This window comes from Perna viridis, chromosome 7, assembly GCF_037379345.1.
Source record: "Perna viridis isolate PV_CMFRI_1.1 ecotype Kerala chromosome 7, ASM3737934v1, whole genome shotgun sequence".
Lineage (NCBI taxonomy): Eukaryota > Metazoa > Mollusca > Bivalvia > Mytilida > Mytilidae > Perna > Perna viridis.
In genome coordinates this window covers 15,498,028-15,558,975 of record NC_142451.1, presented here as the reverse complement: position 1 = coordinate 15,558,975, position 60,948 = coordinate 15,498,028, and the positions used below count along the sequence as shown (strand labels likewise).

The window sequence follows — 60,948 nt, the reverse complement described above, 5'->3', positions numbered from 1 at the left end:
TAAGTGTTTATCGTCGCTGTGTTTTAGGAAGGAGTGTATATTTTTCATATGTGTTTTATGATTTACTTATCCTGTCAAATCTGCTAGTTAGGTAATGATGATAATGATTATAAGTTTTTAAGAAAACACATGTCATGTATTGCTTGCAAATTCACTGAATTACACCTCATCAAGAATGAAATTTGAAAATCATACACATAAACTATCACATATACGAAACTCAAACCAAATTTACAGCGAATAGCGTAGTTAACTTCAGGGAAGAGTGTTGGTCTCCACTTTATTGAAAGTGATTTGCTGTTATCCGATTAAATGTACGGTATATAGACAAGAAAGTTAAACTTACAACAGACACAGAATAAAACACCTATGGACTGATAGTTTAAAAGACCTAAATTAAACTCTGAAGTTAACTATGTTACCTGCTGTGAATCTTCCTAGACTTGCAACAAGTCCCTCTTTATTATCTATCTATCTATCTATCTATATACAAACGCCTCAGAATGTGACGACTCTAGTCGCTACACTGCCCCATCGGATCAAATTGATACAGGGAAGACATATAAACGTATAGAAAGGTCTGAAAAATTCCCAACAGCGGTACGAGTTCGAGTCCGGCGGAGGGGACGACCAAAAATTTGCTTCGCAACTTTGACAGTTCTTACATCGTTGGAAATTTTTCAGACTTTCTAGAAGGGTCTGAAAATTTCCCAACGATGTTAGAACTGTCAAATTTGCGAAGCAAATTTTTGGTTGTTCCCTCCGCGGGACTCGAACTCGTACCGCTGTGACATCTATGGCAACACGCCTGCACTAAGTCCAGCGCCCTAGACCACTCGGCCAGCTAGGCTATATCTGTCTGCAGAGTTTTATAATAGTTTCAAAGATTTCAATACTCATACACTTTAAAACTTATAAAAAATTAAAATGTCTACATGCGCATGTAAATTTTGATAACATTTCTCTCATAATCAGACAGATTTTTGCTTTTCTATGCTGTCTAGACACCTCTCCGCCATTGGTGTCTTCAGTGGCAATATCACGATAACATCTTGAATAAATACTGTTTGTTTTCTCAAGATACAGGAACTTGATTCAAACATTGCTTTTCAGAAGCGTGTTACTATTTCAAGAATGCAATTTCGAGACCTTCCAACCTATTTCAGTTATAATTGGCAACAAATGCAAGAACGCATACGTTTGAACGAGCTTCGCACACCCACAGTAGCTTACTAATATTCTTGTATGTTCTATTTTTCGATACGTTCAGCAAACGTTTTTTGTAGTACATAATCTTGATTACAAACACGCGCATATGTACGTGTGTGATTGATTGCATTCGCCCATCCTATAGACAATACTAACGCGTTTCTGTGTAATGACTGGTGCCTGACTAAGCAGGAGATACATACATTGACGAGGGACTGGCTCTATAGTATAAATTCAATACAGATTTTCCTTCATTCAATAGAATTCTACAAGGTAAGAGGATAATCTTATTAACTAATTAGTTCAGTGATTGATTCACTAGTGGTTTTCAGTAATGCCAAGAAGAGATTGTGATTTTTATTTTAATTTAAAAAGTGTAGACACTAGAGAATATATTTGTGAAACTATAATGCTATGTTCCTTTTATTCGAACGTTTTATTATAAATAAATAAAAACAGATCTTAAAAATAAACTCTATTACTTGAAATACAAATATTAAAACACAGCATGAATATATGAAAATTATAAAAATGTATTATAGGAAGCACAGTCTAGATTAATTTAAAGCAAATGTTTTAAAACATTTTCTTAATATTTGACGTTACGTCCCAGAAATACATTTAGGTTTGTCATATAATGTACACTAAGAAATGATATAAATGTGGTATCTGATTCTACAAATATTGAGGTCTGTTTTTATCGGTAGGTATGGCCCTGGTTATTTTGATCTCTCTGTACTAGTAAAAATTGACAGTACCTACTAACATAATTGAGGCCTTGAGCTGAGGCTTTACTACATCAAGTCAATGTCATGTCAGTTCCTATTACTTTGATGGGCTTTCTATGTTGTTTTTGATGATGTTTCTTACTTCTCACACACCTGCATATAATGATATGTTTGTAGGAATACACAAATGTTATCATAGAGAGGAATTTTCGTTTTTATTCTTGATATGGTCCGAGCTAGCAGCTCAAACTTAAGTAATAGCTGCTAAGTACCTCAAAGATTCTGCTTCTTACCTCATTTGTTGGATGAATGGACTAAAGATAACACCCCGCTGCTTCGTAACACCATTTGTTTTTAAAATTTAGTATAAATGCTTAATGATAATTGAAGTTACTCTTTAGATGAAATTGTAAATCTTTTGTTTGAAATTCCTTTGTGATATTTAACATTTTATCGAATTTTAAAATAAAATGTTTTATGTTTATTACAGATTTGACATTTTAAAATGGCTGCTAGAAGAGGAAAGATTCCGTAAGTTGTTTTTTTTAAACAATGACCCGACTGAAGAGTAAAATATACTTTCCTGTATTAAACCTTGGGATTATTTTTCTACTCTTTTCACCAAAGACAGATATAGGTCTTTTAATACTAAATTACAAAGCGGTTGAAGGAAAGAAGCGGCTATACAACGGTCTTCATATTCTGATAAAAACAGGGAAGTTTCATTAGATTCTGTTTAATGGAGGCAATTAAGAAATATGCAAGAATACGCAGACTCTCTGATTTCTGTTCTTAAACAGATGGTATTTTTTTTTACAAACATAACATTTCAACTAAAACTCTTTAAATTTGAGGTCATTGTCTTCACTTAACCTTGTTTTTGTTGGCAATCTAGCGAGACATATAGATGTGTAGAAAATATTTCTAAATTTTGATCAAAGCACTAGTTAGAGTGATAATTAGGTTACCACGCACTAACTAATGCAACAGACATTCTGTATTCGTCCCATGTAGCTTTTGCACCAAACACGTCTCGTTGCTTATTTTTTTGGATAGAATCCAATTGCAATTATTGATAAATTGAAAATTCACTTCGTTGTTCGTTCCAAATTCATGATTAAATGAGAGTTAGATATATGTGTTCGATAGGGGGTGTTTATATGTTGCTGTCAAAACTTACTCCTGATATTATTGATTTAATGAGCCGATAAGCCTCCAGACTTATTATGAAGCATTTCCAAATAATGATCGAAGATTCACTTTTCGATAAAGGAGAGGACTGATTGGGTTCATTTGAAGGCCCAAAGTTCTATCTTGTTTTCCATTTCTCAAAACAAACGACGAATCAACTAATATATGTTTTTATTTTTTTATTTTTTATTTTTTTTTATAAAATAAGGAGTTAAAATACAAATCAGCTAGATCTATATATATCATGCAAAACACTCTGAGAAAAAAAAAACACCATGAAAATACCATCATACTAGAATATTTAACAGTCATTTTAGCCCAAACCGATTGTTTTGTTATGTATTAAATTGGCATTATACTATTCCGGGTAACAGAAAAGAAGATCTAGACAAAGATTGGCTATGTACATGTATGTCTGTCCCTGAAAATTAGAAACTATTGAACACTTCCCATTTAAAGAAAAATACATTGTTATTAACAATTAATGTATTTCCATCGTTGAGTGCTAACTTTCATGCTATGTTAGAGAGCTAAGAAAAAAGGGAGAAAATATATCATCAATATTAGATTCCTTGTTTTGATGTTTTAAAAATATTGCAGATGCGAGATGACTTTTCAACGCGATATCAAAATAATTGATCTTGGCAAACAAAACAACCGTTACCACAGAAACACATCATTTCGACAGACACAAAGAAATCTGCTTACAAATATGCATTCTATGGTAACAAGCATAAGAATTTGTAACGTAAAAATTGTTTGTGTTTTGCTCTGACAAATTAAGTACAAATAAAGATTCAGCCAATTTGATTATGTTTTCAATTCACAATTGCTCCCGGTTACTATGGCTGATTTATAGTCAAATTTTTCCCGTTTTCTATTTCATGCACATAAAAAAAGTTGTGAATATAGATATTAGACCCATATTTTCTGCGGTCATTGTATAATATATATCTTTTGTGCATCTATATTGAAACCAGGGGATATGCTCGAGGGTTTTTAAAAAGGAAGTGATATGGAAAAAAAACACAAATTGCATTGAATTGATCATATGTTTCAACAACTTGACGTTCTTAATGGTAAATCATTTTGGTTGACATCGAGCTGTTACGGAATCCGGGTTTCAGTCTGTATCATATACGCAGAAATTCCATATTTTTACTAAATACATTGTACACGTATCATCATAAAGCGAACAGCATTAAATTGTGATTGATTTATAAATGTTTACATCATGGATCTCCTTCACTTATCCTGTATGAAATAAATCAGTTCTATTCATATCTTACAGCAAAGAAGTACAGGCAATATTTGATAAATATGCACAGAAGAACGTGAAGCGACTCAAGAGACAAGATGCCTTGGACATGTTTGAGAAAGAATTTGGCATGACTCAACAAGAAGGAATTGTTATGTTTGATACATTTGACAAGGATAAGAATGACATCATGAGTATATGGGAGTTCCAGCAATTCTACGAGACAGTTGGATCGAAGTAGGAAATATACATTTGATTAAAGCATTTCATGACACTTTATCATGAGCTCAAGCATTGTTGGAGCTATCTGTTTAATCTGCTATACTTACAAAAACAAGGAAAGAAACAGCTATGCACTTAACGTTTTGTTTCATAAGTAAAGAGAAAACTAGCACACACTGGTGCATTTTGTACTGTAATAAGAAATAAGAAATTTCAGACTAATATCATTCTTTATTTTTATACTTTGTTGTCTAGTAATTCTTTCCTGTTTCATTATAGTGCTGCCGATGTCATCGCAAAATTCAAAGAACTTGATGCTGACAATAGTTTAAAACTTGAAGTAGACGAAGCACGGAAGGGGTTAGAAGCCATGAAGACAGGAACAGGCCGAAGTTTAGACGAAAAAGAAATCGAGTTTTTCTTAAAAACAGCATGTGATGACAATGGTTGTATAGACTTGGGAATGTTTTCTAATCTACTATATAGACTGAAATTATACAAAGCAGATCCACCAAAGAAAGGACAGAAAACTCATATTATAGGCGACGAAACAGACTAAGTGGATTAAGTTTTAAAATTGCTCATGTTTCGAGTGGTGGACAGGGTCATCGATTCCAGTATACCGAGACCATACATTAACTTCGCTGCTCTTCTCGTTCCTACTCCTACAACGTAAGAGGTTTGAATTCCGTTCTTAGAGGTTATAATGGCACCAAGTCAGAAAATAACTTGCCAGACAACCTCTAGCACCGCTGGAGTATTCCCGTACCCACACTTTATATCCTCCCCGTACTCATATTTTCATCCCCACCCCTTTCTTTTGTTATCTCCCCTGTCCGCACTCATTGTTTTTATGTACAATTTGAAAAAAAAACCAAACATTCATGTTTGTTGACAATTATTTTACCATTAACATCATACAATGTATAGGACATGATTTTTTTGTAATCTCATATTAAGGTCCTTCCTTTTTATAATATCACAATGTATTTTGTATTATTTCATTTTCATGTTCATTTGTATGAAAACACAAATATTCCAGCATCAGTTGTTCCAAATCATGCACAAAGAAAGAAAATAACTTATTTTATCTGCTAAAAATATATTCTTCTTGTGTCAGATATTGAGTTGGTTTTGAACAATTTACATTTGGTAGGAAATTGAAGATTCCAAATCAATGCTATTTTTAAAACTTTGGCTGCAAGGAAGTCTAACGATACCAATCAATTACACATTTTATTTGTGTAGAGTAATTTTATATTTCTGGAAGAAATTTGTTACAAAGACAGCTGCCTGGTACAAGGAAGAAACTTGCCATTGACAGCTTTAATATGACTTATTAGTAAAAAGGTTACAGGTATACTGTATCAGAGGAAGTACTTGTATAAGCAAAATGTTTTTTTTTTCCAAAAAATTACAATAGCCTCACATGAGTAAGCCTGTAGATATTTCAAGCTTAAATATTTCAGTTTAAACAATATTGTACACTATAGTAATTTATTTTTACTTCTTGCTTTTATATAAATTGTTGGTTTATAATAAATTTGTATTCTTATTAATTCTATTCTATTGCTTTTGACAATGTGAGTATAATGTATAGAGGAAATAATCATCATACAAAAAAACAACAAATAATACACAAACACACACACACAAGAAAACTCAGATAGTTTCTGGAATTAACTAAATGAGGAAAGCCATAAAAGCACTATTTGTTAGGCACAGCCATAAAGATAATCAAACCTCAATTACAATGTATTCTTGAAATCAATGCACATGTTATTAGTATGACAGTACTCTACTATGAATTAAAGGATACTTCAGACCAGTTTTTACTTTATCATGTGTATCATCTCATCTTTGAAATGGCACAACTAAGATAGTTAGGTCAAACACAGTTTACATCTTTGAAATCTAGGAACAGTTTAGTTTGATAGAAATTGTCATCTTAAATTTCAAGTTGAAGCGCAATTTTCTTTCCCAAATAAATACATGTATTTCAAAAAGGATATTGTTTTGCTTTGAAAAACATGGTAATGTGTGATATCATAAAGATGTACATGCATAAATAAATTTTAAGAACCTGTATGCACAATACAGTATTGATTTCAACTTTGCATAGGACTGATTGATTGTGGTTTTACTTCCAATGGCAGATATTTAATGCACTTCAGGGTAGTAATGTAATGTTTGATCAATAATACAGCTTTGTACTAAACCAACAAGCATAAGCTGAATTTTTCATGGGTTAGCTGGCAGAAACAATAGCCTGCAGGTAGTTGTATCACCCACTCTGAAACATTATTCCGATCGTGAACAAAGCAGCAATCGCTCTATTCCCTGTATTCCTTGGCAGAGAAACAGTGACTACAATTTTTTTTTTAAATCTTAAGAACTTTGTTAAGGAGTTTGAGTATATTTTGTAGTAGTTGTGAATTGCTATGTTTGCCATGTCTTGTCAATCAGTCAGATTCAGTTCAGTTAAACTTCACATAGAAGACTGCCTACAATGAACACCTCTCGGACTGAAGGTCTGCACCGAACACCTCTTGGACAGATGGTCTGCATCGAACCTCTCGGACTGAAGGTCTGTACAGAACCTCTCGGATTGAAGATCTGCACTGAACACCTCTTGGACTGGAGGTCTGCACTGAACCTCTCAGACTGGAGGTCTGCACCGAACACCTCTCGGACAGGTATGCACCGAACACCTCTCGGACTGAAGACAGAGGCTTGATGTTTACAGGTTAAATAATCATAGATACTGATATGGTCTTAAGAATGTCTGGTTTTAATAGGTTTCACTGAACACCATCAGTGGGATTTCTGTTAACATCCAAATGTTAGTGTTTAAGTTTAACTAAGCAGGCTATAATTTAGAAATACAAAGCATACATCAAAATATCTTTAATGGGTCACAAAAAAATCTCATATAAGTCTGACATCTTCAAAGGATAAATCATGGTAACTGGACCAGAGAACATCATAACAAAGTTCAAATATCAAAACTGCATACCACTCATGTAGACATTCATAAAATAAAAAGTGAAATTCTATAAACTGTAAACAAAACTAAGTTATTGCAATTTTAATAAATTACAAAGTTTGCTTTTGGGCTGTTCTAATTTTAATCAAATTACAATTGTCATTCCCTTAAATCCAGAAGCGAGATGTAGTATTACTTTACTAAAATGTGATAGTTTTTACACTTCGCATATACATGATGAAACTAAAACTATTAAGCAATCTATAAATATCAATTAGTATTGCCCTTGCTACAGAATAAGAAAGTAATTTAAACATGATTTAATTATAAAACATGCCCATCATCAAAATGAAATGCATTGCTGTGAAAGCATATAAACTTGATTTCGCTGAAAATACCTGATTCTTCTTGGAATGATAATTGAAGTATTAACATACCCTACAATAGTGTGTTTAACCTTCTCAATGTAAAATGAATATCTCTTTGGTTAATTTTTCCATATTCTAGGAATCCTCAAAGATCTAACACTGATCTACAATTGAAGGATGGAGGGAAAGAAGGAATGAATAGAATTAACCAAATCATGCAATAAGCATGACTTTAGTGACACTCTTTAAAAAATAAATTCTGATTATGTATGTAACTGAAACTAGATTACAAATATTCATACTCCCTTCATCAAGCCATTTAAATGCCATTAAAATTGAGTCAATTCACTTCAAAAGTTGAAGACATTTGTCCTTCTACACAAAAAAAATAACTTAATTGAGCAAAAAGTAAGATTTCCATCCCCTTTTGAAAAGTGAAGTTCTGCACTCGGTTGCATTGGAAGTCATCATAAATATGAAATTCAACAAGAGTTTGATGCCACATTTTTCTTTAGTCATTTCAATGACTTGAGATTAATTTTACACTTACCATTTTTTTGTGAAATCGAATACTGGTACTTGCAACTTTTTCCTTTCTAGTAACAATTCTTTGTCAAACCATAACAATTCTTTGTCAAACCAAAGTAAAAGTTTGAAATTTGTCCCAAAAAATCAATAGTGACTTCATCTCTTTAATAGGTATTTTTTATCAAATATTCAAAATGGTTCAAAAATATTCTTGGTTATCTTCTCAAAAAAGTTTTAATTTTTTTTTTTTAAATCTATTACAAAATAGACACACACATGACCTATACATTAAATAAAAATGTAAAAAAAAAAAAAACTAAAGAAATATCACATTAGGATTTCTTCTCATCTTTATTCTGTAGGAACAGATAAGCCGATGAGAAATCTTTCTCCCCATATCCACCACCTGTCATTGTTCTGTAAATCTGATGGGCTAAGCCTCCCAGGGGTATGGGGGATTTTGTTGCCGTGGCTGCATTCTGGGCTAATCCTAAATCCTGAAAGATAAAATAAAGTATTTTTACCAAACCTATTGATGTAAGGAGTGTTATTAAATATTAAAGTTATCCAAAATATCAAATATGGTTTGTGGTGATGTACACTTATAAACCACTTAATAAATCATGAATAAGTGTTTTAAAAAACTGCTCAGTGTAAATTGACCATACTGTATTTTGTATAACCATTCAAAATTTAGAAACATTCCTTATAATTTAATTCCCAATGGATTCAAACCAAAATATTAAGACTAAGTTGATTATTGAAAAAGTAGCTGGTTGCTTTGTTTCAGATTTTTTTAATCGCAGGGTGCAGACCCATAAACTTAATGACGTCACCAAATGAAGATGAACAAAATAACTTTGTTTGCTAAAAAACAACCAACCAATCAAAAAGCTTGTTACAAATCAAATTAAATTATGATACTTTATGAAAATCCATAATATTTGGCTGTACCCTCTAAAAATGATCTGTTAAATCCTGACCTTTGTGATTTTTAAACAGGTATTATGGAGAGATTTACAATATGCAAAGCATAATTTGCAGTCAAAATTTGTAGAGAATATGGAGATTCTGTAAAAAGTAAACAGCTCTTTTATTACAGACAAAAAGTTGAATATACATTTTTTAGAGTACTACAAACTGCGTTTAAGAAGGTCTCCTACTAGTCAATATTAAAATATCCACAAGATATAATTTTAAAACGATGGCAAACACCTCTTAATGAGACCATGTGACAATTTTACGACCAAAATAACTACCCAGTAAAATGATTTTATAGTTTATTACTTCTATACTATTGTCATCCAATTATAGTTGTTTACGTTACGCTCCATTTTACCTGATCTGCTGTAAAATTACCCAAACTTACACACCCCCCCCCCACCCCCCCGCCACACACACACAAAAATCATACAACCAATCTAAAATATGACATTGTTTTCTTTAGTTTCAATATTCCTGTTGAAGGTAAATGTAATGCTGATTCGGCCATTGCATCCACAAACGGTTAATTGACATGACTTTTCAATGTTAATAAGGGAACCTCTGTATTAAACTATGATTTTGCTCGAGAAATATGAATTGCCAATGTGGAAAATTCCTGATTATATTTTTTCCATCCTAGTGTTGAATCTTGTAAATTAAATTTCACCTTTTTCTTGATGACTGGAATCATGAAATTTAATGCACATGAAAATTTCTGAAATTACAGTAAATGTAAAATGCCAAAGGTTCTTACTGAAAAAAAAACTTAATAACTACCTCAATTAATAGATACTACTACAAAGAAAATGACTAGATATGATCAAAAACCACCTAGAAACATAAAAGTGAGACAATTCAAGTTCAAAAAATAAAAAGCAATAAAGTCCCAAAAATAATGTGTCTAAATTAAAATTTATTATTGACTGTAGTTACAAATCTACATCAAACCAATGAAGTTAAAAGTTATAGACAGAGTTATTTCCCTTGCAGTTTGAAACATCTTAGGTCAATATCTCAAACCCCACCTACAGAAAACAGTGAAATTTAACATTGATATGAACTCTTAGTGTGTTTTATCTACTTTGATCCTTGCACTGCTATGTTTTATCAATATTTGAGCTCCAATAAGTGTTATCAATTTATCAATAACATACATGTAGAATAGTGAGAAAAGCTAGCAACTTCCAAAACAAATAAATAACATGTTGTAAGTCAAGTTTTATTAAGAATTATTAATTACAAGAAAGATCTGATACTGTACTAAGAGGATATCGAACTGACAGATTTGTACTTGGGAGTTATCAGCAGTGTATCCAGAAAAGGTGGCCAGCTCCAATGATAATCATTGATTTTCTTTAAAATCAACCAAATTTTCAAGCATACAGAGGGACAGCCTATCCCCTCCCTTGGACCTGCATCTGGTAATATTGTGCTGTGATTTTCTTATAGCAATACCAGCTTTCACTGTTGAAAATATCAAATATCTGTTTTTGTAATGAAATATTTGCAATAACGTTGAATATACACATCATTTTTACTGATAAATAAGATCCCGACACCAACCTTGGTCATCAGGGCTGTACCAAACCCTCCTTGATAATTGTTACTGGAGGGCACACCTTCTAACACTCCAGGGCATGGATTATATACCTCACTGGACCAACATCTACCAGAACTAGTGTTCAATATCTTGGCTAATAACTTAGAGTCCAGTCCTAACCTGTCAATAGAATAGAATGAGAAATAAATGTCATGATGCATTTTAATAATGAAAGTTCTATACATATCTTAAATCAGCCAATTACCATGCACGTCTTTCCAATTCAAACTCAAAACATACTTTCAGAATCTTGTACAGCTTATCTAGGGCAAGAGACAAGTGATTTGAATATAAGAGGATTATCAACCTAAATTCTATCATATATCTCTGACAATTGTACTGGCTTGTATACCTATTACTTTCTGTAATCAACTCTAATCAATAATTTTGTAACAGTTTTCATAAAAGCCCCCTTCCTGAAGAAAAGAGAAAAAAAGAAGGTAAAATATAATTGGAAACCAAATAGTCTGAGAAGGCTGTATTTGGGGAAAATTGTAAGAATTTTTAAAAAACAATTTTTCAATGTTGAGAGTAAAAGCCTGTATTTTAGAGGTAATTTCAGGATAATTATAAACTCTGCCACTCACCTTCTGCCTAGATTCATGGCCTCCGAGGTTCCAATCATTGATATGGCTAACAACATATTGTTACAGATCTTTGCTGCCTTCAATTACAAAATAAAATTTCTAATACAAATGGCTTTTTCCTGTCAAAAGTGATAAATGATAATCAGCTCATTAAAAGAAAATATTAAACTTCAGTGAAACATGTCTAAACCAGACTTCCCAAAACTTGTCTAAACAAGACCATAAAAATCTCAAAACCTGTCTAAACCAAACCCTGAAAATTCCGAAACCTGTATAAACCAAACCCTGATAATCTCAAAACTTGTCTAAACAAGAATCTTGGAAAACCAAACAGCAATTTTAATGGCCAAAGGTTAAAAATAGACAGGCTTCACTGCTATAAGAGTAATGAAGGGAACCAAGATTATAGCGTATATCAAAAGAAAGTAATCCAGGGACAAAGACCAGACACACACAACAAAGTACATGAAATAACCAAAATGATATGTACAAAGTAACAAAAGTTAATGAGCAACTCAGACTCCACTAAAAACTGGGGGCATGGTAGTGTCCTCTGCTTTTCTAGAAACTCCCGTCAAGCTGCTCACAAAAAGTCAAATCCAGGGTAGACGAAAGAGGAAAGGAAAATTATGACATGTTGAACAAATCAGTTCTCATGATGCAGATGGATACACTGTAACAATCCATGAGTTCATAATGAATTGTAAACTCATTATAACTCATGTTAAAATAAGTTGTGAAATCTTTCAAAATCCAACCTTGGATTAACCAGAAATTAATTAAACCAGACTCCCTTCATATCAGAACCTGTGTAAACCTAAACCCTTTACCCTCATTTTAAAGAGGCTTTGGTTTCAACTTACAAAATTAAGATTAATCACAAGTTAATGAAAAAATAGATATTAGATCTTTACTGACACAACTGAAAAAGTTGTAGGATTTAATCAACAACTGTCATATTTCACCCAACACACAAACACTCTCATACTATACTTTAAGACTTTTCTTTTACCCTTTTGTCTGAAAAAAAAAACAGGTTTGGAAAATAACATGAATAACATGTAACAAACTCAAACACAAATATTTCATTTTTTTCAATATTTAAGAGATAAGCACCTGTCCTGTTCCTACAGGTCCACAATGTACTACATTTCTACCCATTACAGACAAATATTGCTGGGCCAGATCAAAATTGATCTGAGTTCCTCCCACCATAAAGGTCAACCCTGCATCTCGTGCTGCATTTACTCCTGTGTAGAAAAAGAAAGAACGAAACAAAATCTAAATTTATTTTGTTTCCATTAATTGATATTGCACCGCTTTTAATTTTCATAATTAATTTCAATCAGGTGCTATAACTTCATTAAAATTAGCATATCACCCTCCTTGAACATCAGAGTCAACCAAGTTCTTACCAAGTTAAATTAATTTTAGTCATTTGAGTTTTGGTTTAATTTCTACATGTATTTGTTGGTTCTTCTTTGTTACTAGAAATTCAGACTTTTGCTTTAACTAAAAGATTCCCTTCATTTCATTTCTATTTTTCACAATTGTTGTAGATATATATAAAAGGTGCTAGCTGCAACATTGAGTTATTCCCCTTTCTCTTGAATATCAATGTCAACGAGCTTAAAAAAAATTAATGGTTGAAAAAACTAAAAAAAAAATAATATTTTTACACATCCAACATCAAAATATAATGTACACGTAGAATGTAAAATGTAAACTACTCTCATAACCAAGGGTCCGGAAGTTTTGACAGCCCATGGCAGTCGTTTTATCAAACTTCAGCAGACGTTTGTGTCAGTTTTCCTCAGATCAAAAAAACTTGTTCATGTACATGTAATTATTTTAAAATAAATATTAGAATTTGTGTTATTTCATCACATACTCTGTCTTTTATAAAATATCTGAATGAGAGAACCAGTTCGGTTTCGACCACACATGGACATTCAAACGTGTAAACAAAATATCTCTTGGACTTTTTCATCACATCAGCAAACAGCCAAAAACTTCCAAGTGATGAAAAAAAGTTGATTATTTGTAAAAGAAAATCTTGAATACATTCTGTATATTGATTTAAATTGACTTCTGCGTTACAAAAATTCAATCGGCAAATTAATAATTAAAAACTACGACTGATTCGTAGTTTCAGCACTATGTATGCTTTCGTTACCTCTGAAAGATCGGCGGGAAAATGATTGATGGACATCTCAATCTTTTTCTTAATAAATCAAGTAATAAATGTATGAAAATTGTCCGAGTCACTTCAATTCATTCGTTTACGCTATGGGGCTGCATGTGTACCGTTAATTCAATTATGCAATCAACTGATCAGTTGTAGGTAAATCACAGTTGCAGGTGGCTGCACATCGGCTAAAATTGACATGCACCTGTCAATTCATTTCCAATTAACAATTAGGAGACAGGTAGACAGGATGTTTATACACTAATAAAACCAAGCAGACTGAAATTTATAAGGGTTGACAATTTTTTATTTCCGATATTGGAAACTTTGTCGGTCAATGACTGGCATTTTTTACCGTTGCCGGATCCATGCTCATAACAGAATATGTGAAATGTAACTGTCAGTTTCATTTACAAAATAAAATTGCTCCAGTGATCTAAATAAACTGAGTTTGATCTTCATTCAAGTAATAGATATAACATTGCTTAAAAACGTCATTTGACAAAAATAAATTTGCAAGATTAATGGTGCATAAATATCACAATGTAACTATACCTCCAGAGACTGGTGCATCTACATAGGAAGAGCTTTTATCAGCAGCTAGACTGGCCATTTCCTGTGAAGCAGCTGGGTCAATAGTACTACTGTCTATCAATAAACTGTCATCCTGTATACCACTGAAACCATATAAAGTGGGGAAAGTTTTCTTCTACACATAAGTGTACAGCTCATACATGTAAAAAGTAATGACAGATTTTACTTGAAAGTTGTGTGCCATTCAGGGTGAAATTTGAGTTACAGTAATATTGCATAGTGTGCAGGTCCAGACAAAGCATTGCAAAAAAAAAAACAAGTACAATATTTTGGTGTGTATAATACACATTTATGTATTGTACACAGTGGGTTTTTGAAGGTCAAAACATATGAAAAATGTTTTTCTAGAAATAGATTGTGGTAAATTTTTGGCCGACCAAAGGTCGAGATTTTGGACTAAATGCATCAATTTGTTTACCTTGATGCTTTATTTCTACAAATAGGGAAGAACTTTATATTCACACATAAGCTTTGTGTAAAGGAAATAGCTCGCTTAATTGACAAAATTTGAATTTCAAAACATGACAAAAATACAAACGAATGTTATTAATGGCTAATAAAACAAAGTCAAAAGTCAGGAAAATCTGAAAATTCTGGTTATGATTGATACTTAAATCTTACCACAATTCATTCCAAAACATTCTGAAGAATATTGTTAAAAATAATCAAAATATGTTTCAAAACATTCATTTTCAGTTGCAAAAACATATAACAAGGAGGGTTTACAAAAAAAGGACATTGTTACATTTTGGTTTTCAGTCATACCATTTTAATCTTTAATCATGTTTTGTTGAAAAGATGAAAAGAATATCATACAACCTTTGTCCAAAACACATTATTTAGACAATAAGTCACGATTTAAAGAAAGTATTATTAAAAATTCAATACCTGAAAATTAGGGCTTTCATTTGAAGGCATTAGGTGTCGATTTTCTCCTACTTACGCCAATGTTCTTGTTTAAGACGTCTACTTTAACAAAATTTGTATTAAGCTAATAGGAAAATAGCCATCTACTTGAGGCTGTAGGTATGGCTTCTTTAAGAAAGTAGTGAAAGCCCTGGAAGATGAATTTGATGATTAAAACTTTTCTTTGAGTAACATTCAACTCCTGCTTTATTTGTTTACATCTATTTTCTCAAAAATCTGCCTTTCCCATGCTCTGAAAATGATTTCTTTATTAAAATATGTGTATTATGTACACCAAAATATGGTAAATATATATAGCTTTAAGTCAAAAGTACCATGTTTAATGTATTATGAAATTACATGTACATTTAAGTTTAAAATTAGTCTACTTCTACACTATATATACTATACTCCTCTTTATTTATTTTCTGGTTAGATTTCCTACCTGAATATACCACTAACACCCGTATAAACCTCCTGTACATGTTGTGTGGCTGGAAGCATAGTAATGATGTTTTTACACTGACTAGCCACTTCACCTGGCGACCCTGCAACTGTCACGCCTAATAGAAAAAAATAAGACATTTTTATAGTAACTACACCATAGCCACAAACTAGCAGATATAGATAGGAGTAAAAAATGTTAAATAAACAAATCCATAATCAAACTGACTTTAAATTATTAATTAAAATGTGTTTGAAAATAATATATGACTCAAATTTCTGAAAATAATCTGTGTCTAGTATTGACCTAATTTATAATAATTATTATTTAGTACTTTCCAGTTTGTAAATAATAGTTTTACGCTGCTTTTTCTTTGAAAAATGGTTCTTTTATTGATGAAAACTGGTACGGGTGAAGCAGTAGAGACACATATACCTTGATAGTGCTGTTTCAATATGTTAAATTAGAAGTAAAAAATTAAATTTATCTACCCCCTCCCCACTTCCCTCAAAAAATATTTTTTTAGAAAAGTTGGATGTAAATCTAGGATGTTTTTTATTATGGCCTTAGGCATGTCATAATGACATATCAACATGAAACACATACATGATTCACAGTCAGGAGTGTTCTTCAAGTCATTGACAGCATCCTTAGAGACATCATAGATCACTAGTTTGTAGCCTTTCTTCAACAGATTCCGTGCCATATGACCTCCCATGTTCCCCAACCCAATGAAGCCTAAGGAACCCACACTGGTCTGCAAAAATTATAAGTGATAAAAAACAATTATCATCATTTCAAACCAATTTGGGTACATTATCTTTAAGGTTTCTAATATATGCATCTTAAATCTTTGATACAGCACACATGTACATTTTGAAAAATTTGTCAAATGTTTGTTCTTCAAGCTATACATTTAGTTTTACAACCATTTCTAAAAAAACTAGACATGTATTTCTAAATAATTTAATTTTCAATAAGCCTTCTGATTGTTCTCTATGAGTAAATAAATTTATTTTGTATAATATGCTATAGTACTGTGACATCATTAATGTCAATCAGTCCACACTCTGTGACTTAAATAATCCCCAACAAAGTAACTTTTGATAATTAAATTATTCTTAATACAAAATGTATTAAGATCTGAATCAATTAGAAATTAAATTACATGTATAAGGAATGTTTCTTACTTTTGAACATGTTATAAGAATTAACCTCATTTGGGTCAGTTTACATCTTCAATGTTTATAAGTGTAAACTACAGTAAACCAGATTATTTCATATCATATGTTAAAATATCAGAAACATTCCGTAAATACCAATTTCTGAATATATATGCTAGTGTTATAATCTAGTAGCATTTACTTGTATAAATTCAATGCTTAATCTCCTTTTCTAAAAAATAAATCGTAGAATAAGTTGACGAAGTGAAAATATTACTACAGTGTAATTAGTTAACAGATAGCAGTAATTACTTACCATGGTCCTAATACCAGTACCTGAAACATATAATCCTTCAATTCATTATACAAATCTAAAATCATAAATCCAAATAAAACAATATGCATGGGTCCAGTCACCTCTTTGAAAAAAAAGGGTTGGTAGGTAGCAATTTTTTTTTGTTAACAAGTTGTTGTCATTTTCATTATCTTAACCTCTACATGTACTCTAATTCTGCATCTACACATACTACACAACTATTTTTTTCTTCTACATGTACATGCTGGCATTTTTTAATTTTGTTGCCAGCAGGCTCATTCCTGCTGCACCAATAAGTGCCCAGTAATTTGTTTAGTTTTGTATATACCTAGTCCAGCAAGAACAGTTACCAAAAAAGTCCTGAAGTGAAAAGAAAAATTATGTTCAGAGATACTAAATCCATTTTTTGTAGATGTTTTCTTTCCTCTGGGATGACAACAAATCTAGATCTGTTTGCCTTGATTCACGTTCACCCTACTACAATTTAGCCCTACTACTTGTTCATCCTGAACCATGTTTGAGTCCATTTACCTTATATTATTATGATGAAATATAATATTCTTATTGTATTTCTAATTTCAGGTTTATGGAATTATCTATATTTTTTCACTTGTTTTGTTTGCATTGTTTTTAAGGCTTAATTGAAGGATTCAGAAAGAATGAATATTTTTATTGTCTTACTTATTTTTGTTTCCAGTTAAGGAATGACTGTTATATTTTTTTCAGTCTTTGAAGAAATAACCTCAATCACGTGGTGCACACTAAATAACATATGTAGCAGATTATTTTAAAGTGTGCACCATGGGCATTGAGGTTATTTCAAATAAACCAAAAAAAGTATAACAGTAATTCCTTATAATTTAATTAAAGTATTAAAATTCAACAGGTAAATCATAAAAAATGTTTTGATGATGTCACAGTCATACAATAAATTTGGCCTATGCGATGATGGACACATTATTATTACCAAATCTCAAAGAGTGTTAAGATGCTTCTTTTTGTACATGTAGGTTTGTACAATTTATAAAGGAATATTCTGCTTCTTTTCATTGTATTTCATAAAAATGAGTAATTGTAGGTTTAAACTACAAGACAAAAATACTCTGTGTGACCTGCACCGCCTTTTACATAAGATTGGCACAGAGAAAATGATAAAACTGTACTATGACATAGTAAAATCAATAGCAGAATATGGTTGTATTACATGGCAATTCACACAAAAAAGCAAACCCCCAGGGATTGGATAGAATACAGAGGAAGGCAATTATTTAATGCTTGAATATGTCCCTAATGGCATTCAGAGAAGCAATGCAAATTGAAACTGGAGTTATTCCAATGGACCTACAGACCGAAGAGAGGGCCATATCAGAAGTAGCTAGAGTCCAGTCAAAAGCTACATGTGAACCTGTAAAAACAACAGCTATTACGATTGCAAGGGAGATAACACCAAGACTTAATCCTGACAACAGCTATAACGATTCCAAGGGAAAAACACCATGACCTAATCCTGACAACAGCTATTACGATTCCAAGGGAGAAAACACCACGACCTAATCCTGACAGCAGCTATTATGATTACAAGGGAGACAACACCACCACCTAATCCTGACAACAGCTATTACGATTCCAAGGGAGACAACACCATGACCTAATCCTGACAACTAAAGGAGAAGTTCTAATTATGGAAATGGAGAGGAAAACAGGAATTAACATCAAAGTTATTCAGGGTACAAATCTCACTCAAATTCTAGCCAGTCCTGAACAAAATTTTTAAATATATTTACTATATGGCTATGTAAATTTTTGCTAAAATTAGCCAGCCCTGCCAAAAAATAGCCAGTCTTGGACTGGCGGGCAGGCTACCATTTCTAACTCTGAGTTATTGAACCAGAATATTCATACAGACACTAGAGAGATCATTATACTAAAATAGACTTGGAAGCTCAAAATCCAGAACCACAGAACAACAACTTTTCTTAGAGGTTGTAGATGAGCTAATGGGCCCAATGATCAGTGGTCAATGTATTGCATATAGTTTTGGTTCCTGAATGAACAACCCAGGACTATGTGAGGCTGGAACCATTATATACGCCAAACATCTTAACCTTGCCATCAGGCTACACAGTCCTGTTGCAGAGACAGGTTAAATATTGCTTGCAGAACCAGTTGCAATCATCATTATGTTGGAGTTCTGTATCACAGAAAACATAAACTCATTGATCTCCAGCCTGAAAATCTTACCAGGCAGTCAGACTGCTGTTGGAATTCTGACTATCAACTGGAATACCAAGCACTATTTGGATTTGATAAGAGACATTAAGGAGGCATCAGAATCCCTATGATTAAAGAGAGTAGAGACCATCATTTTGTGGATGCCATGTCATGCCAACATTCCAGGAAATACTGAAGGCTGACATACTAGCAAAGCAGGCAGCTCAGGAAGCAAAAACCTATAACATGAAAACAACACTGTCACCAGCTAGGACATTAAACAGGTTGCACTTTAAAAGAGGCAAGAAGGTTATAAGTATAATATACCAAATCGGCAAAAACTTGAAAAATTATCAAATTGTTTTTAACTAATATAGGGGTCAAATGCCATAATGTTCAGTGATATAGTTTTTATTTTGTAATAAGGAAAAAACAACAGCAAATAAATAAAAACAAAACACAAATCTTGTGGATGTTGAGAACAGTGTCAGGAGAAATCAAGAATGCAGGATTTCCCCTAAATTCCTGAGCCCGAGGACAAGTGAGGTCCCATATTGCTGCCATAAGAAAACATTCCTATTTAAAGCCACTTTTATAACTAAAGTTCACATAGACCAAACTTTTCTAAATTCTAAATACCCGATTTAAGCTTGTGGACACCTGATTTGGAATTATTTGGCAAAAAGAAGGCAATTTTCGTTGTCAACTTTCGCAAGGTTGCCATGATTGTTTTTTTTCTGAATGGTCTCCCTTGCCAAAATGACAAAGTAGTTTCGTCCCAAATATAAGTCGTACCATCAAAGTAAATCAATTCCAAAAAAAAAAGAAGAAAAAACACGTTTTTTCTCGAAATATGCAAAAAAAGATATTGATATAGATAGTGATACTGTGTGTAAAAGAAACGCCACAGAGTGCTAACATTTTAAAAGAAAATAGTTCTTTTACTTGATCACACTAATATCGGGTGGAAGCAAGACACTACAGTGAGTCACCACCCGCGGGAAAACATAGAGAAGAACTTTAAACATTTTGGAAGACTAAATCGATATGTAGCAAATAATTAAATAGTAATATAATTATTCAAAAAGGAAATGCATTAAACATTAATATTTACCAACAAATGCTATACCGTATGATCCATACATTTACTTAAATCAGAACAATTGTCTGAATCTTACGATTTTTTTCTAAAAGGTCACTCTGATCTGATATGTGTGTACAAATCGGTTAGATAACTATACGAAAGGCCATATGTACTATCATGATCAACATATTATCGTACCAACGACCGATATCATTGTATTTTGAAATCCTGAAGAAATCATCAATTACTGATTAACAAATTTAAATAGCAAAGTCATAATAATGTTAGTCAATAGGCCAGATAACGATACTATCACCTGAAGGAAGTTTTGTAGACCTATCTAGCTTGACAGATATGTATACAAGATACGATAATCCGCCTATTTGCAAAAGAAAATAAACAAATAAATAAATAAAATAAAATAAGTGCAGCGTTATCATGGAAATCAGAACCTTAAAGTGTGCAACAAGGTTCTTTGAAACAATTTGCTTTCACACAAGTAAAACACATTCTTTTTGTTAGTACAATTTGCATCAACGGAAAGCCAAGACATTCTTCTTTACCATAAGGATATAAAAAAACCTATATAACCTTTTGAAAAATATGGAATAAAATTCAAAATTTTATCAATCCCCTTAAAAATGGACGACTAGAGACCAATAAGTTATTTTTTTACTACTATGTGCAATACATTAACAACAATGAATGATTATGATACATTTGAGTCTAATAAAAAATGTTTGAAGGGCAATAAAAACACCTTATTTCCATTAAAAAAATGTCTGTGCCCACAAAAATCCGAAAAATAGGTTCAGGTTCCAATCTGCAATAGATTCCGAATACTCGGGAAAGTCTTAAAACATATATGATAAGGGAGAACTTATGTCAGAATCCGATAATTAATATACAAAATTTGTTTTGTTTGTACCCATCTTTAATAATGCAACTAAAAATCCATTTATCTCTATAAATGATGACTCATCTCAAAATCAACCAGTTTCCGTCTTAAATCATAATCTTCACTACATACAGCTCAAACGTCATTTTCTTTTGACACAACAACTAGTATTTTCATTTCTTTAATGTAACATATTTAAAAACTAAAATAGGACTCCATGAAATGAATTACTGTTTAAATGATCAAAATTAAAAACAAAATGATTTGTACAACCAGAGTAGTCCTGTATGATAACATATAAAATATCTAATTATTGACTAGTCATCATTTTTTATAATTTTTCCATTTTCAGAGTTAAAAAAAAATAAAAACAAAACAATTGAAAGTTTACAAGGCGTGAGCTTATTGGACATTACTATCAAAATATCGAGAAATGATCAGGCAAAGTTTCATTTTATATTAATTTAGCCGCATAAAAAATCATAAAGTATCAATGGCCCAACTTTTAGGCTTCTGAATCCTATAAAACTAATCCACACTTCGTTTCCGCAAGGCAGATTCCAAATACTAGTAAGTATATACAGTCATCCTTTCAAGAGACCTTATAGAAAGTTTTTGTAGGTTTCTCTGTTACCAATTGATTAAACAGCAGCACAACTATTCTAATTATAACTGCTAAATATATTATTTTATTTAAGAAAAGACATATCGACCTATATCAAGAAGAAGTCTTAGTAAACAATAGTCTTCTGACTTTTGATATGCATACTAAACTGTAGTCTAGAAGAAGCAGTTATGCTACTTAATATTTGAAAATAAAAAAGTGCTGAAAATGATAATTTTTATTCATACAAAATCTTTGATCTTACCAATTATCTAAATGGTGTTCATCTTTAAGAAACAAACTGACAAAAGTAATTTGCCCTTCTAGCAATTTAAAAAAACAAAACAAAACAAACAAAAGAAACAAACAAGAAACAAACAAACGAACAAACAAACAAACAAACAAAACAAAACAAAAACAAAAACAAAATACAAAAAAAAACAAAAAACAAAAAAAAACAAAAAACAAAAAAAGAAAAAAGAAAAAAAGAAAAAAACTAAAAGGGAGGAATATTGTGATATCGAAATACATTGTCCTTGTATGCAGTTGATAACATTGCGGATAGAAGTTCATAAGATTAAAAAAAAAGTGAAAGCCCAATAGTCGTAAAGCACCGACCATTTTTATATTAAGGGGGATCGGGGCTGGGATGAACTGAGAGTATGATAGTTTGTAAGGGCATCATTACAAGCTTAAAATATGTAGGCATTGTACATTCAGCCATGACACAATGAAATCCAATATAAATATTCTATTTACTGAACAGTAAAATATAAAAGAAATGTTGCTTTAAGCATTATAAGCATACACTTGGGATGTTTTCAGTTGTAAATATTTGCTAGACTATTTTACATTGGTTCAGTTTCAAATGCTTTTGATGAGATTAAACTGTCCTAAAATGAAAATATTCAATGATTCAAATGAAGTAGCAAATGACTGAATTTAACTTGTCTCATTTTCTTCTAAATTCATGATCTGGAATCGATTAAAAATGTCTTGCTACAACCATACATTATGTATGTTTCAAGAAATGAATTGTCTTGACTGATCACTTTGCCTACAGAAACAGAATTTAACTAAAAGATTGAAAAAGTGTAAATCTGAAATTTCCCATTTTTCATCATCAGGTTCACATTTCAAATGAAATATTAGCTTAAGCTCACTTTTTAATTGTAATTTCACGAAAAGTTCATCCTTATTATCAATGTTTTTGCCATTACAGTATATTCATGGAAATGTGTAACGCGCCTAAACTCTTATTAGGTGAAAAATGGAAGGACTCAAGTCGTCAATCCAATGAATTTCTAGCATAACTTAGGCTAACATTTATAATTCATACGTATGGAAATGAGTTTTATGGTCAAGTACTTTCATATTTCCGATACACTCATATTGTCTGAAATGAGAGTGGGGGGATCATTCATTCAATTCTCATTAGAAGTTTAGTGTTGCAGTTAAATTTGAGCAAACAAGTAAGATTTTTCTCAACTGAAACTACGCTGTAAAATAATACTTGCTTTAAAAAATAAGGGGTTTCGGTGTATAGTGTGCCGTGATAATTTCAAAATTTCAATGGACAATTTTGGGGAAGGATTTCATTTCTTTACTTTTTATCTATAATGTTATAATAACAAATATTAACCGTGAATACTTATTCAATTGCTCTAAAAGTGAGTTCTTTTAAATGATATTCATTTTTTTGTTTCTGTATTTACTTTATAGAAAAACTCAGTTTTTGCCAAGATTCGTCATTTTTACGTCGCGACCTTTGCTATGTCTTTGATCCTGAGCTAGCACTGCACTTATGTTTTGGCAAACAGTCAGAAATGTGTTTCTAATAAATCCATTATGAACGCTATATAGGTCTACACAAATCCGTCTAGGAGGAAGGGGTTATGCTGCCTAATGGTCTATGCTGAGAACAATTTTACTGAACAAGACATAATGTATGTGATATAGCTTCTTTAATCAGTTACCCAATTAGAGCGCTTGGTTATATACTTTACAAGCTCTGGAACAGAGAACCGTCTTCTTACGCAAGACTCCCTATTAGGTCAGGTTACGAAAGCGTCTTCTATTGTTTGGAGCTTAATAATCTTTATTGCAGAATATATTTTCTTGACGTTATCAATAATCCTTCTTCACCATAAAAAAGTTAGATAAAATGGAAACGTTAATTTTTATTCTTAGCCCTACCCCTGAACTTGTAAGTCATGTTGAAATCTTCTTTAAAAAGTCATTAGAACCGAGGACAGCGGACCCAAGTCGGACAAGTTCATGATAATGATATCGATTTTTTTTTCAATTTCTGTATTCGGTTTAATTTTGCTTTGAATTAAGATCATATCATTGGTGTAGTTGTATTGTCATTTAATTTCCGTATTGTATTGTGAGTTGCTTGACCCTAAAATGTGTACTTTTGCGAGAAAGATGAATTTAGAATGATATATATATATATATATATAAAGGTCTGAAAAATTCCCAACGATGTTAGAACTATCAAATTTGCGAAGCAAATTTTTGTCGTTCCCTCCGCGGGACTCGAACTCGTACTGCTGTGACATCTATGGAAACACCGCCTGCACAAAGTCCAGCGCCCTAGACCACTAGGCCAGCTAGGCTATATAAAAATATAGCTTTCGCTGGCCGGGTGATTCCTCCTCGTAGGATTAATCTAGGGCTGTAATTTAGTACTTAATTTGATCCTCTATCCTACATAATAACACCTAGAGGAACTGTCCCGTACTACCATACATCGTGTACTAAGTTACAGCCCTAGATTAATCCAACGAGGAGGAATCAGCCGGCCATCGAAAGCTATATTTTTATATAGCCTAGCTGGCCGAGTGGTCTAGGGCGCTGGACTTTGTGCAGGCGGTGTTTCCATAGATGTCACAGCAGTACGAGTCCGAGTCCCGCGGAGGGAACGACAAAAATTTGCTTCGCAAATTTGACAGTTCTAACATCGTTGGGAATTTTTCAGACCCTTCTATAAATTTACGTTATCTTCCCTGTATCAATTTGATCCGATGGAGCAGTGTAGTGAAAAAGATTCGTCACATTCTGAGACGTTTTATATATATATATATATATATATAGTTACTGCCCTAGATTAATCCTACGAGGAGGAATGACCCGGCCAGCGAAAGCTATGTTTTCATATAGCCTAGCTGGCCGAGTGGTCTAGGGCGCTGGACATCGTGCAGGCTGTGTTGCCATAGAGGTCACAGCGGTACGAGTTTGAGTCCCGCGGAGGGAACGACCAAAAATTTGCATCGCAAATTTGAGTTCTAACATCGTTGGGAATTTTTCAGACCTTTATGTATATATATATACTTGATAATAGCAAGAAAATTCTGTTTTTTTTTCTCGTTTTTCGTAAATAATGATTAAACGGAAACAACAATAACGGTTTACATAGAACACATGTAGATGAATGAACACCAAACAGTCCGACAACCTGAATAATTGAACTATGTAAACGATTGCAACCAGAAGTCAACTCGGAAAGCCTTCCACTGTCTTATTGGAATAATAAAAAATCTATATAGACCAAGACAGCTATTTTGTTTGTTTCTGTCGGAACATGGACTATTACATCTCCATACGTTGAAGGGTTGAAAAAAGTACACTTACCGGCAGCACAGTATAAATTATTCATCCAACTCATCTCAAATGGGACGTGATTCTATCAAAAATTAGTGCAATAATAATGCTCCCATGACTATTTAATATAATTGCGTAGTAAGAATGCTTACCGATAAGATTCCTGCAAGTCAAACAAAATTTACGTAACATCAAAAACACATGGAACGTCTGTTGTGTACTTTGTACTGTACTGCAAATATTGAAGTATTTTGAATACTTCTTACAGATGACCTTTCAGTATTACTAATTATAATTATATACTTGATATCAGCGTCACATATGTAAGTCATTTGGAGAATATTTATGCATCAGAATCAGGAAGACGCAAATTATCATGATATATCTGTTGTCTCAGATTATAGTTAAGAAGGAAGTTGTAATTACAAAATATGTGGACAGACCAAGGGACGGACACACAAGCAGTACACAGGATGATTCCTAAATACTCCCCGACTAAACTTTGTTTGCGGACGGTATTACAATTAATGAATCAAACTTTGAATGATTGATCTTTTCATAAACTTCTCAACACTCTTTTTTTTTCTATATTGGTTGCTAATAATATCTGTCATTTGTATTTACTCTAAAGTATTACATATGTGACATCAATTTTCATATACCGTAAAATAACTTTAAGAAAGTTATGATTTTGTAGTGTAGTACAGTTTTATAGGTGTCTCATAAGTCTTGACTAAGTCACCTATAAAACTGTACTACACCGACTTCCGATAAAATAAACTTATCTTTCTTTGAACTACAATATATTGTGTTTGTAAATAAAGCTGTTTCATATATGCACAATGGTCTGTGGATAAGAAATTCTAAATATGTCAATCCACTTCATTTGAGGCGTACTACATTTATCGTCTGAAGTTACAATCATATCACCCCGATTTTTTTAAATAAATTAACCCTCTCTTTGTTTAAGTTAAATACGCGCGTGTTAATTTTTGCTATATATATTGACTGTTTGTTCTTTCTTCTTACATACATTTACATACGTTGATTAATATTTTTTCTATTTGTAGATTTCCGGTTAAAAATTAAGTAGCTGTCTTTGTAAGAATCATGCAAAATCTGAAAAATGTGATACACCCCAAAAAAGGCTACATATTTTTATTTTTGTAATTAAGTTGTTTTATGGGTCTATATTGTGAGATGTGTAATTATTCATTCATATCTGCCTGCTCTTAGGAGATAATCAACATTGAAAATCCAATAGATTCTATTGTAATTGAGTGTCATTTACAGAGTTATCTCCCTTAATTTTGAAATCTACACTGCATTCTATGTTTTTAATCGACAACATATTTGTCCAGTGTGTTGGACGTGTTTTTCAACAAACGGTCGGCATTCCAATGGGAACAAATTGTGCTCCTATACTAGCTGACCAATTCCTTCACTCTTATGAGGCTGACTTTATAGCTGATCTGATCAGAAAGAAAGAATATTGTTTGGCTAGATCCTTCAATCTCAGTTTCCGCTATATAGATGACGTATTATCTTTAAACAATCCTAATTTCGGGGATTTGATACATCGCATCTATCCAAAAGAACTTGAGATAAAAGATACTACAGACACTGTGAAGTCAGCCTCATATCTTGACACTTAGAAATCGATGGTAAAGGAAAACTATTGACCAAACTTTACGACAAACGTGATGACTTTTCATTCAGAATTGTCAACTTTCCTTTCATCTGTGGCAACATCCCTTCGACTCCTGCGTATGGAGTGTTCATATCACAACTCATACGTTATGCCAGAGCTTGCCGAAACTACGCAGACTTTTTGTATCGCGCTAAAACTCTAACAAATAGGCTTCTGGAACAGGATTATGTTGCTACAAGATTGAAGTCATCACTACAGAAGTTTTATGGTCGTCATCATGAACTCGTGGATCGTTATGGTGTATCCATCTGCACCATGAAAACTGATTTATTCAACGGGTCATAGTTTTCCTTTCCTCGTTTGTCTACCCCGGACTTGACTTTTTATGAGCAACTCGGCGGGTGTTTCTAGAAAAGCAGAGGACGCTTACCCTACCGGTGCACCTGGTCCATGCTTCCAGTTTTTAGTGGAGTCCGAGTTGCTCATTTACTTTTGTTACTTTGTATGTATGATTTTAGTTACTTTATGTTCTTTGTTGTGTCTGTTTTCCATGTCTGGTCTTTGTCCCTGGATTACATTCTTTTGATTACCGCTATAACCTTGGTTCCCTTGATTACTCTCTCCTACACTGCATTCTATATAATTGTTATCTCCTATGAACTTGGGTTATATGCTTAAATCTTAAATAGACAATTTTTGTTTGTTTGTTAAACCAAACAAACAAAAATTGTCAGTCTATTTAAGCCGCACTCTACATAAGAATCATGCAAAATGTGATTCATGATCGGAAAGCCTACATATTTTTATTTTTGATATTTTGTTTAAAATGTCATAGTTAACAGAAAGTATTATGTGGTTTTTACATTCCTTACATACTATGTAGATGCTCTGAAACATGAATGGCTCATAATCGTTCTGACGTTCGTGGTATACCACAGTGCAGAGAAGAAGAACCTAATCACGCATGTTCGATCATTTATTTTGAATATCCATAAAATAACATGAAGTCTGCAATGTGATTGTGTTGGAGTTTTAAAATAATGATCGGACATGCGTGGCTTCTTTCTATTTTCTGCGGCAGAACAGTAAAAAGATTGTAAAGGCATTGTAGTTCCTACAAGATATGATGATGAAATCAGAAAATAAATCCTCTGACACTGGAAGGAAAGCAAACCACTAATGATAAACAATTAACACACTGCAAGACTTAGAGAAAAGAATCCTTAAATGTCAAGACCAGTATGTAAAACAAAGTGCTGACTGTACTTGGTTTCTGACCCGGTGAAATACCACTGTCAGTAACGAAACACTATCAACCTTCAAGTCACAATTGGAAAAAAGTGTCGAAATTGAGAACAATTTGATTGCGCAGATCAAATCATTGGAACTAGAAGCAGCTGAAACTTTGTCTAAAACCGGAACATTTGTGAACTCGAGAAGGACTACACAGATAACCACTTCTATTTCGGCATTAGCCGAAAAAGCATACCAGCGGAAATTCAACGGACAAAATTAAAATTCACACAACATGAGACCGAGAAAAAACAAGAAATTCAGGCTGATTTAGCGCCAATTGAACAACAGACAGGAACTGCCGTCGCGAAAGCAGAAGTAAAATTTCTAGAGAACGTTGATGAGGATCGTGAAAGTTAATCACTGCCGTTTAACGAACCATAAACAATATGAAATCACAGAAAATTATGTGCAATTCCAACATGTTCAACAGTTATCAGAAAATGATGGACAAGAAATATGAGTCAAATATACTCTTTAACAATATACGAAAAAGTGTCTCAAGAGAATCTACATTCTACACCGAAGCATGACCAGTCAGACAGGACCAGTCAGTAGTGACTGACCTTACTAGATATCTGTTAAAAAGAATTCTTGTTGTCTAGATTTCAAAACTTTAATGACTCTCCAGAAACATATGCATCGTGAAAAGCAAGCTTCAAAAGCATTACAACAGAACTAGCAGTGACCAAACTCGAAGAGATGGACCTGTTAGTTAAATGGCTCTGTCCAGATCCGTCTAGATATTCGCAGAATATTTGTGCAGAAAATGTTATGAATCCGAGTCTTAGTAGAATATGGGAGCGTCTTGGTGAACGATATGGGAGACCGGAAATGGTTGAATCTTCTATCAAGTCGAAACTTCAGACAAATCTCAAAATCGGAAATCGAGATCATGACCGTCTTTATGAACTGCCTGCTGTTATTAACTCAGATTGAGAAACAGAATCCAGATTCGTCTTTCGTACTTCGTCTGGCATCAATCTCATCAACGAAAAACTTCATCCAACCTACAAAGAATGTGGATCTCACGTTCATCAGCCTACAAATCAACATATCAGATACCGTTTGTTCCTTTCTTATTCTTTGTGAAATTCATTCAGGATATAAGTGCTATCAAAAACGATCCCGTATTCATAAATCACAACGTCCAGGATCCAATTCCGGAAAGGAACAACAATCGAGATCTTCGTAAAGTTCCACATGGATCAGCGACAGTCTTCATTAGAAAAAGATACATTGGTACCCACAATGACAAAAAATACACATTCGATCGTTGTCCTATTCATACAGCGAACTACGCCTTCAGTGCTTGCCGCACGTTCACAGGGAAGTCCATAGATGAAAAGAAACAATTTCTTAAGGAGAACATAATCTGCTATAAGTGTTGCCGGTCTAATGAACATATGGCGAGAAACTGCAATGGAATCATAAAGCGTGAAAAGTGTGGTGTAAAATGCATGTCTTAAGCTATTAACTATCTGGAAAGATTCTGGTCTTCACCCGATTGGGTTCTCTTCCTTGCATCAACTGGCTGCTTTTCAAAAAATGCAAAATATCGCACGAACAAATTAACAGAAAAAGGTACACTTTTTATTATATTTTTTACAATAATACCACCCTTACTTACTTTTTCTGGCAGTTTTAAAGTGCCTGACAGTTTAGAAAACCTGTTTTTTTTACAATAATTTTGGGAAGGCACCAAAAATTCGTTATAAAACTGATATATTTTATTTATTATGCTACCATGGGTACAGATTTTCATGTCAGAATAAAAAAAGAATATCTATCTTTTTTCGTGGATTTCCATATTATAAGGTTTTGAAAAATATATAATTTTTACAGGACAAAAATGTTGGATTTGCTATAGTGTCTCAATATAGCTATATTTCCAAAATGAGATAGATCCTGGACATTTCAATTCAGAAAAAAAACTCGACAAAACGTGCTCACTTTGTCAAATTCATGAAGAAAATCTTTCATAACGGTGCTGCAGAAATAGCACCCAGATTACAAACCACGAATGCTGGTATCTTCTCCCTCTACTTGGGGGTGTATCATCCCAACAAATTGACTAAGATTAGAGGAGTATTCGACTCCTCAGAATCTTTCGAAGGTGTCTCACTCAACAGCGTCATGATGTCGGGACCTGATCTTACCAATAATTTACTGGGTATCTTGTTGCGCTCACGCAGGGATCTATTTGCAGTAACAGCGGATGAAGAACAAATGTTCTACCAGTTCTTTGTGAAGGAGGAAGACTGTAATTTTCTCAGATTTTTTTTTTGGTACCGGGACAATAAGCCTGATTATTGAATACTGCAGGTACGTCCATGTTTTCGGCAACAGTTCGTCACCGACAGTTGCAACATACGGACTGCGAAGAACCGTTGAAAATACATGTAGCAACCTAACCGATGTGAAAGATTTCGTCAATAAGGACATTAACGTTGACAGCAGGTTAATTTCTATGCCAGAAACCCAGAAAGTACTTAAGACTGAAGGCAACATACGCTACACAAGAAAACATCAAACATTGTCGACGTGATGAATTCATTTCCAACAGTGGGTCTAGGCAACGACTTAAAACACATTAACTTCAGTGAAGATAATATCCCTGTACAAAAAGTTGTGATCTTGCTTAGGACTTGAATTCCGACAACTTTGTCTTCACTCCACTACAAAAGGACAAACTATTTACTCACGGAGGAGTCCGTTCATCTTTGAACAGCTTATTTGATCCGATAGGTTTTCTTTCACCATTCACTATTAGTGGTAAGATCTTGCTCCGAGAAGCTACGCCTCCTGGAACTGTTTGGAACGATCATCTGTGTTATCTCTGAATGAGCTTCGCATCCCACGAATGTACTTTTCTTTATCAGCTAGTCTTAAGACCAAAAAGCGATTGCAGCCTCAGCATATCTCCGATCTATCCATGAAAATGGCAAGGAGCACGTAAAATTCCGAGATAGGAAGAACTGAGTCTGAGAATATCTTTGGAATCGATCAAATACTATTCTGGCAGTACTGTTGTGCTTGGATACGCAAATAATCAGCCTAGATGATTTCTTACTTATGTGTATAACTGAGTAGAATCCATTCTCAATGTATCTACATGAGTGCAATAGAACTTCGATCCTACTCATCTAATTCCCAAAGATTGTGGAACTAAATACTTAACGTCAATTGATATGATATGATACCTCGGATTTGTGGGTCATCATTCTTGAGTGAACATTTGTCAGAACATGATATTTGTTCTTACCTATTAGTTGACCCTGACGTAGACAAAGAGATGATCAGACCTGAATTCGTTTTGTTGAAAACAACAATCGTTTCGTCAAAATTTGATAGCAGCACATTTAGAGAACACATCATCTTGGAAGAAACTCGTAAAAACGATATCGATGTATATTTCAAAGACATACCGATCAAAAACCGAGATTGGCATCGTTTTGAAACTCCAAAAACCGTAGATTCCTACAAAGACTTTGAAATAGTGGTCATCAAGCATGTTCAAAGGGAAGCGTTTTCTTAGGAAATCAAATGCTTGGGTACAGGCGCAAATTTATCAAAACAAATCGATCTTCTAGCATCCCTCTCCTCTCGCACTGTTTTTAGATCCTTCTGGTACACTCAAAGTAGATGGATATCTGAACAAATTTAAACAATCACTTCCTGAAGGAAAAAAATAAACCTAGTCATAATACCGAAGTGTAGTCATGTTGCGAAATTACTCATAGATTATTATCATGATTCGGTAAAACAATAAAGCATTTTACTGAAGGAGCACTAAGGAAACCAGGACACTGGTTGGTAGGCGCGAAACGTGCGATACGGAAATAAATTACTAGTATTTGCAGTAGACTTCGAGAAAAAATTTAGGAACAGAAATTGGCGGATTCGTGTATGTGGAATTATATACATTTGGACCGTGGCAAGTGTGGACATGATGGATATGTAAAGTACAAGTGCACCCTCTCTCAAAATTTCTGGCTTGACTACTTGACTACGTGTCTAAATCAACCACTTGACACTGTTTTAACTTTTCATAGACCGAAGTAAATTGACACTAAAATTAACTGCCGTCTTCTGATTGGAAAAGCAAAGTAACGCTAAAACAAACTTGTCTTAACTAAAGCCTCATCAAACTTGTACCTACTGTATCAGCAAAGCAACATTATAACAACGTAACTCTTTAACCCTCATGCACTGCCTGAAACAGCAAAGCAACATTATAACAACGTAACTGTTTAACCCTCGTGTACTGACCTAAGTTTTTTGGGGGTATAAAATATATGGAAAACACTTAGTGCCATCACGTAAAATGTGTTTTTGATTTGATATGATATTGAAACGTTTTGTGTGGAAGTGATTGTCTGAACTTTTAACGCAGACGCACAGCGAATGTTAAAGGAAGTCCCACATATTCCTGTTGGTAGAACATCAGTTATTTAACACCATATACTTGAGTACAAACATCTTCGTCCCTTATGGACAAAACCTAAAATCATCTAAAAAAAAACCGAGTAAATTACAATTTCTCTTTCATGTTTATTTTTGCGCTCGGCGATAATAGACATGAACAGCTTTGAGTATGATGTACCTAGACGCGGTCCACGAATATAGGAAATCTAAATGAACTGTACACATGCATTTGTAAAATTTAGATAGAGAGCAAACCTTGATGTTTATTTCACTGGTATTTAAAATCGGATCTATTACCATTAGACAAATGGTTGGCTGGTGAAGGATTGGGGTATTACGCTCTGCAACTTGTCAGGCATCCTGCACACAAACAGTATCAAGCCCAATTTGAAAGTCTGTTTGAGCTAAAATGGAAACAGATTGAAGAACTTTGACAAACACTGTCTTGTACAGTAATAAGGCTGAGCGGCCATAGTGTTGGCACAAGGTTTGCAGCACCACATATCACACTTACAGCATGTGTTGCTCGTAAACCATCATTGTGTCTAAAACTAATTTGAAAATAGGTCTGGTCTACGATACGTAGTTCAAGAAATTCATTGAAATGATATATTGTGTTTGAACGGCTTTGGTAAACTCGGGAAAACTGATACTATAAACCGATTTCTTTGAGAACAAGGTAAATGAACGCACCACTCGGGGAAATATACGGTTCAGTACCATTGTACTGCCGTAGTATAGTGTAGTTTCGCTGTCTTCTATTGTCGATTAGTGTTTCAATTCCGATAGAATCGTATTTTTGATGTCATGATGAAAGTGTGACAGACACAATCCATGTCCGTATAGCCTGGCATTCTTTTAAAAACAGAAATCATAGTAGGAAAATAAGAGACAAAACAGGATAAGGTATGCAAAAAAAAGGGAAGTGATGGAGAATATGTAAATAGACCCTATAGGGATGAAAATGTCAGCCAAAGGCCATCCATTGGTCTTCAGTGAACGAAAAGAAAACCCTCATAACACAGCTCTTGAAGCATAAAAGCAGGAAGCTTAGCACAGGAAAAAGCATCCACAGCGTTTCGTAAAGCGCTGGTATATCGTATAAGCTTGGATATGTAAATTCGATATGCAAAGCTGAAAGGAAATTTTACAATACCAAATGAGGTCATCGAGTTTGTCGTATAGTTTAATCAAGAGTTTTTCCTTTCCATCGGGTAGATCCATATATTAGGCTGACTTCTTACTTTCTGATGTACCCTTATTCTCAAGTTATTTGAAGTAGATGCGATGTATAAAACTCCCTAATCCAAGAGTTTTTTTAAGACAAAACTTCACCTTTATAGCAGAAACTGATATCGAAGAATCTTGTTAAACGATATTACTTTTTTATGAAGTCAGTCACATAAGGGTGAAAGAATAGTTAAGCGAAAAGAGGAGTGCAATTTGTTCTTTTTGGAGTTCCGACCTTTTGTTGAAAGAGTAATCAAGTGAACCAAGATTCTAGAGGACATCAACAGAATGTAATCCAGGGACAAAGACCAGACATGGAAAACAGGTCCACCACACTGGACAAATATGTTGTTGATAAAACATTCCAGCATTTTAAAAACGCCTTTCGAATATTTGGCAGATGATTTAGAATCGCTTTATTTAAAGAATGAGAGATCTCAACCAAGTATTACGTATCTGTATTTAGGTCTATTCTGTAGTAACAAAGATGTACAATTTTTGTCAACGAAGGCTATTATAGTCTGAACTTGACTCATATTTACAAATTCTAGTAAACTATTTTGTCAAGCTATGGCTGGTAAAAGCAACTGCCAGGTTTATGCAATGTATCCCTATATATCATATATTTAGATCAAAATATACCATTTTGTATATGCATTACAAGTGAATGTTTTAATCATATATCACATACTCTATATCACACACCTAGTCCTATATTGCATACCGTATATCACACCCATAGACCTATATCGCAAACCCTATATCACAACCCTAGACATAAAACGCATACCGTAAATCACACCCTACACAGAACACACTTAACGTGATGTTAATGAGTAACCAAGGGAACCAAGGTTATAGCGGTAATCAAAAGAATGTAATCCAGGGACAAAAACCAGATATGGAAAACAGACATACACAACAAAGAACATAAAGTAACTAAAATCATACATACAAAGTAACAAAAGCAAATGAGCAACTCGGACTCCACTAAAAACTGGGAGCATGGACCATATGCAGCGGTAGGGTAAGCGTCCTCTGCTTTTCTAAAAACACCTGCCTTTGAGTGGCCTTTGAGTTCATATATGACCGCATGTGATACAGATTTGAGATTCAGTATAAAATGTAAAAATAGAGTAATACAGTGTACATATTATACCCTTGTAAGTCATAACAGATTATCAATATTGTTATTTCATTCTTTTTTAGTACATTGTCAAGATATAGCAGATATGTTTATTTAGAATGCAGATCATAAAGTAAGATACAGGTTATTTTGACAACAGAAAGACACAATAAATCAGGTTAGAAATTCTATGTTCATGAAAGTGTATTGAAAATGTGGTGGATACCAATGCACCCAAAAGTTGACCTTTCCTAAGAGGTGCTTTTCAGGGATATTCAGACATGTACAATGAATAAGATAAGTGTTGAAGGTATGTATTATTTGTGTGTGCACAATGATGCTGGTGACCGTTATACTGTAAACATTGCCAGTGCCGAGTTGCTCATAAAAAGTCAAGTCCGGGGTAGACGAACGAGGAGAGGAAAACTATGACCCGTTGAATAAATTAGTTTTCATGGTGCTGATGGATACACCATAACGATCCACGAGTTCATGATGACGACCATAAAACTTCTGTAATGATGACTTCAATCTTGTAGCAACATAACCCTGTTCCAGAAGCCTATTTGTTAGAGTTCTAGCGCGATACAAAAAGTCTGCGTAGTTAAAAGATATTATATAAATGAACATTACATACCAAAATCTGTATCATAGGCGGTATCAACCCTCGTACATTATCATCCCACGGGCCAGTGGCCTTTGAGTTCATATATGACCGCATGTGATACAGATTTGAGATTCAGTATAAAATGTAAAAATAGAGTAATACAGTGTACATATTATACCCTTGTAAGTCATAACAGATTATCAATATTGTTATTTCATTCTTTTTTAGTACATTGTCAAGATATAGCAGATATGTTTATTTAGAATGCAGATCATAAAGTAAGATACAGGTTATTTTGACAACAGAAAGACACAATAAATCAGGTTAGAAATTCTATGTTCATGAAAGTGTATTGAAAATGTGGTGGATACCAATGCACCCAAAAGTTGACCTTTCCTAAGAGGTGCTTTTCAGGGATATTCAGACATGTACAATGAATAAGATAAGTGTTGAAGGTATGTATTATTTGTGTGTGCACAATGATGCTGGTGACCGTTATACTGTAAACATTGCCAGTGTAGAACAGTAGTCATATCGCTTAGAAAAAATTGCAATGTACATTTGTATGTCTGTGAACAAAACCTTTACACTGAAAACTACAAAAACACACGTGAATTTACTCCAGTTATGGTAACTGGCCTATGCAGTAGAGCATTAATTAAAGATTTCATACTTGGAATTTGAGAATATAAACGTACACAGCCAGGAATACCAAAAGCAATAGTACAAAAGAAGATCATTAATAAACAGGCAGTATAAATATGCAACAATATATGCAAAAATATGGTTGGAACACAACAGTTCTGAGAGTGCGTTCCTTCCGGGAAAGATTTGTCAAGAACAGAAGAGTTTTCTAAACGATATGCAATAAATGTCCATATTTTACTCTTTTTCTGTACTTCCTTTCTAAACCAGATATACATATTGAATACAACCATTGCAAGAATTGTTCCACTCAAAACAAATATTGCCATCATGATACGCAGTAAAGTACACATTGGTTTTGAAGATGATGGAACAACCTTCGTGACGAATGACAAGAATATAGCATACGACAACATTATGGTGATAGAGAATGTGATTCCTTCTCCTGAGCCAGTCGGCAAGAAGAAAACGAAATGGTTTATAATACTTACTAGAAACCCCGGTATTACTATCATTGAGGTAAAGTATAGTGACTTCCTCTGAAGTGTTAACTCTACATTGTAAATTGACATACCAAAGAACTTTAGTCGTCGGTTTCACCGATGCCAGCTTCCATGCGGAGTTGTTAGTATAATAAGTACAAGTGTAAGGTTTGATCGGATCTATGACAAATTTTATATCTTTTATCGAGACACCATATGCTCCTTACACTAATGAGCATTTTTTAGTATCAAATGGAAACTTTAATGCGTCTATTGCGCAACTTGCTCCGAACATTTGTCCAGGACTAACTCCCTCGTACTATCAATAGGCATAAAGTTCGATGCTGGATTCGTTAATGCAACTGATGGAAGCCAGAAGAACTTGCTAGCGAGATACATCGATTCAATGTTGGCATATATTGATAGTGTCCATGAGATAGTCTGATCTCGCCCTACAAATCTAAAAATGCCGATTATTTTTATTGCTTCTTTAATTTCACTCACGGCAACTAGGTTCACGGGATTAAAGGAGACGGTAACATTTAATGTATTATCACTCGGAATTAAAACCTTGCTTTTATTTCTAAAAACATCACGCATTAGTCTATCTTTGTCAGCTAGGGTAGCGCCGTATTCGTAAGGCGGGAGACATGCAAATATTATGATAAAATGTATCACCATATCTTTAAGTCACTTTGAAATATCGAGATGCTGCAATAAATGTAAAAAAATTAAAACTACTTATTATGATGTAAGCCAAAGGGTATGTAGAAAAAAACATTTGTTACATTGCATCGATTTTTGCACGTTTTTTACTTTACGGTTTATTTTCTTACACGCTGTCATGATGCCAGTATTTAATTTGTTATGTGTGAGTTCACTAAAGCTCTATATAATTACACCATCAGTTTATAATCGAAAAATCGACAAAGATTATGAATTGATTTAGAATATTGAAGTACTAATTATTAATGATACCTATAATTGTTTTCGGTGCATTTTTTATTCTTTAATTCCTTGTTTTAATATTTGCTTACATACTTTACATTTAGTTACACTTACCTACAAAATTAACAATGTCCAAAAAAAAAGAAACAAAAAGATAAAATATGTTACTCATTCACTCCATAATTTCAGAGATCATATAACTTTCTAACAATGATATTTAAACAGGTTTCCGATTGTAATTTTGCAATTGTTACAAATACTGAACGTACAACGACATTAAAGATCGTTATTTAACACTAAGTAATAAACAAACGATCTGTATACAATAATTCATTATTCAATTTCTATTCGTTAATATCAGAAATGTGTCAATATTGTGAATAATTAATTCAATCTAAACTTTTAAGTAGCAGTCTTTCTAAAAATCAGACAGAAGGTGATTCATGCATATCAAAAACCCACCAAATTCAGTTTTATTTCTTGTTCAGGAACAGTTATTGATCAAATGACCAGTCTTTGTTTTTCAATTGGTTGCTGCGCTTTTGAGATAAAAATTATATAGATTGTACATGAAATTCGCACTTTGGAAGAGTTATGGTTCTTGATTTTGCGTCATTTGGTTGATTTTAGTGGGAGATGAATATATGACTTTCTCAAAAGTGCAGATCTGAATGCAGAAAAGATTGTTGTTTTGTGAAGTATAGCATATATAGACTGAAAAAGTATCATTTGTTTGGTGGGTTTTTCTACACTATGAATCACTTTACCACTGGCTTTATCTGAATTTTATGTGGACTGGTACTAAAACTGTCAGTTGAGCTTCTAAGACAAGGGTATATTCATCCTTTGTTGATATCAGCGCTGTAGATGTTATACGGTCGTTATCATGACTTGATTGACCAATATTAAGATTTATGTAAATATATACGTCTATCTCTCACAGATGAGATACGTTAAGTTCACTTAGATTACACGTCTAACCGGATTGACTACCATTCGAGCTAATGTCCAATGTGTCAATGGCAAAGCATGTCATGTTTGCCCGTCCGTAGCACCTGATGTTACACCCTGTTTTTGTGGTCGTTCATATTGCAAGTGCTTCAGTCTTTTGTAGTAATTGTATTTATTATCTTTGGTTTGTATTTGTTATTCAAATTTATTCTGTTAGATACACTGAACTGTTTTCTGTCTATATCTTGGCCATGCACTTGAATTTTTGTGTCTCCGACTTTTCATTCTATTTTTTGTGTCAGTATTTTTACCGATATTGGTACCTGTCCATACCCGGGACCCATAGGATCGGCATATGAAAAGTCGGAAACTGATGATGCAATCTTGCAATCACTTGCAAAATGATATTGTAAAAAAACGTTTCTGGTATTTCATATAGATTAATATTGCGAAAAAGTCTTACTATCTATTTTCTACTTTTCAGTGGAAACAAATTATTTTAATAAATCAAACAGAAAATGAAGAGATACTAGAATCTAAATTCCAGATACATATTATATACCAAACAAATACAAGTAACTCATTAAACTTGGATGTAGAAAAACTAGAGACAATGAGTCTCAAGTTGAAGACCAACACAAATTAAATTAAAACAACGATTAATATCTCGATATTCTATTTTTTCACTGATGATTTACACTGAAGTTTCAGATATATGTACATGAAAAGCTATTTAGTTGTCCTTCGACAGACACTTTTTCGCATATGTTCAAAATCGTCAGTAAAGTACATAATATATATAACAATGCACAAAATTTGACTACGACAGCGTTATTTTCATCATAGATTAAGGTATACAGATAAATAATTCTTCGGTCATTACCATGAAATGATTTATCCGTACAAAATGTAAGTTTTCGATGTGAATAATATTAAAGGCCCAATAATTTAATAGTTATAACCCCAACTCAAAAACATTATACATCGTTGTTACTAAAAAGACGGTACATCTAGATATATATACTAAGTACTTGGTAGAGATTCTTCATACTTAGTAAAAAAATGATTCCAAATCATCTTCCAAATATACCGTAGACTATTTTTATAAATGCTTGAATTGAAATTGCTATTGCTATATGTCCAGAACAAATTGTGCTCCTTTACTCGCTGACCTATTCCTTCACTCTTACGAGGCTGACTTTATAACTGATCTAATGCAAAGGAAGGAACATCGTTTAGCCATCATTTCACCTCAGTTTTTGTTTGCTATATAGATGACGTATTATCGTTAAACAATCATAGTTTCGATGATTTATACATTGCATCAACCACAAAGAACTTGAGATAAAGGATACTCCAGACACTGTGAAGTCAGCCTACACTTAGAAATCTATGTATGGTAAAGGAAAACTATTGACCAAACTATACGACAAACGCAATACTTTTCATTCCGCATTGTCAACTTTCCTTCCATCTATTTAGTTCTTCTTGCCTTTCTTGCTGTATACTAAAACGCACACACATAAACACACATTTTGTCTTTTGTTTTCATTACGAGAGAAGTAAGATGTTTTGTTTAAAAAACACGTTACACCTTTTTTCTGGTGTATGGAAATACTCATTAATGTTTTAAAAGGACAAATGTGCTTTTTCATTTATTAGTTTTAAAGTAAACTTGTATATATATACAATTTGTACAAAATGGAGTGAGCTCAGGTAAATATAGAGTCAATGTCCTGAAGCTCATGGCTACACAGTACTTCAGCCTGAAATAACAATAATTTAATTCAAATATGCTATCTTTCTCTCTTTGTTTTGTTTATGTTTACTTTCATCTGCCAAATGTCGCAGTATTCACCATATACATCTAGTTGCTTTTGTAGATCTTCAGCAGATTCAGCTAACAGGGCTGTGTCATCGGCAAAAAGCAAAAGAAAAAATTCAGATATATTTTTAATTCTGTTTCTAATTCAGATGTCATGCGATCCATTTCGGTTATATCTTTGCTAATCTTAAAGTTTTCTAAATCGTTCGAAAAATAATGCAAATAAAAAGAGGGACAGATTCTTCCCTTGTCTGACACCCATTTCACAAACAAAGTATTCTGAAGTCAATTTTTTATATGATACACACGATTTAATATTACAATAAATACTAAAAATGACAGTATACATTTTCTCATTTATTTTATTAAGTAGTAGTTTATTAAACAAACATCACGCCAAACTCTATCAAAAGCTTTTTTCGAAATCAATAAATGCACAGAATTTTTTTTCCGTAATTTTAGACTGTAATATTAAGATTGAAAATATAGCATCAAGTGTAGATTAATCTTCCTGATACCGCTCTGATTTTCTTTAATAATCTCCTCTCCGTCTGAGTATTCATTTAATCGGACATTTAGTATAGCTGTCAAGAGTTCCCCTATAACTTACAATTATAATAGGGCGGTAAGTTTTAGGATCTGCTTGGTTCCATTTATTCTTAAAGATGGGTTTTATTGTACCTGATAACCAATTGTGGGGCAATATACCCGTATCAAAGATAAGATTGAAGTGTTTTTCGTAGATGATTATAAAGCTGTTGGAAGTTGATTTTATGTCTTCATTTACTATTTGGTCTTGACCACAAGCTTGTTCATATTTTAAATTTCTTATACATTTTTGAATTTTATCCTGAGATATATATCCATCGATTTGCTCATTTATTTCTAAGAGGATATCATATTCTGAAAAAAGGTACTCGCTTTTCATCAGTTCTCCTGAGATTTATTATAAGGTTTCAATCTCGACGTTAGGTTGCTTCTGTTTCTTGTTATATCTTCCAAAAATGTTTTGAGTCATTAGTAGATGAATGCTGTAACTCTTTTGATAATTTATCACCAAAAAAAATATTATATTTAACATCCATAAATGTTTTATAGTTCTTTTCTGCAGCAATACAATCATTCCTGCTTTCAGTACTACTAATTTTCTTGTACATTTTGAATTTCTTTTTAAAATTTCGAATTTTTGTCTGGTTTGTTTAGAGTCTTAATCAAACCAGGGTTTTTCATTACATATAAGCCATATCATTTAAGATTGAGTTGGTTGTGCTTGCTCAAGACCATCAACAACGAGTGAGCGTTCTATCAATTTTCATTCTAAAAAAAATAACATGCGCCAAATCAATAACTTTTGGGAAATCTTTAATCTTTTTTTCCATGGTGTCAACCGGGGTTTGGTGTACATTTCTATAGATCCAGGGCTGTATTTACCTATAAATTCAGTGAAAATGATATGTGTAGTAGGGTATTAACATCTGAAAATAGTTTACTAGTTTCTAAGATTTCGAATTCTTGGACAAATTCGAGTTTAGGTACAATAGTCAAGCACACTAGTATTTTTACAAGTGAATTTAACAGTGTTTTGTCTTAACCAACTCTCCCATTTACTATGAGCAAATTGTTGCCTTCACATAGGTTCAGGAGGATACTTCCGTATCTCCGTATCGGTTATTTGTTTTATCTAAATTTGATTGATGAATTGGGATATTTAACTCATTTATAATCTTTGCAGGGTTGTCAACGTACTTAGAGAGATAAGCATCTATATTATATATGTTTTCTGCAAAGTCATTTTCAACTGCAGTTCTTTCATTAAAATCCCAAGTGAGACATATATAGTTTGATTCTTGGGAAAGTTTTAGAAATTCTTACTTTATTTCACTAAAAGCATTTTCGGAGGAATATTTGGTATATTCCGGTGGAATATAAAAAAAATTCTATAAAGACTGCTTGGCCTATTTGAAATAAACTGTTATGACATTTTAACCACATAACATATTTACTATCAATCTCTACAATATCTATACATTTCAAAAGCGATTCTCTGATGCCTATAACAATTCCATCTGAACGTCTGGTAGAAATTTTTTTTTCTTTTCTTCATATTAATGTTGGAACCTGATATTTCAATAACATCAACATTATCTGTTTTCGACTCTAAAAAAACACACTACATCATAGTTTTTAATATGGCTTTGAAATTCAGGATACTTCAGTTTTGCCTTTAAACCACAACAATTCAGACTTAAAACATTAATACGAACAGTGCAACATCTATTACAAGTATCTTTTGGAGACAACATCTATTACAAGTATCTTTTGAATACAATACAAGAGAAACAATAGAGATATCTTCTGTAATAACTTTACCTATTTGATTAGGGCCTAGATGATATTGACTAGTTTGATTTTCGTAACTTTTTTCTATTTCCATAACATGAAAAATTTCGGGTTCATCACTTAACATGTGAATTACTGTTACAAAAAGAAACATAAAAAAAATATCAAATTACTGATCAGAATTAACACAGATGAAACAATAGCACAACATCCAATCTAATCGATAGCTTAGATATTTCCATGTTATTCCTACATATTTATTTTCCGAATTTCGCTAAAAAAACATATTGTCTGATGATATTCCGTCTGTAACAACAGAACCTTTTAAACAATGCGAAAGTATCCTCTAAATTTTGTTCTTTTTATGTGATTCCTCTCTAAAATAGACGGACGTATTAAATACAACCATTGAAAGAATAATTCCACTTAAAATAATTAGCGCCGTCATTACTCGTAATAGAGTACACATAGGTTGTGAAGATGATGGAACAGCTTAGGTGACAAATGTTAAAAATATTGCATACGATAACATAACAGAAATGGAAAATCCGATCCTTTCTCCGGATTCATACGGAAGGAAAAATTCCAAAGGGTTTATAAAACTTAAAAGTAAAGTAGGAATGACAACCATTGTTGAAAAATATAGTGGCTCTCGTTCCAGTATTAATTCTATACAGTAAACCGACGAGCCCCCAAGAACAGAAATTGTAGGTGTAACTGAAACCAATTTCCATGCAGAATTTGTAGAAAAATGATCGTATGAATATGGAGTTCCGGAACACCATTCGGACCTAATGTCAATGTACATTTCTGAGTATCATATGGAAACATTGATGTATCCATCGCACAACTTGCAATAAATATATCACCTGGAGTGTTTACAATCGTTCCATTGTAAAATATTTCAGCAAAAAATTCTTTATTTCCATCAATTGGTTTGAAGTTAACTGCTGGATTAAGTAAGCCAATTTTAGGAGCCCAGACATTATTTACCCTTAGATACATGGATGTTATGTTTCCATACATTGGTGGTGCCCAGAAAACAGTTTGATCATTCCACGAAAGTCTCAGACTTGCAATTATTTCAATGGTCTCCTCTATTTCTTTAACGGAAACAAGGTTCACGAGATAGAAAGATACCGCAACATTCAGTGTATTGTCGTTTGGAACTAAGTCTTTGTTCAAGTTTCTGAAGACATCTTTCATAAGTTTGATCTTGTCTGCAAGCACTTACAGTTCCTGAGGTTAGACAAGACAACACTATTATTAAAAACGCCTTCATGCCCGCAAATATGTTTACGCTCCCTGGCACCGAAATCGTTGTGCATTAATTTGCTGTAAGAGTAAAAAAATTATGAATTAGAATACGTGTGTTCAAACATTGTTTCTCACGCTTTTAATAATTACTACTTACATCATAGAAAGTTACACGTACACGAACAAAATAAGAAACGAAAGAAAGAAAACACTAAAACATATGAAAAAATATTAGCTTCTCACAAGACACCTGCTGTCCTACTAATTAAAAAAGAAAAGAACTTCTTCGAAATATGGTGTTTGATTGTCATACATTAAACTAATACTTCATAGCGTCAACCAGGTTAGAGTTAGGACTGTTGGGTTTTGTCGATTGAATCGGCAAAATCCCCACGGTTTCTAGCAATATAATTGTGGAATAGATAAAAACTAAAACGTTAGGACATCGGTATTGTTATATAAGAGAGACCAAATGTTGGCGATTGGATGAAGGTCCAAAAGAGTAAGTTTTCTGCGTTAAGGAGGTGTTCGTTATTTTAAACCTTGTGAAAATAAAGATTTTATATCAGTAGCAAGAACTTAACTCGAACGCTTTCCTTTTTCTTTTCAATATCTATTGGATTAGACATTCCTAGTGTGAATTAAGAATTAAAGCAGGTTTGATTGGAAAGAAATTATCCCATCTAAGAATCTTGTCATAGTATAACATATATATCTAGTAGTGAATAATTTTGTATGGCATCAATTCGGCTTTGTTTACCCAAAAATGTCCAAAAAGTATTATTGTTTTGTAGAAATAACAATTAAATTATAAAACTGTAAAAGAATATCGGTTGTATTCAGGGGAAGAAGACCAATACATATATCAACTTACAGAGTATGCTTACCCTACCGGTGCACCTGGTCCATGTTCCCAGTTTTAGTGGAGTCCGAGTTGCTCATTCATGCTTTTGTGACTTTGTATGTATGATTTTAGTTACTTTATGTTCTTTGTTGTGTATGTCTGGTTTTCATGTCTGGTCTTTGTCCCTGGATTACATTCTGTTGAATGGATTTCATTTCATTTTTAGTGGAGTCCGATTTGCTCATTTGCTTTTGTTACTTTGCATGTATGAAATTAGTTACTTTATGTTCTTTGTTGTGTATGTCTGTTTTCCATGTCTGGTCTTTGTCCCTGGATTGCGTTCTTTTGGTTGCCGCTGTAACCTTGGTTCTCTTGGTTGCTCTTTTGATTAGCGCTATAACCTTGGTTTTACTCTTGAACTTATCTAGAGCTGGCATGTCGACAGTTAACTGCATTTTTGCGCCTTTCCCATGTGAGGAATGTCTGGCCTCAGTGTGCCTTGTTTTGTATTCATCTTTAGTTTACTTTTATGTTACTGGAGTATATAGGGGGCAACTCTTTCCCTGTACCTGTGTATAATGATTGCATGGGGCCAGTGTGGTGTGAGTGTTTCCTCTTCTGAAGACCAATGGGTGGCCTTTTGCTGACATTTTCATCCCTGTGGGGTCGTTGTCTCTTTGAAATATTCACCATACCTATTCTCGTTAATATACTAGAATTTATGTTAATAACTAGAATGTACATGAATGCATAATGACAGGGGTGATTTAGGTCGCATCCAAATTATCATTAGTGATATGAAATTTACTTGATGTCTTTTATGGTTCAGTACGAAATTCTGATGAATATACTATGTCCACGTGTAATCTTAGAAAAAAACGGTATTTTTATGTTAGTTACCAACATACCAACATGAAAGAAACTATATTTTTACTTATTAACTCTGTATAGACCTTCATCAATCAATGAACAACGCTTATACCAATAACTTGTCAATGCATTTCAGTTAGTTTTTTTTAATATACTGATCTTTTTCGTTACTATAATTGTCAGCTATAGGGTTGCAATGAAATGTTCCTTCCAAGTTAATGGTGCATGCGTTATTTTTAATAATTAATAACCACTAGGAATTGAGTTTCTATGGTTAAAAGCGTTATAAATTTAAAAATGTATCATGTATCTAATTAATGGCTGTGTTCAATGACTTTTATATATTAAATATCATTTTACGTAATTAGTACTTACAGTATGAATACAATGCTTCCTTTGTTAGAGAACAGTTTAAATGTGCACAGAGGGCTCCCGATTCCGATTCCCGTAAGTCTAATGTTTTACCAAGGCGGAACGATCAATTTTGAATTATTACGGACGGTTCCGTTACGAAGCAGGGTATCGGGGGCAACCTTGTATGTAAATCGAAATGGACAAATATTACTTACCGGTTTCTTCAGAGCAAAACTTAGAAAGCACCAGGCTTTATGGTTGCCATGCGAAAAAGAAGCATTTTCTATTGCAGCGAGTGTCAAACATTTCAGTCCCTTTATTATACAGTCCCGAGAACAGGCCAACGTGTTAACCGATAGTGAACCTTGCGTTCAGGGTTTCGACAAGCTTTGTCGAGGCGAATTCTCGGTCAGTCCGTGTGTTACAACCTTTCTATCAGTCGTTAGTAGATATAAAGTGCATGTCATTCATATGTCAGGTCGCGCGAACAAACCCTCAGATTTCGCGAGCAGAAACACACCGCTTTGTACCGAACCATGTAATTTCATTTCTGGCAGCGAGATTCCAGTTGTCCGTTCTGTTAATGTTCAAGATTTAATGAAAGACGAATTCCAGTTACCCTTCACAAAATGATCTGCGTGGTTAAGTATTCAATAAGTGTTCTGATTTACGCCGCACCCATGACCATCTTAAACAGGGTATGCGACCATCAAAAACGTTGACAAATATCAAAGACGTCAAACGGTATCTCAACGTTGCAGCAATCGCGAAAGATGGTTTACTAATAGTAAGACGGAACGAGCCTCTATACCCGCCGAGCAAGCTCATTATTGTCCCTCGGAACGCACTAGATGGCCTCATCACCACGCTACATATAAAGTTAGGTCACCCAACAAAGTATCAGCTTAACCTCGTTTTGAACCGATACTTTCAAGCTTTAGATATGTCTAAAACGGTAGAACAGGTGAATGAGTTGTGCCATACATGCGCGTCGTTGTCGCGTTTTCCAAAAAGGTTGGTGAAACAGTCTACAGAAGACCCACCCGAAATTGTCGGTATGTCTTTCGCCGCGGACGTCCACAAACGCAACCGCCAACTTATATTAGTAAATGTAGCTAGAGAGACAACAATATCTTATACATGTACTTGTTTTATTCCCGACGAGAAACGTGGGACCTTACGAGATGGCTTACTCAGACTATTAATTCCCATTAAGCCATTAGGCGTGCCTAGTATAGTTGTCGGAGTTGATCCTGCTCCTGGATTCCGTGCCTTACACGATGGTACCTTATTAAACCAATTTAACATATCAGTTGAACTTGGGAGCATTAAAAATCCCGGCAAGTTTCCTGTAGCGGAAAAAGCGATCCAAGAACTCGAAGATGAGTTACTCCGTGAAGAGCGCGGCGTCTCATCCCTGTTAAAATTAGCCCTAATTATGGCTACTACAAGGCTGAATTCACGGTTGCGACATCAAGATTTATCATTCATTATTTTATGGACACAAAGAAATCAATTCACGCATGAACAATGACCGATTTCGGACATGAATTTTATCTACGTGCATCACGAAAACAGAGACAAAACTCATCAACCGAGGGATATTTCGAAAAGCAATAAAAACAGCTCCTCCCCTACTACAGGTTACAGACCACCAATTCAACCAATGAGCATTTGGAACGTACGCAAAAATAGTCCTACGCAGAAATTACCCCTGTTCCTCATAGTGCTGTGAAAAAAGTTCTCATCTTATTTAAAAAATTTAAACAGTTTCTGAAAGGAAAAACATTTCTGTACATTTCATAGGTGCATTTTGCTTCTTGTGATGTGAAGCCTAATCTCCATAATGATTTTTAAATGTACCCCTATCTTGTGAAAACACTGGGATTTCCCATGCTATTTATAGACCCTTCACTTCCGGTGACCAGTACTGCACTGCAAGTCTGCTAACCCCACATGCCATTCTGAGGATTGTGAGCTGACATATGTAGAATCATGCTGATATATAGTCATCTGCAGGTTAAAGTTAAGGTAAAGTCCAGAGAAGCCATTGAATATTGTGAAATTAGCATAGAAGCCTATGGGAAGTGGAATTAGTGGTTTTTAGCCTTAAGTTGAAGCCATGGCAAAATGAAAAGTTTCTTGAAATAGCTTTAAACTACTTGAAGATCTTGTTAACTTTGCCATGACAGGAATACACTACAAAAATCCTTCAAAATATGCATTTTTTTAAGTTATAGGTCCAAATTATGGAAAATTGGTCTTTTTGGCTGATTTTTATGTCCTATCTTGTAAAAAGTGTAGAAAATTTAGTAAAAATATCAAATATTAAACTTTGAGGGCTATATTTACCTAAATATGGTAGTAATAAGCACTTGAAATCAAGTTTTGTGTAGATTTGAGCAAAAATTAGGTTAGAAATGAGGAATAACTCACTTTCATTACTGCGGTTAAGGCCATATAAGCATTCCCCTATGGCAACATGGAAAATCCATTATTGAGCACTTTTTTTGCTTTAGGTGCCCTTTACTGGTCATGTTTTAATGTGAAAACACTGTATTTACAAATTTAAAGCCAAATATATCACCTTTTGTGAAAATTTAAAGATTTAGGATTTTTGACATGTGATCAAGAAAAAGGGGGAGGCATGTCAGAAATAAATTTTTAAAAATAGACCAATTTCTCAGAAAATGATTACTTTTAAAACTATTTCTTCATTAATATTGTTAAAAAACAAGTTGTGGTTGATATTTTTTATTTGAAAAGTCAGAAAAAGTTCTTTGCAAATATTTAATGCATTTCAGTATGGTAGAATATTGTCACTTTTTTGCTCGCACAACTTGGTTACCCTATATTTAAAAATCAAATATTTAAAAAAGTGCTTGTCACATTTCACTGAAACTTTGCAGATGCATTCAGTATGTGTGTAGGAAGATACCTGTATAGTTATTAATTTTTTCTAAGACAAAAAGTGACTCTTTAGGTTACAGACCACCAATTCAACCAATGAGCATTTGGAACGTACGCAAAAATAGTCCTACGCAGAAATTACCCCTGTTCCTCATAGTGCTGTGAAAAAAGTTCTCATCTTATTTAAAAAATTTAAACAGTTTCTGAAAGGAAAAACATTTCTGTACATTTCATAGGTGCATTTTGCTTCTTGTGATGTGAAGCCTAATCTCCATAATGATTTTTAAATGTACCCCTATCTTGTGAAAACACTGGGATTTCCCATGCTATTTATAGACCCTTCACTTCCGGTGACCAGTACTGCACTGCAAGTCTGCTAACCCCACATGCCATTCTGAGGATTGTGAGCTGACATATGTAGAATCATGCTGATATATAGTCATCTGCAGGTTAAAGTTAAGGTAAAGTCCAGAGAAGCCATTGAATATTGTGAAATTAGCATAGAAGCCTATGGGAAGTGGAATTAGTGGTTTTTAGCCTACAGTCAGTATATTCCGGTAAGTCGAAATTACAGTTAAGAAGTCGATATTTGGTCACGTCAACCAATAATTGTTGGTGTTTCATTAAGAAATTCCCTGCCTATCAACGTTGATCAGCGTCATATAAAGTAAAACAGAATGATATAAAGTGTCAGTCGTGTCCGATCAGACTTGCAAGATATCAGAAACACTTGATACTGAATCTGATACAGAGGACTCATATCTGAACGACACGATTCAAACTCAAGAAGTAGATCGTCATCCTGTATTTTTTTCAGCCAGAGCCGCCATCCATTCTTATATGTAAAAATCGAGACGAATCAGGTGATAATGACGTCGACCCTAATCCACCTTTACAAGTGACCACCGCTGAATCGAACAGTGAACCAGGTCAACAGCGTGTTCTCAGAAAACGGAACGATATAAAGCCTCCGATTAGATTTAAGGACTATAAATTGTAATGTTGTCTGTTGCTCATCTGGTATGAATTTTACTGTAGCTTTGAATATTAATTGTACTACTTACATGAACTTGGGTCTTGGTGATATGGACATAGACCACTATCTGTTGATATTCGGTTAATGACAAAATGCTTTATTGACTTTCGTATTTAGCTTTACTTGATTTGTGTATATGCTATTAGTGTGTATGCTATTGTTGATTATAAATGCTGTTGTTGACTAGTATTAGTGCTAATCTTGACTTTGGTTAATATTTTATTTCTATTAACTATGATTTCGTTTGTGGTAGTGAATCATTATTGTCTCTCACGTGTATATATATTGTTTGGTGTTGATGCGCTTAGGTGGAATAGAAGGGGCATATTTGTAACTGCGCATGTGCGACGTAAGTCGCGGTTTCCTTTCATTAATAAACTTGTCTGCCTTCAATTAACACGTGTTTATGTTATTTCTGTCTTCAGGTGTAAGACTCTGACATTGCATTCATCAGGATGAAAACAAATTTTCAATTTTATCTATTCTTCCTAATTGTTTTTTCGGAGGTAGTTATGATGTAAATGAACAAAATTAATATTACCATCTTCAAAAGGTGGGTTCTAAAGTTCTAGAGTTGGGCTGTATCTGGTTGTCTATCTGGTCTACTTTGAATTGTAGTAGTAGTGTCTCCGATGTCCTCTGTGTTATTCATCTATGTTGTTAATTGTTAGAGTAGGTTGATGGCAGTTTGTCACAATGTCCCGTAACTTAATATTGTGACAGTCCTTTATGTAACGTATTTACATCCTGTAAACGGATTTTAATTGGTTTAAGTGATTAAGGACTAGGACTAAGTTTGTATTCGGGAATAATACGGAATATGTCCTTAAAAAAACTTCTTTCCTGTATGTTTTCCCCGTATCTTCTAACGATTTTCTAACATAGCCGCCATTTTAAAATGGCCGCTTTTTTAAAGACAAACAAAAATCATAAAAAAAGGATAAATAGTGAAAATAGGTCACCACATAAGCTTCCGGTCAGCCATATTGAAAAATGAAAAATAACAGCCGTTCCAAGGTGGCCGCCGGTCGAAAAATTAAAAAAATAATAATAATTTCGAAGAAATATCACAGAGCCATAGAAACTGACTTTGGGAACGCCTGTGAATATGGGAACGTTTGGGGAACATCTTTGTTGGTGTCCAATACAATAAATACTAGTTTTCATTTAATATTAATGTTATGGTAGGTGTCTCGCTCAATAGATAGCCATATATTTTTCATGATAACCAAATTTCTTGCTTTTAATATATAAACAGATATACTTTAAGTTAGCTTAAAGTCTTCATTCATTTTATTTTTCACAAACTTGGTGTGAGCTTTCCTCGGTTTCCTTTGAGATGCTGCTTTTAAGCTCTTGTAACAGGCGAGCGCCAATTTGGAAAAAGGCGTCCCGTTAAGGTTTTTAATGCACCTACCTAACAAATGGCTAATTTTGGTATGGATTTAAAGAAAATTCATCATAGCTTAAGGTTTGATTGGTCGTAAAAGTTTCCCGTGGTCACGTTTCTTTAAAATCTCGCGAGATCAAAGACATGTCGAAAAGCTTGTAATTATACAGTGAGATTCAATTCAATATATTTTTAAACTTTTGATGCTGAATTATTTCTTTTCTTAATAGAAAGATTAAACATTGTCATAAAAGGGAGAAAATCTTTAAAAAAAATTTAAACTATAAATAATCAAATGCAACGACATTATTGCCGGTCCCCCTTAAAATAGCACTAAAACATTATATCACTTTCGATTTCTTATCAAAATAACGAATTAGAACTTTCATAAGTTTTCTTTAATCTTATTTCGAATACATTTAAGCGATTTATTTACTTAATGAAGAACAATGATGCGACGTAATATTTTTACAAGCCTTTAAAATAAATAGCAGTGGAGCTGTCTTTCGGATTGTTTTTCGTGTTTATCCCGGCCTCGTTTTATTCATTGTGTAAATTGAAATATTCCTTAAAAAGACATAATATTTGCGTATCATGATCGAGTTTCAGTCCATTTGAATGCATACCCGCCTCTGAAACGTATACAAACTCAATAAATTGGCATTTTTGTATTATATGCCAAACTGTTACACAACAGAAACTAACTGTGCATCAACTGATAATTCATTCCCAACTTTTATAAATGCTTTAATGCAGGAAAGGTGATGTAGATAGAATGTTACTTATTGAATTTGATCCATTCGATGACATTCCTTCAAACAAAATTAGCCATCACAAATGTTATTACAGGACGCATACAAGTAAACGACACCTTACACTTTTTGTTGTGATTGTCTGTTTTCCATGTCTGAAAAAAAGAATGTGAAAAACTACGAATGTCTGCGTAAACTTCAGAAAAAGAAACCAAAATACTGTATTTGGAAGCAAACTCGAGTAAAATATTGCCCATTGACCGATGTATGTGAAAAACGTCTAAGCTATTATTGTTACTAATCATTCACTAAAGTTTTAAGTAAATCGGTAAAAAAAACGGAGGCGCTACCTAGGCCACAAGACGTTATGACGGACGCACAAACAGACGGACGGACGCACCGGCACAGGTACGGACGTACGGACAGATACTTGTACGGACCAAAACATCAAACTTTTGGTTGGATATAATAAACAAGTGTCTTCGATTGTAATACTTATAAGTTAACGCTTTAAAACAAATTTCCGCGTTTTTGCGTTTTAAATAACAGAATTTCATGCTATAAAGGGGCGAATCAAGCACGATCACAAAAAAAACATAAATATGTTCTTGTGAGGAAAACATAAGTTTGTTATGTTTATAAGACAAGAAAAAAATTTCCTGTCGTTTAATATGGAAACCCCCCAATTTTTTTATTTTTTTTTTCAAAATAATGCGTTTTTTTCCTAAATTCTAAAGAATTTCTAGAAGGTAAATTTAAAAATGAATAAAGCTAAGATTTAAATTAATTAAAAAAACAATTTTAGTATAATTTTAAAATATGGTTTATCTTTAAACGACGTTTTTATTTAAATGTTATATAATTTTTAAAATACTCATTTTTTGCTGTTTTTGCAGTTTAAGAAATTGTGACCAATTCCTATTTTTACGACCAAGCAATTCAATTCGAAAAATACGATTAAAGATCTTTCCAAAGATATATAATATAGCCGTGTGTTAGGTAGGTGCATTAAAAACTTCGAAATCCCTTGTTCGGCACTGCCCTATAACGCTTTCAAGTTTGGGACGACATAGTTTATTTAGCTCTCTCTCTCTCTCTCTCTCTCTCTCTCTTGAAACTTTATTTTAACACCTCGTGGTAGCATTTATAGATTGGTGGTTCAATAATCTTCAAATTTCTATTACGTTTTTGTTCATAGCAAAAGGACAGCATGTTTTTACGGTTAATGCACTCAGTGTTTTCAAAGCGCTACTTTTTATATTTTATTTGCTTGATCATTACTGTGAATGTATTACGATGTCTAATGGATGCCATAAAAATATAGTGCATTTTCTTTTTGCCTCTCTACAAACTAATGTTTGGTCAAAAGACATGAACAATGACTTACAAAATAGAGCAAACATCAAACTGTAAGATGAAGAACTTTTTAAAAAGAAAATCTAACATAATATCATAAAAATGTTCCACTGAAAAGGTTGGTTTGGTGAGTGCAAAACGAAAGTGAAAGTAGGGAAAATGGCTATTTATAGTTCAAGACTACTTTTCTGTCCAATCTTCGTGGACTCACCCTATTTTCTTTGCGGGAAATTATTTTTTCACATGTCCTTAGAAATGCTACATAAGTGAAAGTTTTATTGAATCAGTTTACATATTTTTTAAAAAATCCTAAAAATATGCACTTCACTATAGAAGTCTATGGGGAAATTAATACGATACTGAGACCTAAAGCTAGTTTTGAAAAATAATGTGATATTAAGTTGTCTCTCTTTGACAATGAAACAAACACATTATTTAAATAGTACTATCTTTATAAAAAAAGATAGCCGACGCAGTAAAATTTGTTCTTTTTGCTCATAATTTTCAACATTTCATTCAGGAAATAACACATGGCATGCAATTTCAATTTTCGATACACTTTTTTCGAACGCCACAAAGTTATCAGTGTTAGGCCAATCGAGAAATTGAATTGCGATCAGGTGACATGCATTTCCATGGAAGGGCGTCTTCAAGGTCAAAGGGTAAAAAGCGAGACTATACCGACTGCGTAGGAAAAGGGTCTTTCCAACAGAATATCGTTGGATTTCAGCATAGCTGTATAATGTGCCAATAAAATATATCGGCTGACGTTTTCAACCAGGTGGGGTTGTTGTCTCTTTGGCATACACCATACCTATTCTCGTTATATTAAAAGGAATAAAGACGAGAAGGGAACCAAACCACTTGTTAAATAAAACTTCACATATGCATTGGTTATTTTTAGGCCATTTTAATGGTATTTTTTATAAGTTAAGATCTGACTTAAATATATTTCTAGTGTAAACGGTATTTGTATTGCTTCTGTAATATACGGAGCCTAAACAAACGAACTGGTTTTTGTTTTCTTCATCTTTTACTTGCAGCATTATTATATGTGTCATTATTAAATGTTTTTATTAATAAGATATTGCCTACAAATAGTGAATCTGGATTATACATCATTGAAACTGAAAAGTAGAAAATTTAGTTCATACACTTTTGATATTTTCTTAGATGATTTAAATACTATCATAAACTTTATCTAAATATAAAGTAATATACAAATACCTCTTTTGTTTCCTATTGTAGAAGTTATGCGATTGAGAGGTTTTCATATATCTTATGACAAATTTTTACATAGAACTCTCAAGAACAGGACAAGTATTTAGATGACCGGAATGAAATATTTCATTTCTTTTTTTGTGGAATTCTCTTGATAATGTCACTTAAAGTCGTAAATGCTAAATTGGCGATGACGTCATAATAGAAACGTGCTTGGGTAAATTCTTATAGCTTATAATAGATATACGGATAAAGTTAATATGCATTAATACTACTACAAGTCTGTAGAAGTTCCATTGTTTCTGTTGCTTAGCAATATCATTAAATCTTTAACATGTTATTTGTTGCTTCAATCGTTTCATTTCAGAATGTGTTAATGGTATTGCTTTCCTTTAATATATCTAACTATTGACTGTTGGCTCTGTAGCCTGCCTTTTATCCATATTAATCGTGGAATTCAATGTAATTGATATACCTTCTTTGTCTTGGCTTGTAATTCGTTGTTTGTTTACTTCATTGGCATGGGGTACTAGAAGACATAATTTTATAACTTTTCCTGTTCACTTGAACCTTCTACTCTATCGTATCGTTTGATTTTCGTTCATCTTCTGTCGTGTTCTATCAGCTCCTTTGTTTGATCGATTCATATGAGATTCTAGAGCGTCCGAAATTAGATCGACTTCTTGTATCAAGCTGAATATCTATCAGAAAAAAAACACTTATAGAATAGGGTTATGTGTCTATACATCATGATAGATTAGTTTCATTCTTCATAATCGCTTGTTCAATTATGTACCTCGTTTCTTTAAATCAAGACCTAAAATTCGACTAATCTGTGTCCGTACAGCCTCTATTTTGTATCCCCGGTATCCACGTATCCATATCCCCAAATTTGTGCCTAGATATTTAGGTTTGGGTGAATTACGTTTGCACACTCTTGTCAAAAAAGATTGCACGCTTGCGCCAAATTTATCTGAGAAATTGTTCTACGGTTGCGCACACTGACATAAATTTTGATTTCATAATACGTCTGTATGATACTGAGTTTTATTTATAGTATGATTTAGAATAAAACAAATGTAAAATGCAAGTGGTGAGTTTTAGTAAGTCTTATTAATAAAGTGAACACAAAACGTCAGTCTTGATATATCTGTGGAGAAGTTCGTTACCAATAAAAGGAAAACCGAGAACAACCTGATATTAAAAGAGGTGACTGCATAAGTAAGGTAGTATACAAAAACCTGCCATTCGCCAAATTATAAACTTGTTTTCTGTTTTCAGTGGCACTGTCGTGTAACATTTTATCAGTTTTTAGACATTTTATGTTTTTACAAGTTTGAAATGTATTGTGAAATAAATGAATAAATTATGAAAATATATTATCATAGCTAGCCTTATATCAGGTATAGTGTTTTTCGATTACGATTTATTATTGTGTCCATTTCAATATGTTGTGGTATTTGTTACATTTCTTCATATCATTTCCTTTTCTTTTATTTGAAAATCTTAATATTATACAAAATATTAATGTACGCAAACATCATATGTGCGCAACCGTAAATCGTGAAATTGTGCGCAAACGAGTTTCCTCCGGTGATTTAAATTAAAAGAGAACTGTCATCGTTCTGTTTCCGTGGATTTTATTACTTTTATCTTTAGGACTTTAAGAGCTTTCTTGAAGGTGTTTTGTACACTTGTTGAAGACCTTTTGGTGATCTCTGAAATTATTTACTATTTTGTCTAATATTTCATCAATGGTAACATTCCTTTAGCACCTGCTTACGGAGTTTTCATATCACAACTCATACGTTAGGCCAGAGATTGCCGTAACTGTTCAGACCTTTTGTATCGCGCTAGACTTCTTACAGTTAGGCTTCTGGAACATGCTTGTGTTGCTTCCAGTTTTTTGTTGAGTCCGAGTTGCTGATTTACTTTTGTTGCTTTGTACGCATTATTTTTGTCATTTTAAAGTTCTTTGTAGTGTCGATCTATTTTTAATGTCTGGTCTTTGTCTCAGGATTATATTCTTTTGATTTCCGCTAGAATATTACTGGTGGATTTGTTACATTTCACCAAATCCTTCCTTTTTTCTCTATAACGAATAAGTCTACTGTTCTTTGTAAATCTCAACGACAGATACAATTTACTTAATGCCTACCAACAGATGTTATGGGAAAGTGGGTTTCAGCTCGTTGTCTATCTGTGCACCTGTTGACCCTTAATTTGAAATTTATTTTGTTCTCTCAAAACACATCATCATGAAAGTTGTATGACATGCCTTTCATGATACAAGTGTTTCTCTTTTTCTTTTTTTTTATAGTGCTTTCATTTTGTAGATGCTAACTCAGACTCTCTGTCAGAGGACAATGAGAAAACAAGTTCTCCCTACTGTTCATATGTAATACATTGCTGCTTAGTCTAGTATTGTGGTATGATTTCGTAGAAATTATAGGACGCAGTGAAACTGGATATGATTGTTATTTGAAATATAATATATCTTGCTGTTAACTTCCACATATTATGCTCTTTTCATTTCTTGATATTTGTTGTTTGTTTTTATGAGAGTTAAAGTGTCAGATATTTAATATGTGGGCCTAGTCTTTATCATGTAATCTCGTTATAATTTTAAGAAACATTTTAAACTTTATTGCTTGATCTGGTTTCATTTTTTTTTGTCTTCAGAATGTGTTAATATCAGCATTTGATATTACAAAAAGAGCAACAGGGTTTAACATTCTGTTCTGTATATTGTCAGATCCTTAAATTTAATGTTGTAATTTACTCCAACAATTCTCAAGCCACTTCAGATTTTTTTAGAAGTTGTGTATCTTTACATTTACAAAGTTTTTGTTTAAGAGATTTATTTAACTCGCTCAATCATGCTAAATGTGACTGTCTGTATGATTTTAATCGGCTATATTTGTTAAAAACACTGAATATTTTTTTTTCTTATGATGCCTATATCAAATTAACCTCAAGGTCCTTACCGTACATTTGTAATGCCCATCCATTTAGAAGTTGGAGTTCCTTTGTATAACCAAATTAATTATAGAGTGGTGTAATGCGCGAGACTAAATCGTCCGCATGTGCTTGTAATGCTTGATAATACACAAAAACACTACTCTATTGCACCATGATATTTTAATATCTTGTGTAACATCGTCAATGACGTAACACAAACAATTCAATCATACAATGACATTTCATATGCAAATTAGATATAAATAATTTTTCAATGTTATAAATAAACCATGAAAAGATTGAGCATCGATTTCAAATTACTATTACAATCACGACCATGAGAAACATAAAACATCGTAAACAAACGAAATACAAGTCCCATTGATCATGCCTCAACAGTGCACCAACCTGCCTTCTCATGGAACAACCTTAAACTTTCTATAGGTGGGGGTAGCGGTTAACAGGAAATGGTGTGGTTTAAACAAACAAGATGGATTCGGTAAGGAAGAGAAAAACATGATACCAAAATATCTGAGACAATTACAACTTCATTATATATAAAGATAATGAAAAGCTGAAAGATGAAATAACAAACAAAATTAAAAAAAAAAACAAATTGAAAAACAAAAAATTGTTAAAAGCAAACACTTAACAATATACATTATAACACAATTGAGAAAGGATAAATGTCCAGATAAAACAGAAAGAAGAAATCGAAAGGATAAAAAGACAGACAACTTACATATACGGAACACACTTTTAACATGTTTTGCTACTATAACCCCCTTAAAAGTTAAAGGATGTTCCATCATCATACAATTTTAACGGATTATTTCTCTATGGAATGTGGACAAATGTCACGTGTAACACAGATTGAGACAGCTAGACGATTCGCGATTTAAATATGACTTATCGCCCTTTAAATGTACAGCACTATAACTCAAGTTTGTAGTATTGAACCATATATATGATATAACACAACTTAAACAATTCAACAATCCTTTTTAGTAATCATTGCAAGGACACAATGTCACTCTCACGCCAACGTCCACCGAACATTGTGTGCTACCTGCACACAATATTCCAACTGAAACGCTACATCAATTGCCTCTTCTGAATATTTCTTTTCAATAGCTATTTTTATAGAACACATTTTATCGACTTTCTTGACACAATCCCATTGCCGTCATGGAAAGTCCATCTAAACTAATCTGGCATCCATCTCTAGAACTTTCGAACGCTGCCTCTTTCATTCTTTTCTTCTGCTTCATTCTACGATTTTGAAACCATATTTTGACTTGCGTTTCATTCAGTCCTAATGAAGCTGCTATCTCTATCCGCCTCGCCCTCGTTAAATATTTATTGAAATGGAATTCTTTTTCGAGTTCAGTCAATTGCTTGTTTGTGAAATTTGTCCTTCCCATATTTGGTTGTGAGGCAGCTGATGATGTGGTTGTTGGGGAATACCCATAGTCTGTGGCGGGCTTTGTTGTGACTGAAATAGAAACAAAAATCGTTAGCAACTTCATATCAATATAATACGAAAAAGCTGTTTTACTTTATTTCCAAAAAACTGCTAGCATATCCGACAAATGCCTTCAAAATCATTTTGTTTCACAAAAGGACGGGAAGGGTATCAAAGAGTTCGAAAACTTTGCAAATTATTATTTCATTTCCCTTCCAAAATTGGGAAGTAAAGAAACCATTGATGTTTTTTTTTCACAATATGTATTAAAAAAATGATAACCATATAGAGAGACTGTAATCCCTAGACGCATACCAGCGTTAGATTCTGGCCAACATACCATCGAATTATTTAATATACATACAAAAAAGTATGTATATTGTATTTACTTGTATCATGTCACAAAATAAGGCCAAAATATAATAGTATTGTTTCCTGTAACCAAACAAGAAAAAAATATGGTAGGTGGGGCAACAGGAAAAAGACATATTATTTGTCTTTCCTAATCAACAACAAAATTGTAGAAGATGTGGAAGGAAAACAAGTGCCGTTTTATATTGAAGGCATTAAACAGTACACAGACATACTGTCATACTGTGTGAGTGAAAATGAACAGCAGTGTTTGTGAACCCCACATGCGGACATTCGATCGAACATTACAAATCAGTTTAAGAAAGGAGTTATAAATCATGCAGCTATTTTCCCTTTTTTTAACATTAGCTGCATATACATAAGTGACAAATGGTTTCTATAATCTATCTTGTAAATATACAATAAAAATTATAGTTTTTATCGTGGTACAAGTTGACTGGACGCGACTGATTTCACACCAAGCAGAGACGAGTGGTCTTTATGATAAATGTTGTGTCTCCCAAAACCGATAATTTTTTGTAATTACAGGGAAAAGAGATGTCATTTACCACTATTATTACACCTAAAAAGGCCATTTTTCATTTTCGAAACAACGCTGTCATTTTCTAGTTGTTGTGTCAAAAAAAATGTAAAGGAAAAACTTCATTGTTTGAATCGGGATTCTTCGCTAAAAAGAAAAAGTGTTTAGACAACGGTGTAAAACAAAACGTTTTATGTCAATTTTTCCGCAAAGCAATTTTTTAACAAACTTAAAGACCAACTTTAATTTTTACAGGCCTTAAACAATTTTATTATAATAAGAATAATAATAAAATAATATAAATGTGAATATTGTAATTTTAATCTATCCGAACCTTTTCCTAAAACATATTGTCTTAATTCGCTTGGTTTCTCCGGCACACAATATCTTCAGAATTTTCTATGCGATTATCAAGAATGTGTCATTTCTTTGCTATTT

General features: G+C 33.3%; 3 protein-coding genes across 5 annotated transcripts in view; 1 reads left to right on the top strand and 2 right to left on the bottom strand.

The window, feature by feature from the left end:
- Window positions 1-1,373: 1,373 nt before the first annotated feature.
- Window positions 1,374-6,167, top strand: LOC148611508 (uncharacterized). The gene is made up of 4 exons (XM_088592118.1): window positions 1,374-1,482; window positions 2,428-2,468; window positions 4,420-4,623; window positions 4,888-6,167. Exons 2-4 carry the CDS (start codon window positions 2,443-2,445, stop codon window positions 5,165-5,167), a joined length of 510 nt encoding a protein of 169 aa, XP_088448244.1. The 5' UTR covers window positions 1,374-1,482; window positions 2,428-2,442; the 3' UTR covers window positions 5,168-6,167.
- A 1,333-nt stretch (window positions 6,168-7,500) lies between these two features.
- LOC148611507 (3-hydroxyisobutyrate dehydrogenase, mitochondrial-like) lies at window positions 7,501-25,825 on the bottom strand. 3 transcript variants are annotated; one of them, XM_088592115.1, is made up of 9 exons: window positions 25,707-25,825; window positions 17,274-17,293; window positions 16,401-16,551; window positions 15,795-15,912; window positions 14,405-14,526; window positions 12,778-12,911; window positions 11,662-11,738; window positions 11,038-11,194; window positions 7,501-8,987 (listed from the first exon to the last, which is right to left on the bottom strand). In XM_088592115.1, exons 1-9 carry the CDS (start codon window positions 25,738-25,740, stop codon window positions 8,823-8,825), a joined length of 978 nt encoding a protein of 325 aa, XP_088448241.1. In that variant the 5' UTR covers window positions 25,741-25,825; the 3' UTR covers window positions 7,501-8,822. The 3 variants fall into 3 exon arrangements, with proteins under 3 accessions (XP_088448241.1, XP_088448242.1, XP_088448240.1); XM_088592116.1 differs by lacking the exon at window positions 25,707-25,825 and adding an exon at window positions 20,599-20,715; XM_088592114.1 differs by lacking the exon at window positions 25,707-25,825 and adding an exon at window positions 20,124-20,239.
- A 32,489-nt stretch (window positions 25,826-58,314) lies between these two features.
- LOC148611506 (uncharacterized) overlaps window positions 58,315-60,948 on the bottom strand; it is a 21,304-nt gene continuing 18,670 nt past the window's right edge. Inside the window, exon 2 of the mRNA XM_088592110.1 lies at window positions 58,315-59,648. Coding sequence (XP_088448236.1) covers window positions 59,308-59,648 — 341 coding nt within the window. The 3' untranslated portion in view covers window positions 58,315-59,307. The remainder of the gene's footprint in view (window positions 59,649-60,948) is intronic.

What these genes read in the sequence shown, in the direction of transcription:
- LOC148611508 (XM_088592118.1), top strand. Translation starts at nt 2,443, where the DNA reads ATGGCTGCTAGAAGAGGAAAGATTCC. An exon ending in GCTAGAAGAGGAAAGATTCC is followed by an intron (nt 2,469 to 4,419) that starts GTAAGTTGTTTT and finishes CATATCTTACAG; the next exon opens with CAAAGAAGTACAGGCAATAT. An exon ending in TACGAGACAGTTGGATCGAA is followed by an intron (nt 4,624 to 4,887) that starts GTAGGAAATATA and finishes GTTTCATTATAG; the next exon opens with TGCTGCCGATGTCATCGCAA.
- LOC148611507 (XM_088592114.1), bottom strand. Translation starts at nt 20,208, where the DNA reads ATGGCAACCTTGCGAAAGTTGACAACGAAAATTGCCTTCTTTTTGCCA. An exon ending in TGTCCACAAGCTTAAATCGG is followed by an intron (nt 17,294 to 20,123) that starts GTATTTAGAATT and finishes TATATGTTTCAG; the next exon opens with GTACTGGTATTAGGACCATG. An exon ending in GTACTGGTATTAGGACCATG is followed by an intron (nt 16,552 to 17,273) that starts GTAAGTAATTAC and finishes TAATTTTTGCAG; the next exon opens with ACCAGTGTGGGTTCCTTAGG.